General features: G+C 36.8%; 6 protein-coding genes across 7 annotated transcripts in view; 3 read left to right on the top strand and 3 right to left on the bottom strand.

Moving 5' to 3' along the window:
• Positions 1-15,661: 15,661 nt before the first annotated feature.
• On the bottom strand, positions 15,662-17,232 carry LOC144706867 (small ribosomal subunit protein eS21y-like). The gene is made up of 4 exons (XM_078579932.1): positions 17,146-17,232; positions 16,935-17,025; positions 16,684-16,816; positions 15,662-15,933 (listed from the first exon to the last, which is right to left on the bottom strand). Exons 2-4 carry the CDS (start codon positions 16,982-16,984, stop codon positions 15,871-15,873), a joined length of 246 nt encoding a protein of 81 aa, XP_078436058.1. The 5' UTR covers positions 16,985-17,025; positions 17,146-17,232; the 3' UTR covers positions 15,662-15,870.
• A 325-nt stretch (positions 17,233-17,557) lies between these two features.
• Positions 17,558-18,992, top strand: LOC144707070 (stress-related protein-like). The gene is given in 4 exon segments (XM_078580191.1): positions 17,558-17,755; positions 17,910-18,134; positions 18,374-18,777; positions 18,779-18,992. Coding segments are annotated over 4 exon segments (903 nt in total). The 5' UTR covers positions 17,558-17,560; the 3' UTR covers positions 18,858-18,992.
• A 2,280-nt stretch (positions 18,993-21,272) lies between these two features.
• LOC144707069 (ATP-dependent caseinolytic (Clp) protease/crotonase family protein) lies at positions 21,273-24,689 on the top strand. The gene is made up of 10 exons (XM_078580190.1): positions 21,273-21,629; positions 22,101-22,202; positions 22,466-22,588; positions 23,041-23,100; positions 23,236-23,332; positions 23,434-23,507; positions 23,671-23,724; positions 24,081-24,164; positions 24,242-24,365; positions 24,493-24,689. Exons 1-9 carry the CDS (start codon positions 21,306-21,308, stop codon positions 24,335-24,337), a joined length of 1,014 nt encoding a protein of 337 aa, XP_078436316.1. The 5' UTR covers positions 21,273-21,305; the 3' UTR covers positions 24,338-24,365; positions 24,493-24,689.
• A 19,657-nt stretch (positions 24,690-44,346) lies between these two features.
• On the top strand, positions 44,347-47,579 carry LOC144706546 (ARM repeat superfamily protein). Its single transcript, XM_078579546.1, has 5 exons — positions 44,347-44,651; positions 45,038-45,144; positions 45,404-45,557; positions 46,447-46,641; positions 47,204-47,579. Exons 1-5 carry the CDS (start codon positions 44,445-44,447, stop codon positions 47,462-47,464), a joined length of 924 nt encoding a protein of 307 aa, XP_078435672.1. The 5' UTR covers positions 44,347-44,444; the 3' UTR covers positions 47,465-47,579.
• Positions 47,580-50,009: 2,430 nt separating this feature from the next.
• On the bottom strand, positions 50,010-52,260 carry LOC144706781 (uncharacterized protein OsI_027940-like). Of its 2 annotated transcripts, none has more exons than XM_078579813.1 (6): positions 52,159-52,260; positions 50,958-51,144; positions 50,720-50,876; positions 50,585-50,622; positions 50,410-50,494; positions 50,010-50,291 (listed from the first exon to the last, which is right to left on the bottom strand). In XM_078579813.1, exons 1-6 carry the CDS (start codon positions 52,161-52,163, stop codon positions 50,248-50,250), a joined length of 516 nt encoding a protein of 171 aa, XP_078435939.1. In that variant the 5' UTR covers positions 52,164-52,260; the 3' UTR covers positions 50,010-50,247. The 2 variants fall into 2 exon arrangements, with proteins under 2 accessions (XP_078435939.1, XP_078435940.1); XM_078579814.1 differs by having other exon boundaries at positions 50,010-50,288.
• Positions 52,261-69,617: 17,357 nt separating this feature from the next.
• Positions 69,618-72,089, bottom strand: part of ATATG18A (Transducin/WD40 repeat-like superfamily protein) — a 3,798-nt gene continuing 1,326 nt past the window's right edge. Inside the window, exons 2-4 of the mRNA XM_078580175.1 lie at positions 71,494-71,701; positions 70,542-70,668; positions 69,618-69,853 (exon numbers count right to left, since the gene is read on the bottom strand). Of these exons, the coding sequence (XP_078436301.1) occupies positions 69,763-69,853; positions 70,542-70,668; positions 71,494-71,701 (426 nt within the window). The 3' untranslated portion in view covers positions 69,618-69,762. The remainder of the gene's footprint in view (positions 69,854-70,541; positions 70,669-71,493; positions 71,702-72,089) is intronic.

The following is a 72,089-nucleotide window of genomic DNA, read 5'->3' as shown; positions in this document are numbered from 1 at the left end:
ATGGAATCATCTGCCTTTTGTATAATCGGAGATTGGCTCAAGGAAGACGATGCAGAAAATCCCTGGTCAGGGTAGTGAGGATATTGGAGGAGTTCTCCAATGATCCCCATTGCACATCAATACTAATTGAATGACGGATTAGGGATTGACAATAAATCATACCCTAAGTCGTTCGAGAGTCTCGCACAGATGATGGGTTATACATACACGGAAATTGATGACGATAATGGTTCCATGAGAAATTTTAACACTACTCGGCATGTTTTAGAGCACGAGGTGTAGCTTGGCACCCTAAGGGCTGGAAACTTAACCTATCGATTGGGTTAAATCAATCCTTATTTAATTAATATATAGGTTGATATAGTTAATAATAAGGTTTGTCAATAATTGTTGTTGGGCCACTAAAATTATTAACTAGAACGATACATGGGCCTATAGGGTCACATGCTTAATGTCATAAGGGCATCGGTGGATATATTTTACTTTTAGGGTTTTTAAGAAAAATTTTAAGTGAAATATAAAGAGGGAAAGGGCTCTCATTTCAAGAACACATGCAAGCCAGATTTAAGAACCCCTCCTTTTCTCCGCTCCCTTCTCCACTTATCCAAGGAGAGTGTCTTCATGGTGAGAATATCTTCTAGATTTTTAAGAAGAGTTGAAGAAGAAGACATGGAGATCCAAGCGTTGAGTGACTGCATGGATACTTCTAGAGGCCAGACGCGTGAATGACTTCAGAGAGATCTCAGAGCGGCAAAGCCAAGGGTGGAACGGGTTCCCCAAAAGGTACATTCGACGTTTGATTTTAAAGATCAATTATGAATCGATTGACATGCTTCCGCATCCATAGAAACATGTTTTCCATGGACAAACCAAGGCACCGAACCAATAATCTCTACTTAAGAAAAATTCTTTTACCTGGTCAGAGGTTGCTGACCAAGCATTCACTCATATTAAGAAGGCCAGATGGCGAAGCCCTCAAGTTATCTAGGTTTGTTTCTCTAAGTCTAGGTTAAAATTTTCATGTTTATTTTAGGGTTTTCCCTTTGTAACTCATGGGGCCTATATATAGGACCCCTTGGGTAAGAAGAACAGAAGTTGATAAGCCAAAAATAGGGGTAAAAACTATGCAATTTTTAGCCCTTGTCGTTGTGGATTTTGGCTTATGCAATAAAATTTATAAGAACTCCACTTAAGACGTATAGTGATAAGTACGAGTGTCGTCCAAGGGAAGCTAGTAAGGAATTCGATTTGGTGATTATTGGTCGTTTCACTCTGATTAAACTGAATTTGATCTTCAATGAGGATCAAGTCACCCTAATTAGATGAGAATTTAGAAAGGGGGGTAGAAGAGTTGAGAGGAATAGAAGAAATATGGAGCTCTAAATTGGCTTCTTTTATCCTAATAAAAGGATCCAAGAGGTCAATTAGAGAGGTTAAAAGGGAATTTTTAATTTGAGTTTGGTTTGTTTTTGCAACTTTGATAATTCAAAACTGAAATGGGGGTAATTTAATCTCCTAAGAATTAAAACTAATCTTTTTAGAGTTTTTCTTTCGAATGCAGCTGAATGCTTAGTTGAATCCCTCGAATTCTCCTCTCAATCCTAATCAGGGCTTGTACATGCCGCTCAAGCCAAGCGATTTAGAATTTCAGATCAAAACCAAGAAGAAGAAACAAGAAATTGAACTAACCTCATTCAAAATGCACAAATCCAAATACAATCAAGGAAAAAGTACCAGATAACTTGATCCAGGGTGGGACTCCTCTCTGTCTTGCAGCTGTGATAGAGAACCATCAAGAATGAGCTCCCCCTCTCGAAATTTAGCTTTTATACTTAGGTTATATGGTAAAAATCACCATTTTACCCCCGTTTAGTACTTAATATTTATCTATCAATGTAGGCTAGATCTGAATGATCCAACCATACAGATAGAAAGAGGGGATCAAGACGAACAAATCCATAAAAAATCATCTCAATCGGACTTCAGGATCAAAAGTTATTAATAAATCAATTTTAAACCAATTTAATCCATTGGATTTAAAATTGATTTATTTATTAGTTTCGTTTTTAAACACGCAATGACGTGTCGCTCTCTCATTGGCTGGCGCATTTTGAATCCTCCTTTTTGCAGAAAAGTCCTTAAAAATCCTGGAATTGCTTTTGGACGCCGCCCAAAAGTAATTGTGAATATGCCCCTGGCGCACTCTCTCTCCTCCGATTTCTCCTAAAACATTTAAAATATATATTAAAAATTGCAATAAAACCCTGTAAAATTTTAAATTGGATCTTTACGCCTGTAGTGGCGACCGAGAGCTGTTTTCAGGGTCTTTTTGCACCGAAAGTTCGCAAAAAGGCCCTTGAAAGTTTGAAAATAATAAAAATACTTCTTTTTCTATTATAAATATACTTTTTTTCCTTGAAATAAATACATTTCATCTTCAAATAAATCTCAGAAATATCCTAAAAATTTGTAAAAAATTCTAGAAAATTCACTGATTCATTCCCATGCGGATAAATGTCGAAATAAAGTATTAAATATGCCATTCTCATTCAAAAATAATTATTTCGAGCTTCAATAAATCCTTTAAAATTCATAGAATTAACAGAAAATTAGGAAAAAATCAGAAAACACTAGAAAACACTATTTTCATGTAAATATATGTTAACAATCCCATTTTATGCTCTTTAAATGCATAAAATCATGCTAATAACATGAAATAAAGACAGAAATTAGGGTGTTATCAGAAGTTTGGTTGAATTTTCGGAACAGAAAAAAGGTTTAGTGAGAGAGAGTTGAAGAAGCGGCGCCGCCGCCAGCGGCTGCGCCGCCGCCGCCGGTCCCCTCCAGCCCCGCCATCGCGCGCTGATAAGCCAAAAATAGGGGTAGAAATTATGCAGTTCTTAGCCCTTGTCGTTGTGAATTTTGTCTTATACAATAAAATTTAGAAAACTCTACTTAAGATGTATAGTTATAAGTACGAGTGTCGTCCAAGGGAAGCTAGTAAGAAATTCGATTAGACGATCTTCTTGGTAGTTTAACCTTAGTTAGAGTGAATTTGATCTTCAATGAGGATCAAATCACCCTAATTAGAAGAGAAGTTTAGAAAGGGGGGGTAGAAGAGAGGAGATGAATAGAAGAGATTGGGAGCTCTAAATCGGCTTCTTTGATCCAAATAAAAGGATCAAAGAGGTCGATTAGAGAGGTTGAGAGGGAAGTTTAAATTTGAATTTTGGTTGGTTTTGCAAGTTTGATAATTCAGAAATGAAAAGTGGGTAATATAATCTCCTAAAAATTTAATCTAATTTTTTTAGAGTTTTTCTCTAGGAATGCAGTTGAATCCCTAGTTAAATCCCTCAAATTCTCATCTCAATCCTAATCAGGGCTTGTACATGCCGCTCAAGCCAAGAGATTTAGAAGTTCAGATCAGAATCAACAAGAAGAAACAAGAAATTGAACTAATTTCAGTCAAAATGCACAAAAATCCAAATACAATGAAAGGGAAATGTACCAAACATGTTGATTCAGGCTGGGACTCCTCTCTTTCTTGCAGCTGTGATAGAGAACCATCAAGAATGACCCCCTCTTCTCGAAATATGGCTTTTATACCTAGGTAAAATGGAATAAATTACCATTTTACCCCTAATTAGTAATTAAATTATATCTACTGATACAGGTTTTATCTCAATGATCCAACCATACAGATAGAAAGAGGGGATCAATACGAGCAAATCCATAAAAAAATCATCTCAATCGGAGTTCTGGATCAAAAGTTATGAATAAATGAATTTAGACCAATGTTAGCCATTGGATTAATTCATTTATTCATTTATTTATTTCTCCTAACCTCAGGCTGAGGTGTCGCCATTTCATTGGCGGCGCCGTTTCAACTTCCTTAGGCGGATGCTTCCTCGTTGCGCCACGTACCCCCTGGAGAAAAAGAAAAAATAGAAAGAGAAAGGTAAAAAAAATAGTTGGATAAATAGAGCACGCACGTGGCATTGCGTCTCTACCAGCGCAGACGAATCTGCGGGCGCCACGTCACCGCCCGTGCATGTGCATTGTACGCGCCGCGCGGGCGGTGAACTTACCTCCTGCAGCTGACGTATGCGCAAGTAAAGTTGGATTTTTATCCGACGGCCACGCTTTCGCCACGTCATCGGGCAAGAAGCCCTTAGGCGTTTTGTTCGGCGAAGCCCTTTACAAAACACGAAATTGCAAGTGGACGCCGCCCAGAAATAATTGCGCATATACCCTTTGCGCACTCTCTCTCCTCCACATTTTTCCTAAAACATTAAAACAGTAAATAAATTATTTGCAATAAAACCATGTAAGCTTTTAAATTACATCTTTACGCCTGCAGCGGCGACCGAGAGCTGTTTTCAGGGTCTTTTTGCAACGAAACTTTGCAAAGCGGCCCTTCAATGTTCAAAAATAATAAAAATACTTTTTTTCTCTTATAAATATACCATTTTTCCTTGGAATAAATACAGTTCCTCTTCAAATAAATCTCAGAAAAATCCTAAAAATTCGTAAAAAATTCTAGAAAATCCACTGATTCATCCCCATGCTGATAAATGTCGAAATTAAATATTAAAATTTCCATTTTCATTCAAAAATATTTATTTCGAGCTTCAATAAATCCTTTAAAATTCATAGAATTAACAGAAAATTTGGGAAAGATCAGAAATCACTTGAAAACACCATTTTCATGTAAATATATGATAACAACCCCATTTTAAGCTCTTTAAATGCATAAAATTGTGCTAATAAAATGAAATAAAGACAGAAATTAGGGTGGTATCACGCGCCTCAGCCGGGCCATACGCGCCGCTTAGCGCCGCGCGCCGCGCCGCCGCGACTCGCGCTGCCGCGCCGTGCCGCTGCGCGTAGCGCGTCGCCCGCTGGTGCCGTTCCGCGCCGCCCACCTGCCGCCGCGCGCCATCCTCGCCGCGCCCGCGCTGCCTCGTCGTGCCCCATGCGCGCGCCGCACCCAGCCAAGCCGCACCAGTGCCGCGCCCAGCCACCGCGCCCGTGTCGCGCCGCACCCAGCTGCGCCTGCCGCACCACGCCAGCCCGCGCCGCACCGTGCCCGTCTGCGCCGCTCCCAGCCGTGCCCAGCCGCCCGGTCCATTAGGCCGTTTCGCCCATTGGGCTTGCGCCAGCCGGCCAGGCCCACCTATCCAACCAGGCCCAGCCAGCCTGGATCCCGCGCCCCGAGGCGCCGTAAATCCGTGCCCTGAGGCGCCGGTTACTCTAGCCCCCCATGCACGCATCTCGAGGGATGCCACGCCAGCCCTAAGCCCAGTAACGGGCCTAATTTAATGGGCCGCCGCCAATCCCGGTGGTCCAATCTGGCCCAAACTCGAGGCCAGCACCCTGATTGCGGCCCATAACCGTGGCCTAGTCAGGCCGCCGCCATCTCTGGCCGCCGACGCCGCCTCCGGCCGCCGCCGCCGCTTCCAGCCGCCGCCATCTCCGGCCGCTGAAGCCACTTTCGGCCGCCGCCATCTCTGGCCGCCTCTGGCCACCGCCGCCGCCGTCTCCGACCGTCGCCACCATCTCAGGCCATCGCCGTCCCTGGCCACCGTCACTGGCCGCCTCCGGCCACCACCGCCGCCGCCGCAGCTCGCTGCTGCCGCCGCTCGCCGCCGCTGCCGCCTGCCACTGCTCACCGCCACCGCTGCTCGCTGCCGCCGCACGACGCTGCTAGTCGTCGTAGACTGCCACACAGTTCGCCGCCGTATTCGTCATCTGGCCGGCTGAACAGCCCCGCCCATCGATCGTCGGGCCTACCAACGCCCCGACGACTATCGGTGGAGCGCAGACCATGTGGAGATTGCAACACCCCCGGCCCAACGAACTGCGGCCCCCGCGCAGGACCTTTCTGGGACACCCCACCGAAAGCGGGACGTGCAGTCCAAGATGAACGTCCTCGGGACGGACGAACGGATGTGCGCTCCCGCCGCAGGATGTTGACGACGTCCGTCCTGCATCAAGGTCCTTTCCACAACTCCAATATTGAAACTGCCTGATTTTTCAAAACATTTTTTTGTCGAAACCGAAGCCTCTAGGCTTGGAATGGGAGTTGTACTCATCCAAGATTCACATCCAATTGCGTGTTAGTGTAAGACTCTCAACAGAAATTCTAGACTCAAATCTACGTATGAATGAGAATTGATGGTTGTGGTATTTTACGTCCATAAGTGGAAGCACTATCTTTTATTTCAAAAATTCTTCATACATACAGATCAATTCAGCTTAAAGTTCTTGACTGAACATAAGGAAGTGCCACCACATTATCACAAGTTGGTATCCAAACTATCGGGTTTCAATTTTGAAATCTGTTTCAAAGTAGTGCATACAATATTGTGGCAAATTCCTTATCACGATCTATGGCAGATAACAAGCCTCATGGCCACAACATCTCAGTGACACATTGGTTAGATAGACCATTGCTGTACAAAGAGCTTGACCATGATCCAAAACTCTCCAACATCAAACACACACTCCTATCACAGTCACCAACTGCCCCACACTATACTTTACAAAATAATGTCATTTTATATAAGGGGCAACTGGTGTTACCTCCAAATTTGTCATTTACCCCATTGGTCCTAAAAGAGTTTCATGTTGCTAAAATAGGTGAACATGGAGGGGTACTTAAAAATCACAACATAATTGCACAACAACTATATTGGCAGGGTATGAAAAAGAAAATCAAGGAGTATGTTGATGCTTGTCAGGTTTGTCAGCGCCACAAGGCATCCACACTCTCTCTATAAGGATTAATCAACCTCTCCACATAGCTAACCAAATATGGGAAGAAATATCCATGGATTTTATCGAAAGCTTACCAAAATCGAGAGGTTACAATTCTATATTGATAGTGGTTTGCAGATTAAGTAACTATTGACATTATGTAGGTGTTCAAGACTCATTCACCACTCCTGATATTGCTAAAAGCTTTATTAAATAGATTGTCAGGTTACACAACATTCCTCATTCTACTATTTCAGATAGAGACACTACTTTCACCATCCAAATTTGGAAGGAGCTACACACGATACAAGGTACATCACTAAAGTTCAGCTCATTTTACCAGCCCAAAACAGACGGGCAGACATAAGTCATGAATAGAAGTTTGGAATGCTACTTATGTTGTTTTGCTTATGAAAATCCTAAGAAGTGGGCGCAATGGTTATCTTGGGCTGGGTATAGTTACAACACTTCTTTTCACACATCTACAAAGATGACACCATTCAAAGATGTTTATGGTCAAGATTCTCCTCACATCATCCATTATGGTTCTCCACCTTGTCCATTGGACTTGTTGGATTCCTGACTGACATAAAGAGACCATATCCTATCCAAATTACAAAACCACCTAGCCAAGGCTCAAGCCATTATGAAAAGGAAGGCAGATCAACATCGACAAGATATTGAATATGAGGAGGGTTATAAGGTGTTTTTGAAAATACGGTCGCATAGGATGAAGACTTCGGCAAAACGTATGTCTGAAAAACTAGCTCCATAGTACTTTGGCTCTTACATCATTGTTAAAAAAGTTGACCTGTAGCATATAAACTGGATCTCCCTCAAACAGCAATTACTCATCCAGTTTTCCATATATCGAATTTACGCAGAGTTGTGGGTGATGATATTAACATTTTACCTCTCCCCACTAACATTTCTGATGATTGGGAATGGCAGGTCTCGCCTGAAGCTGTGCTTACGAGACATTTCAACAGGAAAGGAATGCAACTCCTTATCAAATGGAAGGATTTACCTAACTTCGAAGCAACCTGGGAAGACGCTGAAGTCATCGCTCGACAATTTCTCGAGTTCCAAATTGGAGACAATTTAGACTGAGAGGGAGGAAGTAATGATACGAGCCTACCTCAGACTTACCAGAGGACCAAGCATCACCAGTAAACCAAGAACTAATTGATCAACAGAATAGACTGATTGACCAAGCATAAATAACCCACAGGGGGAAGTAGGAAGGTCAGCTATGGCCTAGAGAATGGGAGCTGCCCAATCCAAAGGGAGGTATTGTCGCATCCGACTTTCCCTAGTTCAATCTTTCATTCAATTTCCATGTTGCCACTCTTAATTCTACTGTTTATCTTCCTTCTCTTTAATTCTACAACTGGACGCTGATTTTTCTGAAGTTGATTGTTGAAATCCTTGAGCTTTTTGCTATCATACGGCTTGTCAAGGGTTAGAGTCATACCAGCATCCCTAGTTCGATCTTTCATTCCATTTCCATCTTGCCACTCTTAATTCTACTATTTATCTTCCTTCTCTTTAATTCTACAACTGGCCGCTGATTTCTCTGAAGTTGATTGTTGAAATCCTTGAGCTTTTTGCTATCATACGGCTTGTCAAGGGTTAGAGTCATACCAGCATCCCTAGTTCGATCTTTCATTCCATTTCCATCTTGCCACTCTTAATTCTACTATTTATCTTCCTTCTCTTTAATTCTACAACTGGCCGCTGATTTCTCTGAAGTTGATTGTTGAAATCCTTGAGCTTTTTGCTATCATACGACTTGTCAAGGGTTGGAGTCATATCAGCATCCCTAGTTCGATTTTTCATTCCATTTCCATCTTGCCACTCTTAGTTCTACTATTTATCTTCCTTCTCTTTAATTCTACAACTGGACGCTGATTTCTCTGAAGTTGATTGTTGAAATCCTTGAGCATTTTGCTATCATACGACTTGTCAAGGGTTGGAGTCATATCTGTATGCTACTATTTAAATTGAACATATGAATATGTAAAAGATATATTAATTTTTATTAAGAATATGATTAAAATTTCAGCTATACAAACATATTTAATTTTCAATTACTATGGTTATTTATTATTACATTCTGAAAACACATAGCCATGACATAAAATCATTCATCGTAAAGAAAAGCATATTCAAATTTTAAATCAATTATCAAATAAAGTAATTCAATTTTTAGTTTTCTTCACAGTATTTGTTGTCGGTCTTGCTATTATAATTGCAATAGTTATCATTATCATTATCCAATTAACAATATATGTTATCATTATTCATTCTCCATTGAACTAATGATATCTGTTTTTTATATCATCATCTTTCCCAATTTTTTGGATTGGATACCATACATGCATAGCATCAGCAACGCCCTGCATGAAATCATATATCCTTTGGGAAACTAGTCATTAATGTTGGTCATTTCAACTTATGGCTGGGAAAATGGAATGGATGTGGTGGTGCTGTCTGACATTATGACCCCGCTACTCTCCCTTGACTATATGACATTGGTCTGAGGAGGGTTTTTGGATTAATGGCATACCATCATATGGATTTTCCACACTAATGGATGGATTACTGGATGGAAAATTTTTTATCATTAGTCCAAACATCCATCATGGCACATGATGACAGATTACAATAGGGGATTGAAGTGGGAAAAAATCAAAAAATTGGATCAATAGTGTTCTTAAAAATATTTTTATATTGTATTAAATAATTTTAAATATAAAAATTATATACTCTAAGTTAATAGATATTATAATGATGAATACTGTCAGTAAAATGATGACATACTACAATTGAAGCATCATCAAGGACAAGAACATCAACAAAAGTGTCATCAAGAAGGACTCCTAATGTTGTTGACGTGGAAAATAACTGTCATTGACAAGGATGAAACTGTCATTGACGATGAATTTTTATTGATGATGACCTGTGTTAAAATTATAGTAAAGGAAGTGTTAGAAGTATTATCGATGATGAAAATAATTTTCATGGATGAGGATGGCAAGTCTACGACATGGACGAGGACATCAACTTTCAATGATGACAATTACGACTGTCATCATCAATGGTGACAATTATGACTGTCATCATCGATGGTGACTACAACTACCATTGATGAGGATGAGGAGTCTCATTAACACAGATGAAAATTTTCATTGATTATGCTTTTTTGTTGACAACGATGATGATGATTATTTTTACGATGACGGTGAACTGCATTGATGATGAAAATGTCTGTCATTAAGTAGTATGGCAACTGTCATGGAAGATGAATTTCTATCAATAATAACTACTGTCAGTATGACAATAGTATTGATGGAAGTGTCATTGATGAGGATGATGACTGCAGTCAACACATACAATGACTGCCATTGACAAGGAAGAAAGCTGTTCTCAATGAGAATTCCAACTGTCTTAAATGATGATTACAAGTATTGTTATTGACGGGGATGACTGCCATCATTGATAATGTCAACAATGTCAATGACATCAGTATTTTTTCATGTCAATGGTGACATCGACACATGACATTATCACCATCGTGTCTCAATGTGTCATTTGAAAATGGCTGTTTAGTCCCATCACATCCATCTAAATGTCATCCTTCATCCCAAAACAAACCTACATTAACATGGCTGACCTACATAAACATGGTTGTTGAGTACAACAAAGAAGAGATCTTGAAAGAAGGAATTTTTTCCTTATGGATCTCTCTCTGGTAGAGAGAGAGAGAGAGAATTTAAGATAGCCTCTGCCATTCAATCAAATCGAATGTCAACAACTAGCGCATAAAATATTGAATAAAATATTTGTTATGATATTATATAAAATATGTTTCAACTAAGATAATAAATAACTTCCAGAATATAGAGTAAAAAATCATACAACTAAGGAAAATAAGGGAATTAGTGATGACGTATACCTTTTTTCTAGCTTATCATATCTCACTAGTACCAAGATAGCGGCAACATACACCATATTACTGCCAATCCAAGTCTCTTAGTTCATCCTCAAGCATATTACAGCAGAGAAAAATTCTAAATTGGTGATGGATAAGGCTTTTCCATTGAATGTTTGGTAATGTGCGTATTCATATGTCCTTGCAACATCTAAAACATAATAATGTCATTCACATTCCCACATTCACGCAAAACATATGATTTTTTGCCAATCATCTCATGAAAACAGTGAATTAATTGAATTTCACCCAGATCACTGTGTTGTTAAGTATATTTCTACAAGTCAGATACTTCTCAAGAGAAAAGTTACAGCAAGACTTTACCCAATCAACACCAATGGAATCCTGATCGCTTGCGTCACAAAATGAGGATATACGAACTATGTGGTACCATCAACTAGTCCACCCTTCTTTTCATATTTTGCATCAAGATATAAAATGGTTTGGTTTACATGTAACTAAATTGGAAAAACTTTTTGGGTTTTCTTCATGTTGCCTATGTAAAGCTCACACACTACCTTTTGGCTTATCCAGTATTTTATCCACCAAACCTCTCCAGCTTTTCATTCATATTTAATGGCCCTTCTCATGTAAGATCACCTCTTCATTTTGCTTTATACATTGTTTGATTGATGATTATATTCATTACAATTGGCTTTACCCATTAAATATCAAGAGTGATATGTTGTCCATCTTTTTAAAATTTCAGCAACTAGTAAAGCACTATTTCTCCAAAGTTCAATTGGGGAGAGGAACTTCATGCCTTCAAAAAACATCTCTAATCATGTGACATTCATCATCATCTTTCTCTTTGATAATAAAAAAACTTGGGTTTTTAACTTGTCATTGGTATTTTTGAGATTATTCAATAAAAATATAAACATGTACTCAGTAATTTTAGCTCTGTTCAACATCTGTTGTTGTCGTTATGTCGTCTCGATTGTAATGGAAATAGAGAGGAGCCGTGGGGAGAAAAGAGAAGAAGGGGAAGGTCCCTCAACAGTTCTGTCCTGGGTGAATTTCGTTTAGGGTCTTTAGATATTATACTAAGTGGGTATTTTTCATAAAAAACCCCAAACTTAAGTATATCTTCTGACGTCCATAAGACCATTTGCATGTGACCATCTAGGCCCATTTATCAATCTACTTAACGACCCCAGCAGCCCAATAACCTTTATTGGCTTCCAAATTAATTAACTATATCATTATATAGATTAATTAATGTTGGATCGATTTAACCCCATTGATTGGTTGAGTCTCCAACGCGTGGGGTGCCAAGCTATACCTTATTCTCTAGAAGATACAAAGGAGTGTGTATTGACTTACCCATGGAACTTGTTCATCATTGGTTACCATGCACGTATAGTCTCTCATCCACTCCATGCTCCTAGAATGACTTAGGTTACAGTCACCATTTTATTTACCTAAGTCATGTATTGTCAAAATGCATAAATTGATAATTTTATTGATCTAATTTGATGTTATCACCTTTTCATTATTCTCTCCCATCCCTAAATTATACATCACTTAAACCTCTCTTATGAATTTTTACATGGTGATCTTCAAGGAACTTAAATATGATGCAACCCCATGAATCTTCTCACCTACATAGTTTTCTTCTGGGCAAGGCTCTTTATGATTTGAAATAGGCTCTGAAGGTCTGGTTGACCAAGCTTTCCACTTTTCACTAGTTCCTGACTGATTATTCTTTCTTCTTCAAATTACTCCCACTTCTTGCCTTTGTCTTGTTTTCTATGTAAATGGTTTCCTCACCATCAGCTCAGATTGTTGGTGTTGTGATGATCTTCTTCGCTCACTCCCTGTCCCCTTCGCGATCTGGACCCTTGGTACCGATCAACACTTCTTTGGCATTGAACTAATTTCTCCATCATTTTTTTTCACTCAAACTAATATATTTCCATAATTCTATGATGTGCCAATATCCTCAATTATAAACCCACCACTACTTGTGTCTCTTTGATGTGCCTTTGAATTTTTTATACCACTTCATACCATCAAACTGCTGGTTCCTAGAAATGTTTTAACTCTCTTACGCCTATAGTGCACGATTGTCCAGGGTGGGGACGAAAGACGGGCTAGGACGAAGACCGTCCCGTCCTATGTCCCAAATTTGAGAAGTTTGTCCAAATCATCCCGTCACAAATATTTTTGTCCACGTCCCGTCCGGTCTGGTCACATAAGATGCAGTGAATTTGACATGAGGCACATCACATGTCAAATTCATGGCTCAGGCGGATACATGACTCCCATAAGATGCAGAAACTGTCACACCTGCCATCCAAGGCCCCATACGAGACAGTTATTTTGTCCATGGATGAAAAAATCATCCCGTCCGGGGACCGATGGACGATTCTTCATCCCGTCAATTGTCTGAAATCTTGGATGGGACAATTTTTTCATCCACGGATGAAATTAATGTCCCCTCCGCGTCTGTGCACCATACTCACGCCCTCACATTTATTGTGAAATCACTAGAGCATTTCTATACATGTGGAATCCTCAACCAATTCACAGAAAAAGCTGTCAAAATTTTCTTGCATTCCCTAAAGGCTACCATAAACTATGGACCTTCTTTTCATACCAAATCTAGCTCCACCTAAATAGTGTTTATTGATACTGGTTGAGAAGGATGAGGATTGAGAGAGAGAGAGAGATAGAGAGATAGAGAGGGAGAGAGAGAGGATGAGATATGAGAGGGTGAGAGGGAGAGAGAAAGAGAGATTGTAGGACTGCATAGCTTCAGATGGAAGAGAGAGAGAGAGGGGGAGAGAGAGTAAGAGAGAGGGAGAGGGAGAGAGGGAGAGAGAAAGAGAGAGAGGGAGAGGGAGAGAGAGAGATAGAGAGAGAGAGAGAGAGGGAGAGAGAGAGAGATAGAGAGAGAGAGAGATGAGGAAGGGGACAGAGAGAAGAACATGAGATAGAGAAAGATAAGTAGGGAATGATCATGTTGGTCTTGATATCAGTTTTCGGCAAGAACCTATACCTTTACCTAAACTTTGTTATGGTCTCGGTTCGCTCAAAAATCAGTTTCAGTTCAGTAAAACCTAAGCTTAGTCATATGTATTTGAAAAAATGATATTGAAAGTTTAAAATCAAAGTCAGATTTTTTGTTAAAATTAATTAAAAGAGAAAACAAGCAACTGTATTAGGTAAAGGTTCCCTTTTTTCATGGATTAATTAAAGGACAATCTGTATTTCTGCATATTTTTATATACTTGTATTTCAATAAATGTTTTAATATATATACATATTTTAGTATTTAGATATTTATGCATTTACATATTTATGTATTTAGGTATTTGCACATTTGTGTATTTCTATGTTTATGTACTTTTGTATTTTTTTGTATCCGCATACTTATTTGTGTACTTATGTATTTGATATTTATGTGTCTTCATATTTGTTTTCTTCCATGTCGAAATTCATTCCTCATTCTTGTTTTAGATATATTGATGGCACCTAGTTGACATAGACTCCTCATTTTTGAAGGCACCAGGTCCAAACTTTGAAAACCTGCAACACCAACTTTTAATATTCCCCCCCCCTTAATTTCAGTCTGATTTTTGGTTTGGTCTGCTTAATTTCAGTGCCAAACCCAGTACCAAACTTCATTTAAATCCCTAGTTCCCAAACTGCTGTATCAGTTCAAGTGAAAAATGGCGAACCCAAGAGATAAGAGATGAGGAACGGGGAAGATAAAGCGAGATAGGAGAGATGATGAATGGAAGAAATTGAGAGAGATGAGGAATGAGAGAGATGGAGAGAAATATAAGAGGGAATTGAGGAACAGGAGAGATAGAAAGAGAGATGAGAAACGGAAGAAATAGAGAGAGATGAGCGGGAGATGAGGAATAGAAGAGATAGAGACAGATGAGAATGAGATGAGAATTGGGATAGATAGAGAGAGAGAGAGAGATGAGTGGGAGATGAGGAACGGAAGAAATAGAGAGAGACAGGAGACAGATGAGGAATGGGAGAGATAGAGAGAGAGATGAGAGGGAGATGAGGAATGGGAGAGATGGAGAGAGATGAGGAATTGGAGAGGTAGAGAGAGAGATGAGAGGGAGATGAGGAATGGGAGAGATAGAGAGAGAGATAGATGAGAGGGAAATGAGGAATGGGAGAGATAGAGAGAGATGAGAGGGAGATGAGGAATGGGAGAGACAGAGAGAGATGAGAGGGAAGTGAGGAATGGGAGATATAGAGAGAGAGAGAGATGAGAGGAAGATGAGGAATGGGAGAGATAGAGGGAGAGATGGAGGGAGATGAGGAATGGGAGAGATGGAGAGAGAGATGAAGGGAGATGAGGAATGGGAGAGATAGAGTGAGAGATGAGAAGGAGATGAGGAATGGGCGGGAAAGGGAGAGATAGAGAGGTGAGAGGGCAATGAGGAACAGGAGAGATAGAGAGAGAGATGAGAGGGACATGAGGAACAGGAGAGATAGATAGATAGATACATAAATAGTGAGAGTGAGGAGAGAGAGAGGGAGATGAGGAACAGGAGATTGGGAGGGATTGATAACAGATAAGGAACCAGAGACACAGATGGGCAAGTAGAGAAAGAGATTGAAAAAAATCTTCCCTACTTGACTACCATGTACTTCAGTAATTTTGGCTACAATGCCAAGTGATAGAATGAAAATATTAACTGGCCGGTATAATTATCAATATTATAGATCGATAGAATTGTAAGAACATAACTTACAGCAGTTCACGAAAATCCAAAATGGTGGCCCTATTCTAAAGGACAACTGTACTTTGATTAGATTCACTAAGATTAACACGGTCATTAAGTTCAATCGTATCAAAATATTAGACTTCGCAGTTAGTAGAGCATGGAAATAAATAACTTAGAACTTCTTATGATTACGGCAGAACCCTTATAATGCATGCCCGTAATTCAACTTAATAATATAATCAACCAAGAAATTCTTGTCAGACGATCATCGCCATAGAGAGTAGAGTTCACATAAGATTTGAATTAAGAAGAGTATGTGAAAAATTAACTCAAAAAGTGCGTGCGAAAAATAAACTTGGATTCAACTGCGGACATCTAAAGAAAATCTATCCCAAATGGCCAGAAACCCTAGGATGATTACTGACCGGCTTCAACTCTTTTCTTTTGCCACAATCTATCCAGGGCGCTGTCAGCATCACCCTGAAATTTGCGAAAAAATCATTTTTTAAAATATATTACACGCCAAGAATACAAAACTCATCGTGATTTCTATTTTAATCATTGTTACTTAAGCCATACCAATTACAAGTAAATCATGAATTCAACCGACCACATAAATCAAATTGAATAATTTAGGTGCATCCAAAACGAGAAGAAATACGAATTTTGAAGTATTACAACAAACCGCAAGAGATAAATCAATCAGGATTATTCATGTATCGATTATATTTATCATCACAACAACCAAATATCTTGTCTTTTAATGAACTTTAGATAAATGCTCTACACTTGATTAAACTCATCGCACGACCTTGAAGATTGAACACGAGAAGTCGCATGCATCATTATAAATCTCAAGATAAAGAAGTAAAGCAAGGGTAGATAATATAATGCGTCCTTATAATCTTCTCTTGTTCCAAATTCAACTCAAAATTCAGTTTCAAGAAGAACTTCACTCACACTGTCTAAACAACTTGTATATTTCAGGCAACCCGAATAAATAAACATGAATCCCCTTGCATCGAAACTAATGGACAGATACGATCCAAAGTTTCTAAGATACACTATTTTCATGAATAAGTTAAGCGAATAAGAGTAAATTGAGAATTCGGGTGATTCCGTATTGCGCAAACATGCAGTTGTTTAGTATCAAAACAATTCGCATGGGACAAAATGCGAGTGTGTCTAAAACGATCTTCTGAAAGTGCATTAAGAAAAAAGGAAATAAACCTGAGAACGGATGAAGCCACAAAGGGCAATTGTGGTGTACTGCCCGGTGTAGATCCCGTTCTCGTCAACATGTCCAACGTTGATCTGAACCGACGCATGATCCTTGGCGGTGATCAGCCTGTTCGTCGCCGAACTGCGTATAAACAAATGAATAAGTATTAGAACACCAAATTTACTGAGCTTATTCCCATTCGCAATCCACAAGATCATCTCATATCAAAAGGAGGCTACTAAGAACCGTAATAACTAACCACTTCCTAGGAATGTAGAGATCCATCATCTGCCCCTCTTCGTTCTGCATCTTGGCAGGAGCGGATGAATCCCCAAAACTCAAATAATTCCCTGTCGACGAGAAATATACAGTCAGAAGAAGGAAAACTGAAAAAAATTAGTAGAACTATAAGCGAATTCTAGAAAGAGATGAATATTTAGAGTGGATTCGAACAGAGAATTCGATGATACCTGACGATGAATTCGTAACAACAGGCGGCTGGGAGATTCGCTACGGAAACAGAGGTATTTATACCTCCTCATAACCCTAGATAAAGATTATGGGCCTGAACTTAATGGGCCTTTCCAATTCAAAGTATGGGCCGTCAAAATCAGCCCAACTACGAAAGAAAAGACGGTTTCTCCAGAACCTTCTAATGGAAATATCCCTCAGCCTTCTATCTTACCTACAAAGCGAAATGCACGCATAATGACGTGGACCAATCAGAGAAAAATAATCCGCCGCCTCAACCCCAATACGCACCATTCAATATACAGCGATACCTATTAGGCTCTGAAAGGGCCACGTGGCTTCTCGAATCAGGGCTCTCCAGCTGTTCTTCTGACAATGTTGCGGAACCGTCCGATAAAGATCGGACGGCTGTCAATGAGACCGCTGATGCAGGCATGCGGTAGCCGCGTTTCTGACTGCGCATATCTTTCGGTGCCGCTCTCTCGTTTTAGTTGTTTGAAAAGACGCCTTCGACGCCGATCGAATTCTTCGAAAACGAGAGTAGAAGCTCCGATCATGGCGGAACCTGCTTCAGATCAACAGGCTACAGAACAGCAGAACGTGGATTCTGTACGCAAATCTACGATTTCTCGTGATTTTGAGCGAATCGTTTGAACTCTTATTAAGATTGTTTCATATTCTTGCTGTTCATCTGGTTGCTATTTCATGATTTCTCTCTTTTTTTTAGGTTTTCGTCGTTGATTGTTTCAAATTATTGTTGTAGATCTCGGAGGCGGAGCAGCAACTCAAGCACCTGGAGTTTTTCCATGTGGCGGCGATTCAGGCTTTGGTTTTGCTCTCGAGGCTTTACGGATTCGCCAAGGAGAGCTCCGGTCCTCTGAAGCCCGGCGTCCAGGCCGTCGAAGGCACAGTCAGCGCCGTCGTCGGCCCGGTTTACGACAAATTCCACGATCTCCCCTACGAGATCCTCAAATTCGTGGACCGCAAGGTCAGTTTTTCTTTAATTGTTCCATAATCCCGAGATGATCTAGGCATAGAGCTTGTCTAAAAATTTCCTCGAGATCTCCGATCCGAACTCTCAAATGAATCGGAAATCACGAAGCTGAGGAGATTATTTTCTTGGAAAATTTGAATTAGTGTTCCAAGAGATGATTCAGGCCTGTCTAAACTCAAATCAGTCAAAATTTCTCGAAATTTCTGATCCTAAATCGCAAGAATTACATTCAGGTTGACGCGGCGGTGATCGAATTGGATCGTCGCGTTCCTCCGACGGTGAAGAACTTATCATCCGGCGCGCGATCGATCGCCGACGGCGTTCACCGCGACGGCGTAGTCCCCACGGCGACCTCCCTGGCGAAGAACGTGGTGTCCACGTGCGAACCCGCCGTGAAAAAGATCTACGGCACGTGCGAGCCGGTGGCCGAGCAATACGCGGTCGCCACGTGGCAAACTTTGAACCGCCTTCCTCTATTCCCCCAGGTGGCCCAAGTCGCGGTGCCCACGGCGGCCCATTGGGCCGACAAGTACAACTCCGCCGTCGTCTACGCCGCCGAGAACGGCTACTCCGCCGCCGCTTATCTGCCGTCCGTTCCCGTCGATCGCATCTCGAAGATCTTCTCTGCCGGGGGACAGACCGCTGGCGAATCCCACTGAGACAAACGGGTACGCTTCTTCTCTCTTCTTTAGTGGCTTTAGAACAGCTTTGATCTGATGAACTTGAATTATCAGTGTAAGATAAAGTTTAGTTTTTTTTTTCCGTCTTAGAACAATTCCGTGATTACCCGAAAAAATCCGTCTGAACTGAATAGTCCGTGTATGTAAATGTTAAGTTTTTTCTCCTGTTTCATCTTCATCTTTTATTCTCCCGTTTCACCTAACAAATTAATTTACATTAATTACTTCCTAAACGGTTAACGCGTTGATCTTCCTTCCTAAACCGTTAATGAGGGTAATCGGTTGAAACTTTAGTAATTAATGGGCTGGCGGACTCGAGTGTTGAGTGTTATAGATTGTGATTTAATTGATCGGTATGGATTTTAATAACTTCGTCCTGGGTCTCATGAATCTGGTCAATTTCAATTTTTCATGGATGTTGAGTACATTAAATTATAACTGGGGATAGCTTGGTGGTCAAGGAACGAATTCAAATACTGTTTGGTTCGAGGGGCCGCCATGATTATGTGTTCTTGGCGGTTCGTACTTTATAATTAAAGCTACTGTCAAAGTTCTAATTAGGAAGTTTTTTTAAAGAAAGTTCGAGAACACAACGAACAGGACCACGAAACGGATATTTCAGCTCTTCGTTCGTCGAAATCAAAAAAGAAATGTCCCATCCCTGTATCAGAAACGAGATCGAAATAATTGGCAAGAATTATCAATTTTGTCAGAGAATTTACTGGGAAGAAATATTTGTTTTTAATCTTAGGGTTAAGGGTCGGGGGGGACATGTTTGATTAGTTGGGATTTACTGGCGAGAATTTTTAAGCATTTTAAAATCTCTTAGAAAAAACATATCTTTTTTTATACACCTTTTCAGTGTCTGAAGCCATCGTGAAAAAAACGACGATAATTTCGTTATAGCATGAATATGGGTTAATGGGAATCATTCATTAACAAATTTTTTTACAAGAAATATTCGTGTTCTTGTGTAAACTTTGAACGAGAAAGGAGCCGGGCGAAATTTTTTTTCGTTATCATATAAATACGTGATAAGTGTGAGGAATTCGAATGAAAAACAAGAACTTGCAATTATAAGGCTATCAATCCAGATATTATCGAGGAAAAACAGTAATTCTAATAAATAACTCGATAGAAAATTTTCAGTTTTTGTGGGGCAAGAAGCTGTTGGGAAAAAACAGCATTTCCAGGACGATATAAAAACACGAATACGGCTTATCTACAATGAATTTCAATAATAATAATAATTACTAGGAAATATATTCATTTTCTGGTGAAAAAATTTTGCTCTTTTTTATTAATCGTAAAATTCAAATACAATATATCTTGTAATTACAGACTATTTTTTCTGGTCTAAAATTGGAATCTTCATCCAAAAGAAACTCTAATATGTCGAGCGTTCATAAACATAAGGCGAAGTAACAACTTGCTTGAAAAAAAAGCCTATCATGAAAAATCCTATTAATATGGATATATTCCGTTGCCTTCTTTACAAATACACCTAGAGAATTTAGTTATTTCATTTTCTGCTCGAATGGTTAGTGTTAATTAATGTATTGTAGTTTATTATTGCTATTACACTGTAGCAGAATTTGAAAGCATAGACATCTTGATTTCAAACAAACAGGTCGTAAAACATTGAACAGCTGATACAATTTTATGACTCAAGATCAACCGGATTTATGAGCGAAAATAACAAACTCTGAAGAAAATAGAAAATAAAAGAATTTCTGATTAATCAAAATACTCTTCAGAGAACTCTTGAACGAACAAAAAATTCGCACAAAAGAACGACACAGGGCCATGTTCTTTGTTCTGTTCTTTTTTTGTGCGAAAATTAGAACAGTTTTTCACACAATTAGAACAATTTGAACAAAATTCGCACAGAATTCGTACAATTCACATAAATTCTCAGAAAAAATGTTCAGAGTATTTTTTCTTACTAAGTGTGGATGTATTAGTTAAAAAATAGTCTTAGTTATTCAAATGATCTTAATAATAAGATTAAGTTAAGGCAATAAATAATTTATCAATGAATCTCTCAAATAAGAGCATAGTAAGTATAATCACATACAATTAAATAAAAAAGGCAAAAAAATAAAAATTGAAACTGCCAAGGGAGAGCATCCTTCGAAAGTTTGAAACCTAACAAAGTAGCAATTCACATATTTATATTTTTTAATATGTTTTTAAAGAATAAATATATAATAATAATAATAAACATATGTTTATTCTTTTAAAAAGGATTAAAACAAATTGGCACAGATCGAATAATTCGAACTGCACATAGCCAACAAACATGTCTACAGAGAAGGAAGGATCCGAAAGAAGATATCGGGTAATTTGTTCGCCCGATTATCGGCCAGTATCGGGTATGAAGAGTGTCATTAAGTGTATATACACGATATTATATAAATATATAAATATATATATATATATATATATCGGGAGACCGCGAGATAGCGAGAGCGAAGGGGTAGCAATGGCGACGGGGGGGAGCTTGATGAGCTTCTGCGGAGCTCGACCGCAGGCGGCTGCGGCAAGATCTTCGGCATGCTCGCCATCGAGCTGTTCTTCATCTTTGATTTCATCCAGGCGAAGAAGAGTTATCCTTTGCAGCAGTTCTAGAAGAGGATTTCCTCCCATGCCGCCTCTCAACCCTAGGGATCCCTTTCTATCTAAGTTGTCTTCTTTGGCCGTCTCCTCTCCTGAAGCGTTCACTTCTCGGCCGGCTTCTCAGGATGCTGATTTGCCTCCGTATCTTGACCTGTTCGACGAGCCCAAGCTGATGGCCACCCCCGCTCAGGTTGACGGAGAGTTCTTAATTTGATGAAATTTCAATTTTCTGTGATTTTAGACGGATTTAATTGTTGATTAATTATGTTTTTTGGCGAGACTTGTGTTTTTGCTTAATTGGTTAATTGTTGTCTTGCGCCTTGCATATTATTTAGTTGTTTTGTGTTTCTGCATAATTTTTGGCACATGTCAATACAAAGCTTCTAGTGCACAACATGGCGTCTGATTTGGGAATGCATGAAAATATTAGAAGTGGGTAAATCTGATTTTTTTGCATAAATAAAATTTGAGGAAACATTGGATTATGCCTTAAATTATGAATATGGAGCGTAAGGTAATTGTTAAGAACATGGCATCCGGGTTGAGAACGCACGTTTTGTGTGAAAGAATGGTCATAATCGCCCTCTTTTCTTTATCTATAATCTCTTTATTTCTCGATTAGTTTAACAATAATTTTGTAATGTTATTTCTCTATAAACAGGTCGAGCGTTCTGTTTCTTACAATGAGCACAGGCCAAGGAAGCCGCCCCCGGATTTGCCATCGCTGCTCCTCAATGGTAGAATCGTTTACATTGGGATGCCGGTAAGAGTTAAATCAATCTCATCTGTAAAGATCATTTTATTGGAAAGTATTAAATTCCGAATTTTAGCATCTCAACGCAATAAGATACTTCTTCTTGAAGAAAAAAAAAAGAGCAATTAAATACTACGGCCCAATATTATCTGCTGGTCATGGTGTATTCGTTTATATTAGGCCTCTTCATTCTCCTTAATTTCAGGATTTCTTTAAAATTTTCCTCTTTGATTTGAGGAGTCGACTTACCTTATATTCTTTTCTTTTCCCAGCTGGTGCCTGCTGTGACAGAGCTTGTTATTGCTGAGTTGCTTTATCTTCAGTGGATGGATTCAAAGGAGCCCATTTATCTTTACATTAATTCAACTGGAACAACGCGTGACGATGGTGAAACAGTACGTTTTGTTTCTCTCTCTTTATAACACCTCGTCAAACACAAATACATTCATGTTAATGCTTTTCTTGATACAAAAAATTATTATTATGTTACTTAACGGTTCATTTGTCCCTATCAGACCCTAGAATTTCGTTTGACAACAGAATCAGTTTAAGATAGCACATCGTAAAACGTGGAATAGGATTATGCTAATCCCTTCATAAATACCAAATAATGTATATTTCTGTCACTTGACGGATCATTTTTTAATATCAGTTCATAGAATATAACTTAATGGCAGAATTAACACAATAAATGACATCATCTTGCATTAATCGAATTCCTGTTAATGATTTTAGAGGTGTAAAATATTATATTTTGTAAATGAACAACTCGTTTGTCTTAATTAGGCCCGAGAATACTATCTGACAACAGAAATATCATAATGAATTAATTATGTCCTTGTATCAGGTTGGAATGGAGTCAGAAGGTTTTGCCATCTACGATGCTATGATGCAACTAAAGAATGAGGTGGGCTGAATTATGCTCCATGTTTGTGGCTTGGATAATATTTTTTTTTAATTTCAAATTAATATACGAGGGCTCCATGTTTCATTTGTCTTATTAATAATTTTCTCATTAATATTCAACTTTCACCACTCATAGGTTCAAACGGTGGCTGTTGGAGCTGCAATAGGCCAGGCTTGCCTGCTACTTGCTGCAGGAAAGAAAGGCAGAAGATTTATGATGCCACACTCCAAGGGTAAAACTCTCCTATTTTTTATAATTAATTTAAGTACCTTTTAATTATCGTTATACTTATGGTTTATGAATTCTCTCAATTTTCATATTTTCACTTTGTAGCTATGATCCAGCAGCCTCGAGTTCCATCATCCGGCCAGATGCCTGCTAGTGATGTGCTTATCCGTGCTAAGGAGGTAACACGCCAGTTTTTGCAAGATCAACTTGATTTCATTACCTGTATCATCTTAAAAATAGTCAAACTCATTGTTTCTTATTTCAATTTAACCATATCAGTTTTGATTATAATATTTCCACTAAAGAATCTTCCTTCATTTTCCTCTAACCTCTTTATCGCAGGTTATTTCTAACAGAGACACGTTGGTCAAGCTCCTGGCGCGACATACTGGAAATGTGAGTAGAGAAACGGAGGAATCGTTTTTTCATTAATTTATCACGATATTGAGAATATATTACTTTTTTTGTATATAGGAATATTTATACTTGTATATTTATGTGTGTATATTTATTGTTCTATTTTAAGAATAGAGTATTTCTGTTTCTACATTAACCAGAATGCCTTAGTTCTAAACATTCATTCTTTTGTATTTAAGTTTTTTCTGTGAATTAAATAAAACTAATCAAGGAAAGTTATTAATTTTCTCTTTTAATAATATACAAATGCGTGCCAAAATATAAGCATCCTAATTTATTGAGATTGAATATTAAATAGGGAAATCGGACAATTTTCTCAAAGATTTATTTTTCAGTCTGTTGAGCAAGTGGCGAATGTGATGCGGCGTCCGTACTACATGGACTCAATGAAGGCCCTGGAATTTGGCGTTATTGACAAGGTACTCATACATTTATTTATTGTATTGAGTTCATATTCATTATTTCATTTATTCTCTTGTAATTTCCATTTCCTCAGATCCTGTGGCGTGGTCAAGAAAAGATCATGTCGGATGTGGCATCGCCTGAAGAATGGGACAAACGGTCTGGCATCAAGGTCGTGGATGGGATGTGATTTTCATGCAACTGAATCACCCATGCTGGTAATTAGGCTTGACGCCTATCTAATGCCGCATCAATTTTTTAAAAAGATAGAGAGATTCTAATAATTTAAATTTTCCCCGAGTTTTAAAATTGGTTTTTTTTTTGACTTGATATTTGAACCCACAGGAGATGACATTGCTCCGACAAATGGATATGGGCGTGGTGCTGTTATTTATCTCTTAAATATGTTGGGTGGCTCAAACTCCTATTCAGGTGCTAAGATTTTTATTTTTATCCAAATCCCGAGCAGTAATGTAAAAAAATAACGGAGGAAAAGTTAGTGTCACATTCTGCTAGGAAAATTCCATCTTTTTTGCATTCAATCATGAGCGTTTATGTGCAATAAGTATCATTTAGGTTAAAATGATCATTACTTGGCAAGCCCATTGGGAGATCACAATAGATCTTGATCGACATTTTAGCTAGTTCTTGGATAGTTCAATAAGTATCATTTAGGTACAAATTAGGCAGTTCTTGGAATTCCAAAGATATAAGCAAGTCAAAAGAAGTCGAACAAAACCAAATGTTTTGTACATATTAAGTGATGAAGTTCTTTAAAAAAAAAGGATTTAAGTGATGAAATATCTATTCAGGTACATATCCATGAAATCTCCAGTTATGAAATGCTGATTACATATCTTGATTTCCGCAATCAAAGAATGCTTTATTTTGTGAATCGTTTATATCTATTTTATGGGCTGGTGCAACCCTATCCTGACTGGATACCTTAGGCAAGTCATTTATGATGAGTTGATTAGTTTGCAAACCATCCAACTTCTGATAATTGCAGAAGTTGTGTTTGACCTTGGCTTGAGTATTTTCTTATGATCGATTTGACATGAAACAAAGGGAAATAATTCACATAGATGGGTCAGCTACTCATAGTCTAGAATGTCAATTTACAAAAGGGTATACTTTAGTGAGCTAGGTGATGCAGTAGCATGTTAAAATAAAACATGATTCATCTTGCTCCAAAAATAAGGCCATGGATTTTATTATTTTAAAATATTTGTCTTAAACTTTAGGATTCTGCAAAATTGTATCTAGATTATATCGTATTTTTAAATCTTGATTTGGATAGGTTGAAAAAGGAATTATTTCTTGGAATTACAAGGACTCAGTTTTTGAGAGTTACAATGATAAACAACAGAATTGAAGTGTTTATAATTATCTTATGTATTTTACAGATTTTCAGAAAATTTGCAGTGTGTCTCATAAAAAATCACTTGGCATTAAACAATTATTTCCAATTAATAATTAGAAATTTTATATTATTTTATACATTTTAGGCCATGAAAGAAGGATAGCGCATTGAGATTATTAGTAGTATGTTAATGCTTGAGGAAAATGATGGTTACAAAGAATGATACTGGAGGGGATGTTGTAGGAAAACCGAAAAATATGAAAACATGAGGTACATGACACATTTGCTTTTAATTTGACAACATGATTCCTTGGTTAGGAATCCTAAATTGTGTAGAAAAAAGTATTGTTAATCATGATATAACATAACATGATATTTCTTTCACCTAACATACATGACCACAATCCTCTCCTACTTTAATCCTGAATATGATGACACATTTTCAAAACTTTGGTGCTATATTTCTTCCATGGAGGATAAAATCAAGCTTTTAGCTTTGAGATAGTGCTCCTTGGTCAAAGTTCATTATCAACCATGTGTTGGATAAAATGTGGCATGGCATGTAAGACAAACGCACTTTAATGTCTTATTTGTATTCTTTAAAATAAACCATCACTTATTATTTTTGTGTGTTCATAATGAAGTTCATGAATACATAAAATGATTCAGTAAATTATCTTGAGATCATACTATAATGCTTCCTAATATTTAAACATGTGTTATAAATAGGCTAATTCATATGACACTGAAGAAAGATATCTAGATATCCAAAGAGAATAATATATTCATGCACATAAAATTACTATAGTCTATCAAGTAGCTGTTAGTTTGGAAACTAGGGACAAATAATCTGTGCTTTAGGAAAAGAGTACATTGAATTGATCTATAGGAATCTTGATATGGTACTTTACCAATCGTAAATTAGGTTGATTCACGCCACAGTTGTATAAGTGTTATTTATACCTCAGACGCAAAAGCCGTCTTGTGTATGTATAATTGTATTTTGACAATGAAGAATGAATTTCTAGTCATGGGATTCTAAACTGTCTTAGCTCAGATGCATAAACAAGTCTATAAAGGTGGTTGTGTGTGAAGGTGGGATAGTCCCCCCTCAATAGAAGAGGAGATTAACTCAAGGACGTTGTATTAAATCCGTAAGTCACTCATGAGTTTCACATGGAGGAATTATTACACATGCATGGTAACCAATAATTATAGAGATTATGGTAACCAATAATGATAAAGATTTCATGTGAGAGTTCACATACGTATTTGTATCCTCGAGAGCACGGGTTGTAGCATGGAATTGTACAAGCTGTCAACAACCAATCAATTGGGTTAAATCAATCATAGATTTATTTATCTATATGATGATGTAGTTAATTAAATAATAACTAAACAAGTTGGTCAATTAATATTAAGGGTCATTAGAATTATTAAGTAGACTGATATATGGCCTTGGAGGGTCGCATATAGTGTTTTGGACGTTGGTGAATATACTATAATTTTAGGGGCTTTTTTAAAATTATAATTTTAGTGTTTTGGACGTTCACACATTTTCATTTGTCTATGTAAGCCAGACCAAGATAACCTCCCCTCCCTTCTTGCACATTATCAACGAGGATGTCTTCTAAGGAGACCAGATGTAGAGGAGTCTCAAATTTCAAGCAGCTTTGTTCAAGAGATTGACGCTGATATTTTACATAGTGAACATTGCGTAGATACATCTAAAGGTTCAACTTGCGAACAGCTTACACATATCATCTAAAGAACCCAATGATAGCGGAATGTGTTCCTTGCCAAGTAATATGACTATCTGTTGGTTTGTTTTAACATTTTTTGATCTTTTTCATTAATGTTGTGGAGATCACTTTTTTAGATCTTGAGTCTAGCATACAGAAACGGAACATGATAAATTATAATATGTTCCTTCCTCAACCTTAAGTCTGTGCTTCTTCTAACAATAAAGAAGAAGGAATGGTTCAAATCATGTATCTTTGAAGGTATGTTGGGATCTTATCATTGTCCCTACATATCACTGGATAGTGTTGAATTTTTTTGTCTAGGAATAAAGAAGCTCCATTTTCACATTTTTGGCCATCACTTCCATTCTTTCATTCATTTTGGGATATCAGTCCATACTAAATCATTTCTCACTCATTATTTGTTATTATATCATCTACTTTTCTCATTTTATTCATCCTTCACAAAAACCTAAAATGAAAAATTATCTATTCATCTAAATCATTAGGAAATTTAGCAAATTATCTACTTGAAATTCCATACAAGTTATTATGAGTGTATTGGTGTTAAGAAACGTAGAGTTCAACGCATCACTAAGAAGTGGCAAGCGACATCAGCGCAGTCTCAGTTGCAATAAGTGGCATGCTCTCAACCAGAGTCAGTATTTACCAATTGGACGTAATAGGCCTCAACTATATTCAGCCTAAAAAACTAAACTTAAGTAAAATATGATCATGTACCCCAACCTAGAATATGCATCACATTAGTAGCTAGCATTCAATCTAGAATAGGAACAAATCTTATCAGATGTGACCAAATATAGAATATGTGCACAAATCTAGCAGCTAGGGTTAAATCTAGTTTTTTGGATACACATATATAGTTGATAGGATTAAATGTAGTCCAGGAACAACTAACAGCTATATACAGCTATGTATACAGAAAGCCACTGTTACGATTTATTGATGAGTATAAAATCTCAATTCTCAGTTATTTTATCTCTCTTCCCTTCTTATTTATATTTATAATTTAAATATTTCCATGTTTAAGATCCATAGCAAGCCCAGAACTAGATTGGACCTCCAACTGTTGTGGTCATGGCATCATCTTCAGAACAAATTATTCCAATCATCTTGACTAGCATGAGCATGTAAATGAAATTCTCCAGTGACAATAATCTGGAATGTAAGAACACAATTTTGAAGGGATTTGAATTGCAAAATTTTGTCCTAGAACATCCACCATAATTATCTACAATTGACGAGAGCGGGAATATTTAAACCAACTTGAATATAAAGCATGGTGGCATATTGATGAAAAAGTTATTGGATTCATCAGTTATCGCATTGCTTAATGTGTTCTTTCAGTTGTCGGCTGAATAAATGATTCAAAAGAAATATGGGAAGAATTAGAGAGTCTTTTTTCTTCTAGAAGCATATCAGGAATTACGCATCTTCAAAGGTAGGTTTCAAATTATACAGAAAGTAATATACCATCAGATGAGTACATCAAGACTTTCAAGAATATTTCTGAGAAATTGCTTTGGACAATATATGAGTGAAGGAAAACATATTATATATTATTTAGAAATTTCAGAATGCCTTCTAATCTTGAACATCTTACATTTGATCAATTTTCATCCATAATAAATTCACATGAGACTTAGCTAGATCATTATAAGAGTAACACAAATTTTCTAATTTTCTACCATCCATTACAATTGTTCAAATGCTTGCTTTAAATATAAGCTGGAAATTGAAACTTTTAGTATGGAATAAATTATTATAATTGTGGTGACAATAACAAAGGCATGTACGGGAAGATCAAACAACTACTTACTGCAATGTTAGATATGCGGATTATTTAGATATAGAGGTAGTGCTTTCGAATATCGTTTTGGGAACAACTATCTAGAGACTAGAAGTTCAGCATGTAAAAAGTGGCATTCCTAATGCTCAAAAAGTGGTTGAATGGGGCCTTATTGAAAAATAATTAAAATCCGTTTGCCTCACACTTTAGTCGTCTCGGGGTTAATGATTGAACCATGAGTATGGATTCAAATTTGAATATAGCTAACTCATCATTAATTTTCATATACAATATTTAGGAACTAAAATTATGCATGAAATAATTTCAACCAACATGTTCAACATTTTTGACACAATTCGTTCAGATTTTTCATATTATAATCAGTATATTTTTATTCCTATTTGTATTTATTTAACAAATAATAAATCTATTTCGAGAACCAAAAATATTTATTATTCTGAAAAAATAGATGAAATAGTTTTTAGGCATATGACTTTATGAAGCCCCTGGATATACTATCTGACTTAATGAATTATGAAAAAATAGATTAAAGATATTTTGAGATTTTCCTAGAATTGATTTCCAATAAAAATATGATGAGAAATGATATATAATTTTTAAGATACTTTCTTAATTTTATATAATATTGGAATGTGTTAAAATATAAAATTATCTTATTTAGGTCAGAGAGGTCTCAGGGGATGGTTAATAATTGTGTAAGGTAGAACCAAGCATCAAGAATTAGGCACTGGGTGTTGGGGACAAGGTCAAGGGGATCTGTGTGAACTGAAAATCAACATGACTGGGAGTGCACAGGGGTGTTCAGGCCCCTATAGCGGGACACACAATCAGCAGTAGAGGAGTTGTAGAAATTTTTTTTGAAATTTAAATGAAAAAAAGTAATTTTAAGGTGAGGAAATGGAGATAGAATCTAAAGTGTGGAGAGAGAAATATTTAAATTAAAGATAGAGTGTAAGAAAAGTGGCAGATAGCGAGAGACAACGTAATGAAAAATGAAGAAAAAGTAGCTGAAATGGATGGGATGATGGTGAAAAAGGTAGATCTAGTAACCTAAATTTCTGATGCTGGTGTCTTGAGCCCCCAATGACAATTCCTAATCCTAAAAGAAAAGACTGTGCAAAGGATGAAGACTTTACAAAACTTACATCAACCAGGTTGAACAACAAGGATCTTGGAGATCCTCATCATGTTTGCTAGTGACTGCTAGATCACGTCCAGGATTGAGGTAAAGATAGACAAAAGGATAATAATGATATATGTTTGTCATTATTAAGATGCCCTTAAATAATTTCATATTTTCTCTCCTTGCCATTACTTCCTCTTTTCTCGTTGCTTTGAGAGTTCCATCATCTGAGATCATGCTCCTCTTCAAGAGGGAAGTTAAAGGGATTAGTGGACAGATCCATGTCTTGGTCCCCACCCCTCTAACTTTTCTTTTGAAGGCAAAATCTGAAAATGCTCAAGTTTGGCCCAATAGGCCAACAAAAGTAGCTTTAATAATTACATGGTATGCTCAGCCCTTTGATAACGATCCCATTTAATTACTATAAACTTTATTGACACATGGAACTTTAAATTATTCATTAGCAATAAAATTTTTGACTCACAAGTCGAATTGGGTTTGTTAATATGCCCAACATACACATGAACTAATGTTCTGATGAAATTTAGAAATATTAAAATTATATAATTAATGACATAATAAATTTAATATTTGGTTGCTTTAATTATTTTAAAATTCATGGAACTACGGGCAATTTATCATTTTATCAATGTTTACCATCGATTCCAAGAATACTTGCAATGATTGGTGAATTTTGATGAGATCATAATGTGGCGATCACTTATCTTAAAACATGCACTCTAAACATTCATATTCATTGAATAATTGAGAAGGAGATCAAAGTATCTCGATACAAAAACATTTTTTCTCCCTCTCACATGATGATTATGGTTGAGAAAGAGTTAGTGAGTGCTCTTTGGAGAAAGAGTCCACTGAAATAATCCATATAAATTGTCAAGGTTCTATATTTAACTGTCAATTAGGCTTATTCATGTCATGATCATATTAATGTAGAAGAGAAAACGTAAGGAATATGTTGCGATAAAATCATTAGCTAAGATAGTAGAAATATTAAATAAAGGTTTCTTTAATGATTTCTTTGATGAAAATATGCAGCTGTCAAGCCAATCATGCAGTCACATTCTCATTCAATGTTCACTAATTCGATGTATTCATTATAGTGCACATGAGATGCTTGTAATGAGGCCCCTAGATATGCACTCTGACTTAATGAATTATGATGACATCATAAGACATAGATCACTTGCCTTTAAGCATGTATTATAAAAGCTCTTATTTGAAGGATACTAGATAAGGACATCAAATATCATGATATCATAGAAGTAATCTAGTCTCATTCATATGATGAGTATAGCTAATCCCGTTGCCATTAGCATGGAGATACTTAGGATAAATAGTGGGTACTCTTTAGTGGAAATAGTCCACTGAATTATATCAAGTTTTAATCGATTTGATTCATGCCAAAAAATTTTAAGAGATCCTTGGATCTAAAGCAACAAATACATTTGGTAAATAGGCAATTGTGCTTTGACTATGACCTAAGAGTTCCTATTCATGGAATTCCTAACTGTTTTAGCTCGCTTGCAACAAGAAGTTCACGAAGGTGATTTTTTTGTCAAGATGGGATAATGCACACTTAGTATGAGAGGAGATAGAATAAAAGAATAAAATTTAGTAAAATACTAGCTAGGGTAATGTAAATATTAGAAATAGTGTTCTCTGATAATTCTAGCACATATAAGTCCGAACTTGAATAACCAAATAGGATTTGATGATAAATCATACCCTAATTTATTTAGGAGTCTTTCATAGATGAAGGATTATATGTACACATAAAGGTAACCAATGACATGTAAAGCTTTTATGAGAGAGATTACATGGTCCCTTATATCTTCAAGAGTAGGGATGGGAAGCTTGTGTTTTGTCGTCGAACAAACACTGTTTGTTGATGAACGAATAGGCAAAAAAATCAGTTCGTGTTCGTGTTCGGTTCATTCATGTTCGTTTGCGAACGAACACGAACGCTTCTGGCTTTTTAAAAATGGTAAAAAATATATGATGAGAGAGATATAAAGAGAGAGAAATGAGAGCGAGAGCAAGGGGAGGGGAGCACGGGAGAGGGGATGGGGAGCGAGAGAGAGAGAGAGAGAGAGAGAGAGAGAGAGAGAGAGAGAAGAGATGGAGCAAGGGGGAAGGGAGCACGGGAGAGGGGATGGGGAGCGAGAGAGAGAGAGAGAGAGAGAGAGAGAGAGAGAGAGAGAGAGAGAGAGAGATAAGAGATGGAGCAAGGGGGAAGGGAGCACTGGAGAGGGGGTGGGAAGCAAGAGAAAAAGAGATAGAGAAAAATGAGAGAGGGAGCAAGGGGGAGGGGAGCACAGGAGAGGGGGTGGGGAGCGAGAGAGAGAGAGAGAGAGAGAGAGAGAGAGAGAGAGACTGGAGGCAGGAGAGAGAGAGAGAGAAAGAGAGAGAGAGAGAGAGAGAGGTGGAGGTCGGAGGGGGGCGGGGAGAGAGAGAGGGGCAAGAAGAGAGAGAGGGGGGCACAGCCGCACTGTAAAGTGAGGGGGCACGGGAGAGGGAGAGGGGAGAGTGAGTGAGGGGGCACAGGAGGCGGGAGAGGAAGGGGGGAGAGAGAGAGGGAGATCCCCGTTCTCCTTCTCTTTATCTCTCTTTTAGAGTAAAATAATAATAATTTATATTATATTACCTCAGGAATGCCACCTGTTCACAAACGGTTCATCTGTTCGCAAACTGTTCGCAAACATGTTCGTGTCCAATTTTTCATGTCCGTGTTCGTGTTCATGTTCGTGTTCGTTTGCTCGCATTTTTGCAAAATAATTAAAATTTTCTTCCCAACCCTATTCAAGAGCATGAGGTGTCACTTAATTATAACAAACATTATTAATAGATTTATATGATGATATTTTTACATATTTATTTGCATTGAATTAGTTGTATATGACTGTTATTAAGCCCGAATGATTAAATCCATTCTTAGAATGATTTTTTTGAATTTTTTATGAATTTTAAAGTATTTTCAGAGACTTTTCTGACTAGATACTACGAAAGATCATAAATTTTTTACTCAAAACCTCATTTTTCATGAATTATTGGGCATCATATTCAAAGATATATCATTTTTAAAATTAAATTCTATATTTATAACATTTTTATTACATAATATATAAATTTTTGGAGTTATTTAATGGCTCTTTGAGATTTTTTGGCTTTCTGAAAGTGAAGGAGAGAGAAAATAGGAGGCTAAAAATGATCCAAACTCAAATTGTGATACTGACAATTTAGAAGGAGTTTTGGGGTGAAATTTTGAGTGTATCTTTCTTCATCCCGCCTTATTCTATCCATATCGTTGGATCTATGAATGGATCCTCTGATTTTTTAAAAAGTACCTTTAAAATCACTTCCTCCAAGAGAGGCTGATTGAAAGAGAGATATGTTTTTGAAAGTTCATCAAGGTATTCTTGGTGTTTTGGGGGATTGGGGAAGATCAAAAGAAAAGTGGAGAGGCTTATCTGCATCAGGAAAATGCCTTGATCCCAATAGAACATTGGGATCTAAGCTTATTATGTTGCTTTACATTGGTTTCTCTCCTTCGCATCCCTTTAGTTAGGTCTATATCATTATTTCAAGCATCTCCTTCTCATCACCATCTATCATAACCTCACCCTACCACAACCATCTCCAATGTGGATCTTTACCTCATCAAATTCATCTCCTATAAAAACCCTAAATCATCTAGTCCATGATCCTCTTCTCCATCTCACAACCATCTATCCATTCTTCCATCACATATATTAGATAGATCATTATCATTTCTTCTTCCATCCACATGCACTCACATCCATTCACCCATTTCATCATCATATATTTTTATTCATCTTCCACATCCATCATCACTTCACGTCTTCATTTATCTCACTCTCTCATTTCCATTTGATCTATACGCATCTTCCTACCTATTCCTCATATTATTATTCATATCATACTTATTAAATAATTATAGTCACCCTCTCACCACCTCATATTCATCACATCAAAATCCCCTATTTTATATGTATAGGTTCTCATCCCTCTTGAATAATCATTTAAAGAGTATTTAAACACTAATATTCATTCCCTATGGAGATGACCCTTTCTCATCACTAAATAGTCAATTTATTGTATGAGTAAATGTTTATAAATCACTATTGATTAACTGAAATGTTTGATTAACTCAATTAACACCCTAAATTTGAGTTCATCACTTGGCACGCCAAATGAAGATTTGTTTCTCTATTTTTTTTTGGATTCTCCCATATCCATGTCTCAAAAATTCTCATTATCGTATTGAGTCTATCACTATTTGTTGATCTCCAATAAGTAGTATGAATCGCTCATGCCGATATAAACCCTGAGGGTACGTGAAGCTATTTAGTAGGGGGAGCTAGAATGTAGGAGAAGCTAGATCTTAGGAGGAGTCATTGATGGAGATTGCCCGTCTGAGATCGCCGCCATGTCTTCGAAGCATTCGTCATCGTCTTCATTGACTCCAGCTGGCTCGCGTCCCTCCGACCAGCACGCCAGGGCCCAAATGAAGGCACCCGGGTTCCAGAAACCCCGGGTGAAAAAGCTCATCGATATCTTTCTCGTGTTTCAATTTCATCTTTCTTTCTATGTTTTTGTCGTCGTCATCGCCTTATCCTTTTGTCTCCATCGTCACCTTCATCGTTTTTGTCTTTGTCATCACCTTATATGTGTCGTTTGAATAATTCTTTCTTCTATGTGCCGTTCTTTCTTTTAGTCATTCTTGCTTCTTAGTGGGCCCATGGACCACCTTGTAAGGGCCCATCATGGCCCTATATAAGGCCATGATGGGCACCACATGTTCTTAGATCTTGAGTTTTCATTGTTGGCAGTTACACATCGCCTTTCTTCAGATCTCACGGTGAAGAAAGGAAAGAAGAGGAGAGGGGAGAAGAAGATCGGTGAACGACAAGGGATGCTCGGAGAAAGGCAGTGAATATCGCCGATGTCTCTATCCTACAGTCCAGTCATACTCGTGCAACGACGGCCATCGGCATAGACCCCTCTTGCCTGACAGGCTCGCTTCGAGCACGGCCATTTGCAGACCGACCGAGAAAGACCATCCCCCTGTGGTCGCCGTCAACGCTGTTCAATCAGGCGGCAGCCGCCAGTCCTTTGAACCCAGCCAGACGTGTCAACGCAATGACCCGTGAGGCGCCCTTTTCCACCTGGACGCCGCCCAAGTGAGAGGAAGATGTAGGGAAAGGCTGAAAGGAGATTCCTCTGCCATTTGCCCTCCCCCTTCGTTGGGTTCGTGATGGAAATATAGGTGGCCTGATAACCAAAATCACTATTGAACATGTAATTCTATATCATTAATGAATGCAATGGAAGTTTACTTATTCATGATTGAGTTTATTGATGATGGAGCCCTAGGATTGATGTGGAGATCAAATGAGTTGACATGAGATGTCAATGCTGGAATTATTAGATCTTAATCACACAACCTTAAACTTTTTCCTATTCTTGGATTATTGAGAATGGCATCAATCAACCCTGATAGAATAGCATCACTTGATCCAACTCACTAGGTGAGTATGATTGATCCTGTAAGTCGTTGGTGTGGAGACACCTAGGACAAGCGGTGGGTGCTCTTTAAGAAAGAGTTCGCTGAGCTGATCAAAAGGTGAATCGATGAATGTTGGTTAAACTAATATATCAATCAGAATGATTCACATGTCGTAGTTATGATTGTGATCCTTTTACCTGAATTATCAAAGACATCTTATGAGAGGAAGGGTGTACTTTGACCATAGTAAATGACTTCTTACCAAAGGAGTTCAACTACTATGTGTTGGGTGCATCAACAATCTCATGGAGATGATTGAATGAATTTCAGGGAATTTTCCATCCCTATAAAAAGGGGTATTGACTCATGGAAGAGAATGCTTGAACAAACCCTGCCTAGGGTAGTGATTGATTCAAAGCGAAAGAGTTCTCTTATGATGAAACACAACGCCAAGCATTAGTACAATCCTATGAAAGAATTGGGATTTGACGGTTAACCATATCCCAAGGATCATTAAGGAGTCATAAGATGGATAAGGGATTATACGATCATGGGAACTATGACTGGCAGGTTCCATGAAGGGAGATAACATCTCCTTTGTATTTCCGAGGAAAAGAGGTGTAGCTTGGCACCCTCACTTGTTGGAAGCCATCCTAGTCCATAGGACTAGTTGGACCATCAATTATAGTTCATGATGATGATCATGATTGATGATTGGACAAAAAAGTGTTGTTAAGTTCAAATGGCCTTTAACTTGGTTTTACATGGGCCTAGAGGGTCACACACAAATAAGGCATGAGAATCTATGGGATAATTATCTAGGGTAATGATCCATTGGAGAAATGTGATTTCTTAAATGGAAGCCAAAGAGTATATGGGCCCAATATAATTAGGGTAATGAGATTTCCCTGAATGGGCCCCTATATAAGGTTAAGAGAGGGGCAAATTTTAGTTCACCCATGCGAGACCTAACTTGCCCCCTCTTGAGCCTTCCTCTCCTCTCACTAGCTTGAGAGTCTTGAATCTTCCCCAAGAGAGTCTTGGATGGTGAGGAGATAATCTAGTCTCTCTAGTATAGATCAAGAGGATTCCCGAAGCTTATATGCTGGTGTGGATACTTCTGGAGGATGTCAAGGAGCCGTCTCGATCCCACTTCGTCAAGAATATGCCCTGCTTGAAAGGTTCAATGTTGTGAGTGAAGTGTAATTTTAAGAAATTTTATTCTGCTGCATTTCATGCATTTTTGCTTAGAGGAGAACAATTAAATCCAACAGGTCGACCACCACCGGTCATCAAGAGTTTCTACTACGCCTTTCTTGTGCGCGTGGTGCGGATCCGAAGTTGCAAGACCGGTGGAATTCCGACGCAATATCGTGGAACGCTTGCAGCAGGTCAGTTACACCGTGATTTCCGTCACACCAATGTGGTGGTCGGACGCCATCGTTACTGCTATTCGATCAGAGTTCGTGCTACGCCTCTCCAGGGCTCAATCGATGCCTAATCCATTGGATCCGAAGGTGACGCACCCCTCCCATCCCAACAGGCATCTCTGGACGTTCGGTGGCTGGGTAGAAAGTTGCATTCCTGACAATCAGAACCGGACAAACCGGTTCCTTGTCCTGCGCCCAGTCGATGCCTTGCGATGCTCGATCAATAGAGGGGTCGACCATCCGCCTCTCGACTATCAAGTGTCTGCCAGGGTGGTACGTGGGAGTCGGTTGACCCTCGAGCTTGCCTGGTGCACTTGTGACCCTCCAATTTTGCGACGTTTGTGTCGCGCGATTCGCTATGCCATCGATTTGGAGCCTACGCATGCCGCCTCTCTCTCTCTCCCTTGACTCCTCCAACCTCCGCTGACCGCTCCTGTGCCGCATCGCCAGTCGAGTATGCCGACCCATCTTCGGCACCTCTCCAACGCACCTACACCGGTCAATGTAATCCCTGAAGATTCTGCACGATGAGCCGCACACCGACGAGGTAAGTCGTCTCCCGCCTGCTCGTTATATTATATTTTCTAGTATACTGTCGATCATCTCCACCACACTTGGTTTAGATAGGTGAGAGAGGAAAGTGAGAGAAAACTACGAGTAATTGAGTGTCTTTGCCAGTACGGACGAGCTCGTCCGTAACGTGTAGGCCCTTACGGATTGACTCCGTTTGGTGCCGTAGTCGCCTTCGTCTCCTTCGACGAGGCTTTAGAGGACACCGTCGTCGTCTCCCGATGACCCTTTCAGAGCTCGGAGCTCGGCATCTCCATCGAGTCGGGGCCGGCAAGTACGACACATAGGCCACATTCATTTGCACCGTAGTTACATATACCCGTTTAGGGTTTATCTATCTGTCGTACGATGACACCGTCGACGTCCGACATCCCTATCTAGGTACTGAGCCATCGATTCGGTACCGACCCATCAACGTCCTTGACGACGTCTGGCATCAGTCATCCTAATGTTTTTTATCATTTTTAAAAAGGGGGAGAAAATTTTTGGCACGTTTTAAAATTCATCAAAAAGGGGGAGATTGAAGATTAAAATTCATTAAAGAATTTTACCACAATGCTTTAATGTGTGTTTTGATGAATGTTTAAAGTGATGCACGCCTGAATAAGGTTGTGATCAAAGCAAAATAGGTCCTCAGTCAACTAGTTGACTGATTGTAAGTGAAGATAAAATAAGAGTCGTAGCCTTACTAAAAGGCTACTTAGTTTGACCATACATTGAACAAGTCAATCATGTATTTAAGACCTGTCTTTTCTATGACAAGAAGAGAAAAATATTTTCTAACACTGTTCAGGTATTTGTGTGAATTTGTCTTCATTTAATTTGTTGAATAACTTATTCAAAATCCTATTTACTACCTTCGAGTATTTAAGGCTGAATTTACTGATGATTTAATGAAAATTAATCACATGAAGATATTACTATCCAATGGTGATATCTTTATTGAAATGATGTGATAAACATACCTAAAAGATTAAGATTATTTAAAGCTCAAATCCTTGGCATAACGGCTAGTTTTTTCTCTTAACTCTTGAAATGTATTTTGAACTTATGACAAAATTATAAATATAAAAAATTAAAATTACAATTATTATTATTTTATATCGCTTAATTATATTCAATACATATGACTGTTGGACTTATGAAAAATTACCATTACTCTCTTTTTGGATTTCTAAACTGTATAATCCATATATAGAGTTTTGAGCCCTAATTTCAAAATCACTTATCCTTGCCCTTTCAGAATCGCAGTCCAAAAGCTAGAGAGGTCTCTCAATCCCTGGAGCAAGTTTCAAGGAGTTTTTGAGTATTTGTTGGAGAGTCACTTGTTGTTAATATCAATCCAAGTCCATAGAACTTAGAATTGTTGTTTTTAGTGCAGGGTGTTTAAAAATTTGAAGGAAAGAAGGCTGGCCTCCAAACTTCGCAGATCCCCGACCTTGTGATAAGTTTAAAATCTTTAGCATAACTTTCATACAGATTTTCACCGTATGTTCAAGATATGAATTGTTTCTAACATCCATACAAAACCAAAGAACTTAGATCACACCATTTGGTTGAGTTTTGAAAGAGTTACAGGGGTTTAAAGTTGGACACGGAGGAATTAGGCAGTAAACTAAGGACGTGGAAAGATTGATCTCTGGAGATTTATTTGATTTGGTTTTGAACACTTTGTGTGAGACAACAATAGTGAAAAAATGTGTTAAAAAATTGTTCCAGGTGAAATCATCACATTTGGTGCAGGATTTAAAAAGATATTTGATTTTTTAAGCACCAAAGTTCAAATGCAAATTGAGAATTTCATTTAAAGAAAAACGTGGGGGAGAAGAGGACTGAAGAAAGAACGACCACAAAGAAGGAGGTATTACTGAAGGGAAGTCATTTTTATATTTATGAATATTTATCTTTAAATTAATAAATTTTTGACATAAAAGTATTCTTATTGAAATACATGACAAGGTCATTCACGTGTCACAAAATTGCAAATCTGCACACTCACATGGCAAACAATTGTATATGTTGCACTTGTGTGGAGTATCGGCTGAACTATAAAACAAACAGATGTGGCACGTGCTGGAGAGTTATAAATCATAATTAGGGCATGCTATCACATTTTAAAGTCATTTTGGCATCATTTTATATGTATTACCTTGAACTTAATAAGAATTTCCATCGCATGCACTAAAATGGGTAAGTGATAAAACAATGCATATAATGCAATTTTTATATATTTTACATGTCCAAGTATTTTTAAGTAAAAATGTATTTAAAACATTATTAGTATACTTTGATATTAATGATCTTTTTAGTATGTCAATCTATGCTTTTGCGGGAAGGAAATCAAAATTTTTTAGGTTTTACGTGGCCAGCTAGGGTGGAGCTAGAGCCCAGCAGCCCAAGTCAGCCACAGGCGCGCAAATGCAGGGCGCTCGAGCCCACCCACAGCCAACAAGGGGCCAGCACTCAACACAAGCCCAACGGCCACCAAGGAGCCCACCAAAGGCCCAAAAATATGCCAAAAAGAAGCTCAATAGAGAGATTTGGGCATGCACGATAAAGGGGAGTCTTTATTTAGATCTATGATCTCAGTTGAGATTTATATAGCGTTCTGCATTTTAAGATATCCAATATGGAGTTGGAATTAGATATTCTTTTCATCTACGCATTGGGATGTGCCAAGAAGGAACAAAAGAATCGTGGCCCAACGAGCCACAATATTTAGAAAAATTAGAAGAAAGTGCAGCCGTCCGACCCCCATATGAAGAGGATCGTACGGCCAAGGACAGTTCCATCCATTCCTACCCCTGGTGGTTGACTTTGTTGCCAAACTGCAGTTTTTGGCCGGTAGGGGGGATCGCCAAGGCTATTTGATGGCCAGGGAGGACCCCTAGGGCCATCCCCCTCCATCAGCGGCTTTGGGAGGTCTTTCCCAAGCTATTAAAGGGGCTCTAAGGCCCTAATTTCACCATCTTTGATTGAGATAAACCAGGGCGGCGGCACGAGCAGTAGGAGGGTCGTGACAACCTCCTAACTGCTCACAAAGCTCAGGATGGTGCCAAAGAGAGACTAGGAGACTAGGATTCATGCCAAGATGGAGGAAAAGAGCTAAAGGGGCTCCACACCGAGACTAGGCGGTGGTGACCAGCACCGCCACCCTTGTTCATCAACTCAGGGCGAAGCAGGTTGTATATCTACTCAAGATTGTGGAAAATCATTTTAAGTACACTATTGTTTTGATTATTTTTGTTTTGAAAAGAATAGAGAAGATCAATTTTGTTATATTTTTGTGAATTGTTTTCATTAAGGTATTTCTTCGAGTGCCTAGTGTGCGGTCAAAGATATCAGTTCATTGAAATAAGTTCCTATTCATTTAACATTATAAAAAAACTATAAAAAAATCCATCTACAGATCCACTTGCTCTTATTTCGGTCTCTTTTGGGCATTTTGTCGAACTCCTCTTGGGTGTCGACAGAATTACCCTTATTTCCGCTGATTTTCAGCCATAAAATTTATATTAAAATATATAACTAAATAATAAATACTATACCTATATAAGTCATAATTCTACTACTATAGACAACCTAATAATTTTATATATCCCTTGTTAATTACTCTTACTAGCTCCTTATTTATCTCTTAACCTCTCTCCCTATCTAGCTAGCTAATTGATTATATTATAAATTAGTTAATCTATATTCTCTTACCAACCTCTTTTAAGTTTAAACTATTAATATATATAAGTATTTCTCTATCCCCATAAACCGCATCTTAATAAATATATAATTCCTTATTTCCCCTTTTTTTCATAACACTTATTTTATCTCTTTTATTCTTATTCTTACCTTATATTATAATAACTATTCTATTGATTAACCCCTAACACCTTGCTAAGGATAAAGTTATTCTTCACTATTTAATTAAATCCTAATATCTATTATTATTATACATATTTCGCATCAAAGATATAACTCACTATTAATTAAATAAATATCCTCTTATCTTCTATCAATAGTATCTTGCTATCTTAGTATTTTTATTTACTTCTTCCTCTACCTATACTGGTATCATCTTGAACACTAACACCATTAATTGCTCTCAATATCATATTTATTATTATCTTAATATCTATAAGAAATATAATTAATATCTGATATTCTCGCTCTCATATCTAGTTCTCTTATTCTTCTAATATTCCCTCTACTTACTAACTACTTATTCCTTCTTATATTCACAATCTTTAGAATTATTATTATTACTCCTTATATTCCTTCTTATATTCACAATCTTTAGAATTCTATATTTATCAAATTTATTTTTTTTTAGGCAAATAAAAATTACAATGACATTAAAATTACACATGTAATATGTCTTCATCAAATTGGTGCCACATCACACACACTTCATTTATTTGCCACTATTATTTGTTATTGTATTTCTCCAAGATGAACATGTGGTGAAAACGGAGATGTTGATGGGGACAGACGAATAAAAATTGGAGCCAATCCTTGCACTCAATGCCAGAACATTTAAGCACAAAAAACTTAGGTGCAACAGCGGCAGTTTTTAGGATGAGGAGAGATAAATAATTAGATCAAATAAACAGTAAAGAACCATCCTACTATAGGGCTTGATATCTGATGATCCAAAAGGCTAATCAAGCTGAAATTTTAAGGGAAATTTTTTTCTCTCTCTGCTATTTATCCATATGGTTCGATGTATATAGTAAGCATCGGATATTTGTAAAAAATATCATTGAACTCACTTCTCTTTGAGAGGCTGATAAAAATAGCAAAATTTCTGAAGATCTAGAAAGGCTTCTTGTTGTCTTGAGTGTTTGAAGGATGACAAAAAAGAATCAGGGAGGTTGATCTGCCTCAAGAAATCACCTTGATATCAGCGTAACATAGGGATCTAAGGTAAGTCTTTTGGCCTACATTGATCATTCTTCAACACATTCTTTAGTTAGATTCATATCGTCACACCCTTTCATATCATTCTAAAATAATCCACAATAATCTCATATCATCTCCATCACATCACTTTCTTTCCTTCTCCATTACAATATAAAATGCTAAAAGTCCATTCCATCATCTTCTCCTCCATATCACTTACTATTATCAACCATCTCTTCCTACTATCACCTTCTCTCACATCATCCTTCATATCTTTTCTCCATTGCTCTCATTTGATCTATCTATGTGTCTCCTCTTATTCTACTTATTAAATGTCACATCCTCATTAAATAATTAATATCATCCCTCTCATCTCATTGTGTTGATTGTGTCACTATCTCCCCCCATATGGACTTCCAATCCTACACAAATCACTATGTAGAGATAGTCAAACCCCTAATGTCCATTCCTTTTGAAGATAACCCATACTCATCCCTATCTATAATAATAAAGTGAGTGAGTATTTATTAATAAATTTCATTGATTAAACTCAAAATCTACAATGACATATTAAGTACTAATTTCTACACAAGGAGTGGATACATCTAGAAGCCAGACATATGGGTTGCTAAAAGAGATTTGTTCAAGGAATTAATCATTTTTGTCTCTGACTCCATGTAAGGTGATTCAAACCATGCATGAAACACACATGGTATGCCATCATATGATAAGATTTTTTTATTATATAATAAAAAATAATATGTTTTAATTTATGAAATTCAAGTGGGCTCATTTGAGTTCACATTTAGCATGTATCAATAAATTCATGAAAATAAAGATGTCTAGTTATATTTCTGATTAATACTTATTGTAAAACTTAGAGACCTACAACGGAAATTTCACTTGACTTGTTCTAACCGATCTTAATCTTAGTAGAATTAATCCACAAATATAACCATTATGCATACAGGTATGTAAGCTCTAAAGTTAAAGTATAAATGCTTACAAGTATTAATGTAATCGATCAATAGATGGACTCTCAAACTTTGGTCTATTTTCATGGAGATAAAATAAAATTTGACATAACAATTAATATAATGATGAAGTAATTGTTTATCTCATCAAGTTAGGTTTCCTTGCCAAATATGAACTTGATTAGGCATATGACCATCAATTATATGTGCATCAATCAGTTTGACATTCTCACTGTACATCAATCAAATACTGCTGCTCACTTTTGCAGTATAGGAACTCTTACAACTACAAATTTAAAGGCATATGGAAATTAATGATCTATTTAGTGGAACCAATAATGAGCATCAATATTGCCACAAATTGCAGCCTTTGAAGCTCCTAAAATCCTAACACAGAAGGCAAATGCAAAAGTTTTAAAAAAAATTATTACAATCCCCCTCATTAGTCTAATTTTTATCTAAATTTTATATCTCTCTTAAAAACATTTTTTTTCATCTATATTTTCTTTTGTTGGAGTAATGACTTTATTAATTTCCGTCTTTGATCGGCATTTTAGTAGGCGGTTTTAGAGATGCTATTACGGCAACGGTCAAGTGCCGGTGGGTCCCAGGTCATCCGGTAACTCTCCGGTCAACCCCATCGCAGCTAAGGAAGGCTTGACCGGCTATAGCCGGTTGCCCAGATGAAATCTACTAGCCGTTGCAAATAGCATTTAAAATTCGAAATCCGCAACCGTTCAGATCTTAGAGTTGCTCTATCGTCGCGAGAAGAAGAGGAAGAAGAAGAAGTTGAAGAAGAAGAGGAAGAGGAAGGAGAAGAAGAATGGCGCTCAGATCTTTGGAAAACGCCATGCCTGCAGTCCAAGAACGGCCAAGGAAGATAGCGAAGACCGCTGCTGCCAAGCCTGACGTTCCCCCCGCTGGCATTGATGAGAACTTGGCGCCGGCGGCCATCTCCGCGGAAGCATCGGTGGAGTACGTCGCTTCCGCTGATCTACAGCCGTTGGACGATCCTGAGAAGAAGCTCCAGGTAGGATCCGAGTGAATTTTTCCATGATTTTAGTGAAATGAAGATTATTCTTCATATCATCGTAACTCTAGTTTCGTTTATCCCCCCTTGGATCGTGATAGGTTTTTTCGTGAATTTGATTTGAAAACTCCAATCAGGCCATCATAAAGGTTGCGATGCGGTTCTAAATCTCCCGTGCCTTGATATATTCCCTGATCGGGATCTGATAAAGCCCTCATTATTTGATTAAGATGAAGATTATTCTTCTTCCCAGCATTCAATTAATTTTCTTTAATCCAATATTGGGTCGTGTTTTTATATTGAAGAATCATATTTACTTGAACGTAATTACTTGCTATCCGGCGATTATAGATGTCGCTGATACATAATCTTTTTGAATTCCGCAGACATTGTTGGAGGACTTGAGATCTAATGATTGGCTGAAGCTGTGCGATGCCCTAAATAACGTGCGCCGGCTCGTTTTGCATCACTCCTCTTTGATGACTCCGATTCTGTAAGTAAAACCACTCCTCTCGTTAACATTATTTCATGATTATCGTTTAAATGTTTCTGAAATGAGAGTTGGATGTAGATGAAAGAATCATAAAACTGTCTAACTTCTCTTTGATGAATATTCTATAAGACTGTAAGAGAAACTGATTCGTAGCTCGTGGTTACAAAATACTTTTTCATTGTTTTTGAAATAAGGGATGGATTTGATGAAAGAATCATCAATCTGGGTGACTGATATTCTTAATTTTTTTTTCTGTCAGGGAGAAGGTAATGATTGCTACTGCCAAGTCAATGAAAAATCCAAGAAGCGCCGTTTGCAAGACCACACTCATGGCCTCAACGGACATATTTTCCTCCCTGGGTCATACCCTGCATCTGGACTTTGCACAAAAGGACGGATCGTTTGACCAACTGGTCAGTCTCATTTTCTCTTCTCCACATTTTCTCAAAATTTCTCAAAGTTTCTCAACATTTCTCGAACTTTCTCAAGTTTTCTCTTAGTTTCTCAACATTCCTCAATTTTATCAACATTCCTCAAATTTTGTCAACATTTCTCCAAGTTTCTCGACATTTCTCAAATTTTATTAACATTTCTCTAAGTTTCTCGACATTTCTCAAATTTTATCAACATTATTCAAAGTTTCTCAACGTTTCTCAAATTTATCAACATTTCTCAAATTTGTCGACATTTCTTAAATTTTATCAACGTTTCTCAACATTTCTCAAATTTTCTCGAACTTTCTCAAATTTTCTAAGTTTCTCAACATTCCTCAAATTTTATCGACATTTCTCCAAGTTTATCGACATTTCTCAAATTTTATCAATATTTCTCTAAGTTTCTCGACATTTCTCAATTTTTATCAACATTATTCAAAGTTTCTCAAATTTGTCAACATTTCTCAAAATTTGTGGACATTTCTCAAGTTTTATCAACATTATTCAAAGTTTCTCAACGTTTCTCAAGTTTATCAACATTTCTCAAAATTTGTCGACATTTCTCAAATCTTATCAACATTATTCAAAGTTTCTCAACGTTTCTCAAGTTTATCAACATTTCTCAAAATTTGTCGACATTTCTCAAATCTTATCAACATTATTCAAAGTTTCTCAACGTTTCTCAAATTTATCAACATTTCTCAAAATTTGTCGATATTTCTTAAATTTTATCAACGTTTCTCAACAATTCTCAAATTTATCAACAACATTTCTCAAAGTTTGTCGACATTTTCCGAAATGTCTCAAATTTTCCCAAACTTTATCAAAATTTCTCAAAATTTATTTTTACATTTCTTGAGGGACGCAGCTTCTTCAGCTTCTCCTCAAAGCGTCCCAAGACAAAAAATTTGTATGCGAAGAAGCAGAGAAGGCTCTGCGTGAGATGGCAAGTTGTCTTCCTCCAGTTCCTTTGATGAAGAAGCTTCAATCTTACATCAAACACTCGAATCTCAGAGTCAGGGCCAAAGCTGCCATCGCCATGGCCTGCTGCGTTGCCAAGATGGTATAAACCCAGACGATATTTTTATTTAATTATTCTATATTATCATCTATGGAATATTCTCCCTCTGTTCTGATAAATCTTTCATTTCATTATTTTCTGTTTCCCCATCTACAGACCAATCTCTGTCGCAGATTATGCTTTAGTTTTCATGATTCCAAGCAACCCCTAAATCTACAGAAAAATCTCCCTCCAAGACTATGCATTATTATCATGATTTCATGTACCCCTGCACCTAGAAGAATCTAACTCGTAGTTCATACCGAAGAACCTTCCATCCAGAGTATGCTTTAATTTATTCTTTTTTATTCAGCTTTAATTTCATATTATCATGTATCCCTCCTGCCCCTAGAAGAAGCCCCCAGGCAGATTATGCATTATTTTATTTATTATGCTTCAATTACATAATATCATGTATCCCCCTGCCTCTAGAAGGATCTCCCTGCAGATTATGCTTCAATTTCAAAATTTTATGTTACTTCAGAATACTCTAGTCTAACATCTTGTAAAGAATTTGCACCACTAATTATGATTAAGTTTCTTGTTTTTTTTCCAATTTTTTAAGGAAATGGAAGTGATGGTAGAGCATGGGCTGGAGGGCATTCTCGTCATGGCCACTGAGCTGCTCAATGATCGGCTGCCGGAGGCTCGAGAATCGGCCCGGGCCATGGTCAGGGAAGTGCACCGAGCATTCCTGGAAAGCAAAGACGGGAAAGATGGGGACGAAGAGCAGCCCAGCGAGTCGTCGCAAGCCTGGCAGGACTTCTGCTTCTCCAATCTGAGGCCTGCTTTGGCCCCGTCTGTGGCAAAGATCCCTTTGCAGTAAGTTCTAGTTCTATGTTGCGGTTCTACCATTGGAAAGTGATGCAATTTTCTCTGGTTGCATCTTTTTTTTCACATGATGTACCACAGATTTCAATTAAATGGTTATTTTTTATGAACCTCATGTCTTAGTCAATCCAGTTTGAGCCAGGTCAAACCTGTGGGGCCCACTGAGTGAAGGTCATCCCTGTTGACCATTTGATTCTTCCCTGCTGGATAGTGTTTGCCTGTCTGATTGATATCTGTCTAATATCTGATACCGGACAACCAATATACCCGTTGAGATGGAGACGATTTCAGATACCGGATATTGAATAGAAGACAGATATGAATAGCCTAGCTAGACAGATGTTGAATATCATTGAAACGGGGTTAGGAAGGGCCAGCGACTTATTCATGCGGAGTTGCGAAGAGTAGAGGACATCTAATCTATGTTTATATCTTTCGATGAGTTAAAGCCTCATTCAGCCTCTTTTTCACATATTTTCAGTAGTTTGTAACAGATATATGTGGCATTGAAATATTAAATATGAAACACATAAGTATCCAACATAGAAAGTTCAACCCTGTTGAAACATCTACTCGTGGCAGGACCTTACTTGATTTGATTTCATAGGATATTACCCCACTTCATCTTATCAACATTTTAACTTGGCTGGTTCAAGCAGGTTGGCCCCATTGTGACTAAGTTATTGATATGACTTATTAACTCATTTGCATGTATAAGTGGGATGTCTTGATTTGAGAAAAGTGGACTGTTGTCAATCAGTTACGTGGCAACCACATCGGTACAATTCATTATGTTAGTCCTCATTTTACACGATGTAAGTTTGGTAAAATTTATTCATAACACTTCATTGTCATGAAACAATATCATGTCACGTCATTGTTATGTCATTTTGTGGGATGATGTCGATGACCATCGCATTAGTTTTTGGACTCTCCCTATCTCTTTTTCACTCTCTTCCTCACTCTATATCTCTCTATCTATCTATCTATCAATCTATCTATTGCGCTCTCTCGCTTAATGGGCACCAGTTCTCTATAAAAATATAATAGCAAAGAAATGAAGATAATATTGAACCCAATAGATCTATAGAAAACCTCAATTTAGCTAATGAGAAGTCACCAACTGAGAGGTGATGCTAACAAGTCTCTCAGGATCAAACTCATATGGAGAACATAACACATAAAAAACCCATGTTATCATGCTCTACAATGGCAAAGACCAACCTTATTCCTCTTGCTTTAGGGTAGGTGAAAATACCCTCCTAAAAAATGTATTCTTCTACTTTTAAAGTCTAGGAAAAACACCACTTCCCCTTCCAAAAACCTTGAAAAAGGGGAGGAAAACAATGCAGTACAGTTCTGCCTTTCTCTATACTGGTAAATATATAAAAAGAGTTAGAGTCCTCTGCTGTTGCTGTTTCTCCTAGTTTAGCGTTACATTTTGATTCAAGGCCGAGCCAAGTGGATGAATGAAAAAATTCCGGTCTTAAATGGTTGATATTCGCCAGTTTAGAAGAGTGATATCCGTAGATCCAGCCATCTGATAAGGCCCAAATTTTGAAGGGAAGCTTCATCCTTTTTTGTCTACCTCTGTAGTTGGATTTATTAGGAGAGACTGAATACTTGTGAAGATCAGCCAACCTAATTGGCCCGGAAGATCACATCCTGCTTCAAGAGTCTAAATTTCCTTGCATCTTAAAGTGAAATCTCAAATTTCTTCTTAATCATTTTGATTTCTTTCTTGAACATCTCCAAAATGCCAAGGGATGGGCATCATTCAAGAATATGATTAAAATAAAAAATAGTAATCTATGTACCGTTTTCATCAACATCCAAATCTTAAATTTTAGATCCCTTTTAACCTCCATTAGAATAATTTCCCCCCTTGTTTCTCTATCTTTTCCCTCTAGATCAGTTACTTTATTTTCACTCCAGATACAGAAATTTACTGCTCCAACATTCAATTCCCTATTTATACCATGTCCCTGAATTTTGATTCTTTTTTCCTTCCAATTCACATTCTATTTTTCTTCATTCAAAATGTGTTCTAATTGTGTTGAATCTGGTTCTGTTCTGCAGTCAATCCAGTTCTCTATCTGTCTGCAAACCGGCTGCTCTGCTTTCAGGGATATATTTTAGCATTAAATCACAGACATAAATGAAAATCAGCAAAAACAGTTAAACTGCATTTATGATCCTCTTTGGAAAAATAAAATTCTATAAAAACCTATTAATTGTAAAAATCACAAACAGTCCCTAAAATTATTTTTATAAAAAGAAGGATGACAGATGGAAATTGTCAATAATTATTGCATGTCTAAATACTAACGACAGATTTCATTCCCACGCACACATTTCTTAGGCCAATTACCTACCCCATATTTTTCGAATTCTGAGTTCTACCAGATTTGATTTACAGCTAAATTTCACAAAAATAGCCAGTGTCAACACCTTCGACCCATTTCATCATTAGAGTTAATAGGCTCGAAGTTGGCAAGTATAATCATACCAGGGGTAGACTAATTCTAATGAAAAATAAAAACCAGAAGACGAACTAACTTTATAGATTGGACAAGCATAATTGGAGACAAAGCCACAGGAACCTAACTTATCCAAAGGCAAAGAAAATTAAAGAGAATTTTTAGTCGATAATCAGGAGATATCCGAGACCCACAAAACTGTCCTCTATGAAGGACTTCAATTCAAACCCATCCAACCCTTCTAGAAAGTTTTTGGTGATTGAAGCAGCTGCCACAGTAGAATATATCAGTTTGCACACTACGCTTTGCTAGTTGCTTCTCCAGCCTTCTTCTCCTCCGCTGCTAAATCCAGGAAAAAAACATCAACTTTTTCTTTTTTTTGCAAAAAAGACATTTTGCAAAAGGATGTAAAAATTGTTTTTTGAGGAAAAATGATATAAAAGATTATTGGGACTCTTACCTTCGTCGTCACTGTCCCCCAGATCATCATCTTCATCATCACCCATGGGGGGACTTTGTCCAAAGCCACCCATGTCACCGAATTTCTGCCAGGAAAAAACAGGGATAAAATGATGAAGTAGGCTTTTTTTACTGTTCAAGAAAGTTAAAAAAAAAGGCCTTCAAGATTTTATTACAGAGAAATCCATTCCTCCAAAGTCCATTTCGCCCCCACCTGTCATAAGCATGAAAAACCAGTTTACTCAAATCATATTTAATCTGAACCGAAATAATACAAATAATTTGTTATTGAAATCCAACAGTAAAAATACCGGGAGTGTCTTCATCCTCATCCACCCATTTATCCCAGTCAACTTTGATGTAGTGAGGTGGTTTCGCATCTCCTCTCAAAAGCTTGCTCCACCATGCTTTTTCCACTTTCTCAACCACGCAGAAAATATTTCTCACGCCCACATTAATTTTACTTTCCTGAAAATTTTAAGAAATAGGTTTAAGAAAGTGAATTCGAAGATTGAAGATAGTGGGATGTGGATCTGACATTTCCATTACCTCTACGTTAACCTTGTCATGTAGATCTAATTTCAGTTCATATTCGTGATTTTCAGCACCAGCTGTTGCAGAAAAGATCAAAGCTCCCGCGGGTTCTAAATGAACTTTTACAGACTTGGCATCTGGCAGTTGAATGGTAATGAAGACTTTGTCCACTCTCTCGGCCCACTTCACTTCAGGATGACGACTACAAAATCATGAAATTATATGATTTCAAAATATCAGGAGTGTACAATTTCGTCGAAAAGGATTTAAATTAATGAGAAAACTATTTGCAAATTTAAAAAAACGTTCTGTTTGTGACAACAGAAGATATTTGAGCACCATATTAACAGAGAAATTCATGATATAGAGTCAACGTAGGATTGACTAAACATTTTTTACGACATTAATTGTTCTATAATTTACGTAATACAGCTTCAAGCTCACAGTTCCACGATAAACCCACCAATCTTCGTAATTCCTGCTAAAATTAGACAACGGGAATCCAATAATCTGTGCACAGTAGCCCTTAGATTGCCAGTTAAAAAACTAAACCTCCAAAAATACGCCGAAAACTTTGAGATTTGAGAAATCACAAAAAATTGTATACAACGGAAGTTTCAACCTGGATACATTGAACCCTAATTTGTAAGCAATTTATGAAGACGCTTCCTATTTTCTACAAGCTTATGCACATACTCTCTAGCGCGACACTATGATTAATGCATCCAAAACAAGCAAACGAAGTCGTGCTAGAAAATATGTACATAAAACATCAAAGTCCAAGAAATGAAAATCGCAAAATAGAACATCAAACAGCAGAAGTCACGAGATATCAATAACTTAGGTATAAGAGGCAATAATACATTTCCAAAAACGACAAGAAACTTCAATAAAGACGAATACGTTTCACTTTCCAGCGCTCTATAACAGCCCGAATCTGATGAGCCACATGAGAAAAAGTCCCAAATATACAAATCCCAAACTTGGATCATGGGTTCAAAGCGCAACCAAATGCCGCGCATTTCCCAGATAACAAGAGGTCGGAGCCAGGAAAATAAAACATTTTTTATCGAAGATTGGAGAAGAACAAGTTGATAAATCCAATGAGAGGATCATAGAACACTAAAGACATGACATTTACCGAACAAAAAACCAGAGGAGCTTCAATATTCAAAGCAAGATCCGACAAAAAATCAAGAACGGGGCGATGTTTCACCTCATTCTGGGGCAAAGTGCAAACCCTAGAGCGCTCGAACAGAAGGGGGCCGAGGTCGTAGCGATCTCGCGAGGCGTCTTCAAAGGCTTCTGAAGGCTTTTCAAGTCTACTGTTTGCACTATTCCATTATATTAATATCACCAGATATTGATGGGCTGATTTCAAATGAACCCATTATGTATTTGGGCTTTTATCCAAAGTTGTAGGTTTTAATGCATGAGCTTTTTTTCCCCCATCATTTGACATTGATGAATTCTTGAGTGATGATTATTCTCTTTACTATATTTTGTGAGTTATGTTGAACTTTACTTTATTAGAAAAAGAGGTATATTTTGTGATGAAAGTGAATAACTTAGTACTTATTTGTTTACTTATTCATTTCATTGTGATGTTTAGCACTTGAGTCTCAACTCACTTGAATGGCAGTTTTCATTTAATGAATGAAAATGATCCAAAACAAGGATAAGAGAAAAAATTAGACTGGTGGGTCAATTAGGTATGAATAAAATCTTTGGTACTATGTGAATACGTACTTATTATGTAAATCATATCATGTTAGGGAAAAGGTAAAATAAATGGAATGACAAGGTATCATGTTTAGGTTTAGGTTTAACTGTAATTATGTCTTAGGTAATTTCTTTTCCCATATTATCACCATCCTAGCACTATTGATAATCAAGGCCACCAGGGCCTTGGCTTATAAATTGGTGTATGAATATAAACCACACAAAGAAATATCACATTTTTTCATAACTAGAAAGTCACCTCATAGCGTCTGCCACCTAGGATAACACAGTTGAGAGAAGCTCCTTGATTTCCATTTTTAACCAACTGGGCTTGCCTTGGATTCTCCTCCTACAAGAAGCTTCATAAAATTCGGCTTTTTCAGCCTTCTCTCAAAGACATCATAATATAAAATAGTTGGACGATGCAAACTTAATGCACGTATCATATGTATCTCAAAACATATCAGTACAATATTCTTGGTATCAGACAACTCAGGTTCATTTAATATATTGTAGAATATATTGAGCCAAATATCTCTGTATATAATGCATAAAAGCTATTCCTCTTGTACAATGTCTCCCTCTTCATCTATCTCCAGTCAACCTCAATCTAATGACATCTCTGTCTATCCTATGCTACTTTCCTCAGTTGAATATTGGTCTGATGATATATTTTATTACTACCGATATCTCAAATGAATATTCACAGACCAACAACTAAGCTTTCATTCTCAGATAAGTGAATTTTTATGCAATTCTCTCTTATTATTTGAACATTTGGCTTTCTGTTTCACTCGCTTCTCTATTTTAACTACTATCTAGAAAAGCATAATTCACTATCTTTCAAATGAATATTTGTCAATATTCATAAGTATTAATACGTTGTATAACTCCGTTAAAATGAATCTTAACCCGATTCTTCTGATTTTTGTTTCAGAATTTTAATAATTTGAATGACTATTATTAGGGTTGGATATTTTGGGTCAAAGTCCTATCAGACTGGACAGAAATAGGATCACCGGTATGTTATTGCAGGGTTGACTAGCCAGCTGGTCCACATTCGGTCTCGAAATTGGCAATACCTAAGATATTACATAAATTATTTAAAGTATTTAAAATATTCTGTATGGTATTACTTATTTTCTTATGTGTTTGTTTAGTCTAAGTTCAATAATAAATTATGCCCAAATACAGAAAAAATTGAAGAATAATGAAGTAAGCTCTTTAATAAACATGTTCCTTGCCATTTTCTTACCTCAATATTTTTTATTATCTTTCTTTCAGGAGTTGGCATTCATTGAAAGGTAAACTGATTAATAGCTAACTGGTAGAAAGCAAAAAAATCCTAAATATAGAAATATCCTTAATTTAAATTATTTGACATAGTTTAGTTTATGGAAGTTAACATTTGACATTTTCCCTTTATTTAAATTATTTGGTAGGTTTGATCAAATATAGAAATATCCAAAATTAATACTATATTAAATGGTCTTTTTTAACTTGGCCAAACTTTGAATTTTGCATAATTGTCTAATATGTTGATATGTATTCGGTTTGGTCATGATCGATGTGAAAATGATACTCACAATGTAAGAAAGATAAATAAGTTTTGATGCTTGAAAAATCAACATTAGTAAATCTATGATCATATTATCTTTCACAACATCAAATCCACTACATCTTTGATCCTTTGAACTAGGAATCTCAAGTGATAAATTTAATAGCATCTCTAGTAAAATCTAAAATCCCCAGATTTATAAATCAAAGTTTCTCTAGATTTTTCACTTCATCCAATATTTCACATTTTATATTGAACACATACTTTGATATAGAGCAAATGTCAATGAGAATAAATGTTTTTAGAATACTAACACGCCCATCATGATTACAATTAGAGAAATATGCATTCCAATATTTTAACAATATACATTTATTTAGCTGATTTCAATAATTTTAAATTTAATATATATATATATTGATAAATATCAATACATCAAATCATAATTAAAAAAATAAATGATATTTAATTCAAAATTATTTCATTGAACTAATTCATGGTATGTTGATCATGATTATGGGGATTTCAATGATATATAGATAATTTAAATTCTAAATTATATATGTCTTCATTCAATGTATAAAAACCAAAATCTCAATAAGGCTTGTCACAAACCACCTTGGCCCAAGCTTGTCATGTCAAGCTTCTGTGTCATGGTGTGCTCAAAGCATATTATATCACCATGTGAGTGAAATGGGGGATACACTATTTCTTCTAAGGAAAATGGGCATGTCGTTTGATATTTACCAGACAGCCAGGTTAGAACTCGTATTTGGATCATTGAAAAACTAAGATTCATACCATTCTTTTGGTGGAACCTTCAACTGAATTTGTGCTCTGAGCAGGGATAAATCAATATTGAACCAAGAGCTCTTCCTTGGAGATATTTTGTTGGAAAGCTGAGGTCCAGCATTGATCTACAAGTTTTTCATCAACAAACATATTAGGTTTCAATTTTAATCTCACTTACCATAAAAATTCTATCATAATTAACAGAAAACCACATCATATTATCAGATTATTCTAATCTTTTCTATTTATATGCCATTAAGATTTATCTGATTTTATGGCAATTAGTGTCATTTACTTTTCAAATTTTATCCAATATAGATTTTATTATGCCCTCCAGTTGTCCACAATTTTTAACACTTAAAAATGCATTCAACATGGTTACAATTTGATCAAATCTCTCTTCTGATGACAACAGTTCATTTTTATAAAAATAATTAACTTCCTAAGTAAAAAACAATTATACATTGAAATGAGACAATATATTAAAACACTATAAATCTTTTTTTAATCCATTTCTGGACCCAATGCTTGGCAGACATTATCGACAAATATCCATGTTTTTTTTGTTATTCCTCTAAAGAGTGATGTTCATATTGAATTGTATCCTTGTAGAGACGGTATCTTTCTAGAGACGTGTTTGACCTGTGCCTATAGGAAAAGCTCAACAAAGTTCAATATCTCTTTCGAAAATTAAATTTAAAATTCAAAATGAGCATTACATACATATTAATCGCTAAAAAATGTCCTCGTAATATATTGTTTAAATAAAAATATACAAAGCAGGATTATTCCTTTTGGTTTATTTCTGTTTTTGATTTTCATGTCTATCTTTGATTTGATATTACAATGTATAATCGAGTTTGGATTGAGTCAATTGAGACCATAATTGCTAGCACTTATGGCAGGGAGTACTGTGGTTGGGTGAGCCACCAACTATTGCATATTAGGATAAACCTGAGATACATACATCGAACCTCAAAACTAGAAACCTCCACCTAGCATGGATTGGGTAAGAGCTGATCTGTCATTGGTATAGGTCAGGCCTCAGGACTATGGTATAGGGCAATATGCACTACATGATTACACGGATTCATGTGGGCAGAAGACATCACGTGGCTCATGTTATGGTCACATAAAGTGACACCTGGTAGATGCTGTTGGGTTCTAGAGGCCTTGAGATGGATGAACAGAACAAAACAATGCGCAGCAGAAGACTCTTTGCGAATCGAACGGCATCAACAAAAACATTGAAACGACGTACCTTGCACGAATCTCATTCATGATTTCTTCGATCCCGGAGCGAGACGAGTCGAGCTACTCAAGTGTGCAGCCTCTAGACGTATCCACGCGGTCCTCGACGCGTCGGATCTCCTCATTCTCGTTGACGAGCCCCATTCTTTCTCCGTCGGTGTCGTTACGTCGTCCTGATCACATCAGGGATGGAGAGGGGGTGTGGGAGAGTGGAGAAGAAGGGGAAAGGCCCCTGAACAATTCTGGCCTGGGTGAATTTCGTTCAGGGCCTTCCCCTATTAATACTAACTAGGTATTTTCATAAAAACCCCCAAAACTTAAGTATATCTTCCAACGTCCAAAAGACCATTTGCGTGTGACCCTCTAGGTCCATGTATCAGTCTAGTTGACGACTCCAGCGGCCCAATAACCTTTATTGGCCTTCCAAATTAATTAACTATATCATCATATAGATTAATTAACGTCGGATCAATTTAACCCAATCGATAGGTCGAGACTCCGACACGTGGGGTGCCAAGCTACACCTCGTGTCCTAGAAGATACAAAGGAGTGTGTATTGACTCACTCATGGAACCTGTTCGTCATCAGTATAATCCCTCATCCACTTGACGCTCCTTGGACGACTTAGGGTATGGTCAACTGTCAAACCCTAATCGGTCATCCGAGTTAGTACTGATGCATTTGGAAATCATCGGAGAACTCTTCTCCGATATTTCACTGCTTTGGCCAAGGACTTAGTTGCATCGTCTTCCTTGAGCTGTCACCTCTTATACCGAGGGTGGACGATCCCATCTTGACCACTCAATCGCCTTCGTGTACTTCTTGATGCACCCGAACTAAGACCGTTTAGAATCCCATGATTAGAGACTCGTTGGCCATCGCCAAAGTACGACCTTCCGTCCACAAGACGTCTTTGGTGTCTCAGGTCTAAGGACCACTTACACAACCGTGACGCGAATAAACCTGATTGAAAATTTGGTATAATACCATTCAGGGATTCGTACGGATCAATTCAGTGAACTCTTTCCACTAAAGAGCACCCACCATCTATCCTTAGTGTTGCCACACTAATGGCTACAGGACAGACCATACTCATCATATGAGTGACGCTAGATAGTGCTATTCTATCCGGATACTTTGATGTCCTTCTCTCTTATCCTTTGAATAGGAATGTTTAGAACACATGCTTAAAGACTAGTGATCTCCGTATTTCGATCTCATCATAATTCACTAAGTCCGATCATGTATTCATGGACTTCATTATGAGCATCACACATGCACTATAACGAATATGTTCTATTAATGAATATGGAACGAGATGCGGTATGTGTGATTGGCTTGCCGGACACATATATTTCCATCAGATGCTAGATAAGTGTGTTGCAACATGAGGAAGTCATGATGTGAGTGTGCAGTGTAGTTTGCTAACACATGGATGGTGCCACACGGCAGCCAGGGAATGTGTGGGCAATGGGGGAAAAGGATTTTTTGCATTCTACGGACCAATGATGTACGGGTTGTAGGGTGAAGCTTCCATCACCTAGTATAGGACTACATGAAATATATAACTACATTGTTTAAAGTAAAATAGTTTCATAAAATCAAAAAAAAGAAAATTGTAGAATATGGAGATGTAGAGGAAGGAATAAGAAGAAGGGAGATGGAGAGGAAGAAAGGAGAGAGATCGATAGAGCAAAATTAGGGTTGTCTCATGGGTTGTTAATGTGATGGTTCCATACAACCCTTATATAGGGTACGTGATTGAGAGCTAGTCTCTCATAGAGGCCCTTATTGGGCTAGAGGATGTAGGCCATATAGGCCTACATGGGTAGGCCCTTATCGGGCCTACATAGTACACTTTAAAGTAAAATAGTTTCATAAAATAAAAAAATAGAAAATCATATAACTTTATTTCATGTCAAATATTTTTAAATGTTAAATATTTAATTTCAATGAATTCCTAAATATAAATAGAAGATATATTTCTAATTATTTAAGTCAAATAATATAGTTTCAAATAAATCGCTGAAAAATAAAAAAATGGCCTATAAAATTTTATTGACTTAAATAAATTAAATATCAAATTATTTGATGCAGATAAAAATCATAAAATCATAAAATATGTATTTTGAAATTATTGAATGATAAATTTAAGAAATCCGTAAAAAATATTATTATAATTTAAAAAATTTAGATAGGAGATCTTCACTGAGGGGCCTGTGAAGATCTCAATAACCATTATAACTTAGTTAGTGTTTTTTGATAACAAGATAAATATTACATAAACCTCAGGTTTATTTACATGAAATTTTCATGAATATTACACAGTGTCATCAGAAAATTGGTGATTAAAATCATCATAATTGCTTTATAAATTCTTATAATTGATGGATATGTGGCTGCCTTTGAAGTGCTGTGAAGGGAGACCACAATGGCGTAGTATTCCAAGGTCTGTTTTGGGGAAAAAATGGGTCCCCACAACAGACATTGATTGCTGAATAAGCACATGTCAAGTAAAACAAGTGGGTACCTAATTGCAAGGAAAATCAAGCTAAATCATTGAAGGGAATTTTTGATATTACAAAGGATTCCAATGAGGACAGAGAAAAATGAAATAAAACCAATGGCCTAAATTTCACCAACTCTAAGTGTTGATATCTAAGGATCTATAAGATAGATTTAACTAAAATTTTGAGGCCATCTTCATCTTTCTTCCTTCTAACCATCCCATATCTATTAATGGACATCCTCAATCATGTGTTTAAATTATCTTTGAAATGTGCAACTACATTGGTAGACCTAGTAAAAGAAGATGATTTTAAGATCCATCAAGGTGTTCTCAATGTTATTGGATGATTGAAGGGAAGAAACAAAGAAGTGGAGTACCCAAGGTTTTTTTTTCTTTCCCTTACATTATTTATTCTTCATCAACACATTTCTAGTTTAGATCCATATCGAAATACATTATTTATTATATTAAATCAAAATCCAAAGTAATATCCAAATTCAAATGTTGCATTCTAAGGTTGTGATTAACATTAAAATTAGGTGGTTCTTACAGCCCAACACTAATAAAAAATAGAATTGTAACAGATATTTATATCTTAAGACCTGGTGATCAAATCACGTTGGCATGGGCCAGAGTTGTGATTTGGTAGTTCCTCAAGTGAGTCCTATTAAGCTTCTTATGATTTTAGTCTCTAAACATATCCATGTAGTCCTTGGCACGTCAAGTTTTATCCTTCATCTGAATGTTCCTCTTTATCAATCCATCATTGTTGTTACCCTGCTTGGAACATCGGGAGATGAAGGGAGCCAAGCAAAGAAGGAAAAATAAAGATGGGCATTTGAATAATTCCAGCGTAGGGTGAACTGTGTTCAAGTCCTTCCCTTATTTATACTTATGACATTTTTCACACAAAAATCTCTAAACTATGACGTTCAAAAGACCATTTGGCTGTGACCTGCTAGGCACAAGTATTAGTTTGGATAATGACATTAATTTTCCCATTAACCTTTAGTAGGTAATCTAATTAATATATATCAACAAAAATGTTGAATAATGAATGATAAATTTAACCCAATTGATGGATTGAGTTTCCAGCACTTGTAGTGCTAATGTAGTCAGGCTTTAGAAGATAAAAAGCAGTATTTCAAGACTCTCATGGAACTTTTACTTGACATTGGTTAACATGTACACGTATTCAATCATCTACTTCAATCTCATAAGATAACTAAGGTTACGATTGACTATGAAACCCTAATCGATCATCATAATTTTATTGATGCATTGGGAAATCATTTGAGAACTTCTCTCTTATATAAGGCTACTTTAGCCAAGGATTTTGACACATCATATTACTTAAGTTTTCTCCTCTTATTTTTAGTGCATACAATCCCACCTTGACCACTCTATCATATTCATGAACTTGTTGACATGCCCGATGTAAGACTATTTGGAATTCCATGATTAGGAACTCATAGCTCATAGTCAAAGGACAACCCTCCATCCATAATACGTCTTTGGTGTCTAATGACAGCTTACAAAACCCTGTTGTGAATCAGCCTAATTAAAATTTCGGTTTAATAACATTCATCGAGTCATATGGGTCAATCAGTGAACTTTTCTTTCTTAAAGAGAGCTCGTTATCTGTTTTTAATAGCTCCTTACTAATGGTTACAACATCAGCCTTAGTCATTACATGCATGGGAGTAGTGATGTAGGAAAATTGCATAGTTATTTTTAAATGTCATTGTAAATTTAATTTGCCTAGAACCAAATAAATTTGATAAAAATATAAACTTACTCAAATATATAGTGTGAGTAAGGTCTTCTCCACAGGGACTGGCCTTTAGGGATGTATTAATTATTGAGTTGTTAGAGAATAATCTATAATAATAATACTAAAGAAGAAATAAGTGGTAGTAAGTAGATATAATAACAGGTGAATAAGAGAAGAGAAAATATCTGATATTATATGTTTATATATATTATAGATACTAAGAATAATAAAGAATCAAGATATTAGATATAATATTTAAGAATGATAGTAATGTAGTTAGTGAAAAGATAAGTATTTAATAATAGTATTATTTTAATAAGAGTAAAGAACAAGAAGAAGAAGAACAAGCTAGATAGATAGGGAAATATTATTTAATTAAGTATAGATAGGTAAGCTAGAGAAGTATTTATATATATAAGAAGAAGATAGATAACGAGAGAATTATCTAATTATCTAACTAAATAAGCGGTTCGATAAGTATAAAGAGATATTAAGGAGTAAAGGGGTAATAATAGTAGTTAAGAAGTATTTATTTAACAATAAGATAAACTATAATGATAGAATACTACTTATATAGGTAAGATATTTATTAGGATTAATATAGGTAGTTTTAGATGTTTTAGATGTTTTATATGATTTATATTTTTATTGGTTTTTATATAATCAATTTAATGAAATAAGTAGTGATTTAGTCGAACGCCCGAGAGGTGTTCGACCAAATACCCAAAAGGAGATCGAAGTGTAAGGGAGATGTGGATTGTTTAATTAATAATAAGCTTTTATGTATTTTATATAGGTTTTATGGAATAAAATAGGGGATAATAAGGGTTTTTTGTCGAACACCCCTTGGGTGTTCGACATAATGCCGGATTGAAGTCGATTAGGTGTTTGATATTAGGAAATCAAATTAAGAAAGGTATTTCTATCAAACACCCATGAGGTGTTTGACAGAGTGCCCATGATAAGTCGGGGTGTGTATGTTTTTACTTTTTATAAGGTTGGTAGAAAGTAACTTATATAACTCAAGAGATATTCATCAAATACATGAGGTGTTCAATGCAATGCCCAACATATAACCGTGATAGAAATTTATACAAAATGGATGAAATCAATCATTGAACTAACTTGATTTAAACCTAAACTGTTCATCAATACAATTGAAACAAGAAATAACTGAGAACGGACCAGATGCATCCTGATTTGAAGAATGAGTGTGGCGGCACCGATCACTGCCGGTGAGCTTCGGTTTAGGAATTTGCTCGTTCTTCTCCTCTGTCCGGGTGCGAATACAAGCGCTCCTAGCTCTTCCCTAAAGCCTTCCTCGCTGTCAGCAGCTGCCGGTGCTGTCACGATGCCGCAATCTGCTTCCAAATGCGAAACAGAGATCTGCCGTCGCCGCAGAGGGCTTAAGGTAACGGAGATCTGTTTCGCATTTGGAATTCAGGGGCCTTCAGGCCCCCTTTAACGGCTTGGGTGGAACCTCCACGGTCATCCAATGGAGGGGGAGTGACCTGGGGATCCTCCCAGGCTGTTGGATGGCCTAACATTGACCAACAACCACCGTTCAGCTGGAGTCATCAACGAGGATGACGGCGAGGGGACAAAGAGGACAATATTGCCCCCCCCCACTATTTGATCTGGTCCTAAAATGAATCAATGGCTACAATTAGATCGCAATCGTGGACCCAACATAAGTTGGTGTACCCCTGCCGACATCAGCACGCCTCATCAGCAGCCTCGTCACGAGGCTTTCTTATGATTCGCTCACAAGACATGCCCGCATCTGCGTCATCCTCACCAACCAATAAGAAAGGCTAAAAACAAATAAAAATCAATTAAATACGACGGTATAGATCTCAATACACAATCTTCTTTAAGAAGATCGGACGGCTGAGATCATATCTCACTACTTAAAGTAAGCCCAAAATGACACGAGCTTTGGGCCAGGTTGGCTCAAAGCTTGGTTTGAATTTACTTGTGTTTTGTTTAGATCAAGGCCCATTGATCCGCGATCATTTGGTTATGCATTAGCCCGGCCCGCTGCAATTCTAAAATAGATAATGGGATTTAAGTCCCATATTGGCAAATACAAAAAGCTGTGTCACTACATATGTTGGGTTCTAGGGGCCTAGATCTGGATGAACATATCAAAATGATTCACAGCGGAAGACTAGAACGAATCGAACATCATCAACAAAACCATTGAAACGAGTACCTTTACACGTATCGCATTTGTGATTTCTTGGATCCCAGAGTGAGCTGAGTCAAGCTGTTCAGTGTGCAGCCTATAGATGTGTCCACGCGGTCCTTGGCACGTCGGATCTCCTCCTTCTCGTTGACGAGCTCCGTTCTTTCTCCGTCGACGTCGTTACGTCGTGCCGATCACATCGGGGATGGAGAGGGGGTGTTGGAAGATGGGAGAAGAAGGGGAAAGGCCCTTGAACAATTCTGGCCTGGGTGAATTTCGTTCAGGGCCTTCCCCTATTTATAATAAGTGGGTATTTTTCATAAAAAACCTCCAAAACTTAAGTATATCTTTTGACGTCAAAAAGACCATTTGCGTGTGTCCCTCTAGGCCCATGTATCAGTCTAGTTAATGACTCTAGCGGCTCAATAACCTTTACTGTCCGTCCAAATTAATTAACTATATCATCATATAGATTAATTAACGTCGGATCAATTTAACCCAATCGATAGGTCGAGACTCCAACATGTGGGGTGCCAAGCTACACCTCGTGCTCTAGAAGATTCAAAGGAGTGTGTCGACTCACTCACGAAACTTGTTCGCCATCAGTTACCGTGCACGTAGAGTCCCTCATCCACTTGATGTTCCTAGGACGACTTAGGGTATGGTAAATTTTTAAACCCTAATTGGTCATCCAAGTTAGTGGTGATGCATTTGAAAATCATCGGAGAACTCTTCCCCGATATTTCAATACCTTGACCAAGGACTTCACCGCATGGCCTTCCTTAAGATGTCACCTATTATACCGAGGGTGGATAATCCCATCTTGACTACTTAATCATCTTCGTGAACTTCTTGATGCACCCGAGCTAAGACTATTTAGAATCATATGATTAGGAACACGTTGATCATAGTCAAAGTATAACTGTCCATCCACAAGATGTCTTTGGTGTCTCAGGTCTAAGGACCACTTACACAACTATGAAATGCATCAACCTGATTGACAGTTTTGTATAATACCATCCAGTGATTCATACAGATCAATCTAGTGAACTCTTTCCACTAAAGCGCAACCACTATCTATCCATAGTGTCTCTACACAATGGCTATGGGAAAGTCCATACTCATCATATGAGTGAGGCTAGATAGTGCTATTCTATTCGGATACTATGATGCCCTTCTCGAGTATCCTTTAAATATGAATATTTAGAACACATGCTTAAAGACTGGTGATCTCCATATTACAATCTCATCATAATTCATTGAGTTCATGGACTTCATTATAATCATCACACATGCACTATAATGAGTATGTTCTATTAAAGAACATGGAACAAGATATGCAATGTGTGGTTCACTTGCTGGCCACATATATTTCCATTACAAGAACAAGTGAATGCATTTCCCTTCTCCCTCCTCCATTAGAATGTATGAGGTTCATCAACGTCAAAATCAGTGACAAGCATTAGATGGTTTTAATCATTGCAGATGATTGTATGATATTGACAGGGGTCTAGTGATAACATGAAAAATCATGATAATTCATGTTTATTTCATGCAATTTAGAGCATAATTTAGCTAATTATATGCATGTTATCATGCATTTATGTAATTTTCACAAAAAATATGTATGTCCACTAAATAATTATTCTTGCATTAAAATAAATATATTTTGATGTTTATAATGATTCATATGGATAGTATATTTAAAAATAAATAATTTGATGAAAATTTCATCCAAAAAGGAGTTTTAGGTAAAGAGATATTTAATTATGAATTTTAGTGACTTTTCTAGAATATATTTGATATTTTTCAAGTATTTTTTAAGGATAAAAAATGGCAAAATCAAGCCCCACTTAGGAGGGATGATGTGGATCAAATGGTGGCTCTCTTTTCTTGTGGAATAAGTCAATTTTGTGACCTACAAAGAGGGATGATGTGGAACAACTGGTGACTCTCTATTCTTGTGGAACAAGTCAAATTTCTCCTCTACACGGATGGATGATGTGGCAGGCTCTGGTGGCTCCCTATTTTGGTGGAACTACTCAAACAAATGAATGGCTAGAAATGCTCAAAATTCAAATATCCATGAGTGCTGATCCCATGGGTAGTTCTGGATCAAATGACCACCTCTTATTTCTCTTTTCATGACCTATGGTTGAGCCTATAAATAGATCCCAAGATTAATCCATTCTTGTAATTCCTTTTGCCTTTCTCCGTGTGGGAGACCTTGTGATACAAAGGTGTATGAGTGCCAATATAGGGTTTTTCCTCATATAAAATTGAGTTTCTTCCCTCTCTTGATCTATCTTCGTGTTTATTGCAACACGCCAAGGCACCGGGTGAAATATAGGGGTCCATGAAGGGAGATTAATGCTTGGGAGCATCACCAAAGGAAGAGGTAATTCTGAAACATTTAATTAGAATTTTTATTCCATTTCCCCTATCTTATCCATTCCCCATTCTCATATCACTTCACTCCATGTTATAAGTTAGTAAACCCCATGAGTAGGGATTAATGGCTTATACCACCCATGTCTAATTAGGGTTTTCAAAGGAAACCTCTAACTAGGGTTTCTTCATGACATCCATTCGTTCCTCTCCTCCTATCCTCACTCCACAATTTTAATACTATCCTAATCTCTGTTATAAGTTGATAATTCTTATGAGTAATAATTACAAACTTATAAATATAAATTAATTTAATTAAAATTACAATATGCATATATAGTATATCTTCTTTCCACATTTTCTCATCTTAACCATTTTCTTAATCATTATTTTTCTAAATATTAATCTTAATCACTCAGCCTTCTCTGTGGTTCGACCACTTACTCACCAATTTACATTAGTAATAAGTGAATATGGGTTAATTATAAATTTTATTGCACAAGTCTCAAAATTACACATCGACTAGGTTAACCACCTAAAATTTGTCTTATCATCCACCTACTCTAAGTAAATTCAGATATGGCACAAGTGATTAAAATTTTATTTTCAATGGTGCAGACTCCCTTGGGAACAAATATTGAACATTTATAGAATGTATAACACAGCTAATATTCCCATGATTAGATACTCTTGGGTCATAATCAAAGTATATACTTAGTATCTTAGGTCTAAGGACCAATTAGATGAGTTTGATGTGAATCAACCAGGTTACATAGCTTCCATATTGTACATGGATTCATTCATTTACCTCTTTATCCAAAGAGCACAATTAAATCTATAAACATCACAACAATAAGCATCACAACAATAAACAATAATCCATAATAAATTCAACAAGAAACACATAATACCAGTGGTTTTTAGGCCTCATTATTAATAGTCAATGGTGCAGACTCCCTTTGGAACAAATGTTGAACATTTATCGAATGTATAACACAGCTAATATTCCCATGATTAGATACCCTTGGGTCATAAAAAAAAGTATATCCTTAGTATCTTAGGTTTAAGGTACTTAAAAAATTGGTTGATAAATTGAGTTTTTTTATCACCAATACTTAATAAGTGCACTACATCTGCAGAAGATATAATTTGGACTAGCTTTTGACATCTATTAAAGGGGAAAATTTTTAAATAGCTCCTGGTTTATAAACTAACCATATTCATGGGTTTAATAATTTTTATTTTTTATAAGATAAGTATTTTTGTGCCATCTGAAAACTAAATACATATTGAGTTTAAAAGAGTTTATCTATAGTTATTTAATTAATTTATGATCTTTCAGGATATGGGTTTATTCTAACCTTTATAATTATGATGAAAATAAAATTCATTCTCATTATCATCAGTCCAAATTCCATCCATTTTTAACATGTAGTTATTGTTTCATCATTGAATATTTACGACCATCTTTGAGGATTGACACAGCCAGAAAGAAAATTTAAAATTTTATTACAAATAAAATGTTTCAAATCCATTGGGGTATATTGGTGCATGCGTAACACTGAAGTGATACATTTTATTAGAATAATTTAATTGAAAATTAGAGAAAATTTATTGTTGAGGATTCAAAAGAAATAATTTTTTTTATCATATCATATTCCTAAAATTTAATGAAAACGTTTTTTAATTATGAACAATGCATTTTCATAATCTGGACTTGAATACAGCATCAAGAGCTGGTTGACACAAAGAACTGAATGAAATTGAAATCTGGACTTTAAATGCCACCAGATAGAAGATTTATAACTTTCATGAAATTAGCAATGATGGCTTTTGAGACATTTCAAAGTCTTATGATACATTTTTAAAATATAAAGGTTTTGAGTAAATCAATAAATTATTTTAATTATAGGACTAAAAGGGAAACCAATGAGATCTAGGAATATTTCTGACAGGAAATCAAGTATTATTATTTTATAAAAAATAAGAGTGGAAAGGGATATTGTTTGTGATTTTTGGAAAGGATATGGGGCTCTTATGTAAAAAACCCATTTTAGAAAAAGAAGTTAATATGGGAAATGACAGTTAAAATTTAGCAACTTTAGTGAGTGTCTACTTTGAATATTTAATGTGAAATCAATGCTTCTGCTTGAGAGCCAAATTATATTTTTATAATATTTGATAAATTCAGTATGGATTCCCTATTTTTACGAAAAAATGTGTTTACATTCATTAAGTTCAGGTTCAAATTTTGCGGGGAAAGATTTACAATAGTCTGATATTCATATGCCCCAAAAACCAAATTTTAGAGAAGATTCAACTTTTAGAAAAAGGGAATATTTATGAAGGTAAACATATTCAAATCTTATTGGTTGAAAAATAAATTTACAAAATCTGAGAAATTTGAGTTCAAATTGTATTTTCTCAATAGGATAAACTCCTATTTTTAGAATAAAGCAAACACCAAGCTGTTAGAAACTTAAAAGGGAAAAAAGATAAGTTAGATTCTATAAAAAAAATTAAGATAAAAATTTCCAAACGATATGATTTTACATAAATGAAGAAAATTCAACTCTTCAACTGTGTTATTCCCATCACATCTGTCTCTTCGACTGGCTTCGTATTTCATCATATCATATGAATAGACAATTGCTTCCTCTTGAGAATGAATACAAAATAACCCAAATTTGATTTTTTTACAGTCTATACTTTCTAATCTCTAATTCCTTCACTACGTTATGTATAAGTACTTATCCCAATGTTTTATGTCAGTATTGATTTTTAATTATTATATAGGATAATTTATGATTAAAATATCCCATCTAAGGTTATACTGAGGGTTTCATATAGAATTTGATTTATATTTAAATATGTTACTTCGAGACTACCTGCTTTGGTTCATAGATGTTACATACTCTGACCATGTTCTTTCCCCATCTCAGGGTTACTTTGAGCACTAATTATACTATCTCAAGACACTGAGGCCTTTTGGATTGTGATTTTGTAAAATAACTAGTGTGTAAACCTACTGGGTTTGCACAGTACTATAGTAGCTTCTTGATTGGGAATATGATGATAAGGTACTATACATATCTTACAAGAGAAGACCCAGGAAGGAATGGATAGATGAGATCCTAAGTTCCTAACTAAGGAAGAAGCAAGCAATAAGGGTCACAGTGAGGGTCAACCAATGGCTGGCCCCGAGTCAACTGCATAAAAGTTTTAAAAGGGGTGTCATGTGGATGGCACATGATGATCTTGCAATAAAAAGGGCTAAATCAGGACCATTAAGTAGAAGAAGTAAATCAGGCCCACTAGTGAATAAAGGCGGGAATAATAAGTATATAAGGATAAAAGGGGGGGGGGGATTGGGGACTACCCCTCGAGGAGGAGGAAATCAAGAGGCAGTTACGAAGTCTGGCTCCCTTGGCTCCAGGTTGCATTCGACCAGGGGGGAGAAGAGTGGCGGAGCGCCAAGTCTTGAAGCTTTATTGGAGGTGGTTATGCCAGGTCGCTACATTGCCATTCCAGACCAGCATTGATTCTAGGGTAAGCCGTAGAGGTTTGTTTTGTTGTTGATTGATATATTTTCGAGCAAATATTGTATCATATGACTTGCCTGTTTTTCTTCCTTATAAATGTGTTTATTTTTCTTACTCTTCAACCCCTGTAAGTTCCCTTATTGGTTACTAACTATGCCCTTAAGAGAAGAGATGCGTATTGGGTCCTAAGTGAACATAAACATAAATATTCGGATTCTAAGTGGAACGACACAAGCCATTATTTTGGAATATATCTCTTGAAGCTATGGTTTAGAGAGGTGGAACAAGAGGCATCTGAAGAAAAACAAATAATTCTATTCTACAAGACATTCTTAGTAAGAAATGTCTTATACAGTACAACTAGCAATAGAAACTAGAATCCCCTCTTTTTGGACTTGCACCCTTAGTAAAGAAATTGAAATGGAATTGCTTATCATCTGGTGAATTATAGATAATTGCCATTTGAGGTCATGATTCCACTTTAGGTACTGTCTCTTGATAAACCATTCTAGTCATACATTTTAGTTTAATGAATTACAACAGCTTCTGTGCCAGATCAGAGACTAAAATTTTAAAAGAAAGGCTCTCAAAAGGAGAATATCATCCCTTTCAAACAGTTTAATCTCAGAATTCTCCGATACTCCCACGCCTTTCTATGCAAATCATCCCTCTTATCCATCTCATACCAATTCATTTTTGCAATCTGTAATCTTCTTGCATAACAATTATGTTCCTTGGTTTTCAATCATCACATTACTATTTGTTTCCTTCAACAAAATAAATTACCCCAAAATCTTAATTACGTTCACATAACAATATTTCTATAATGGTCATTGAAATTTTCTTTAGAGAGCAAGATTAAGGTATCACAGCATTATCTGAAGGGGCTAACACATCAAATCCAAAGTTTAATATTTTCTCTGCAGCAAGAAAGAAACATACCAGGAGCTGTTGCACATAAAACAACACCGGTAAACTTATTGGATGCTGGGAAAATAATGTACAGAGTCTGACAGAAACACGTATATTGACAGACAGAGGAAATATATTTACAGTTTTTAGAAATAGATTAGGAAGAGATACACCAATTAAACATCTAAAATGTGTCACCCGTCTTGAGGAAGTTGTGGCATTCCAGTTGCATCATTTCTCCGCCAGAAGCAGGATCAAATGCACATCGGTAGAAGCTGCAACAGTCGGTCATAAATCCATCAAGAAAAAACTCCCCTTCATTCCATTCGTCTGATCAGGATTCAAAACCTCTCGGTAAGGTTGATTTTAATGATGGTTGATGAATGGTGGTTGTTAAAGAAATTTCAAGTCAACACTGTCGTCAACTAAACCAGTTGACGAGTGTAATTGGGATATTTATGCTCGCTCCTCGCCTAAAAACGCTGATAAACAATCCACTTTATATATAAAACCCCCCTGGGTGTCATCCAGGGCACGGCTAGATCGGTCTACGGGCATAACCGCAGGGTTGGACGTACCCAGCACCTTGTTTTTGCCAATAATAAAAAAAAAACTAAACCGGTTGACGGACAATGTTAACTTTGTTGACGCAGTCGACGATTTTTATAACTATAATTTTACTAAGTTGACAGCTCATGTCGACACGCGGCATCATCACCACTGATCTTCATTTTCAACCACCCTAAAACACTTCTGTTAACATCGTTGTCAACGTCAACAAGGGTCATGACGTTGATCAGTGCCAAACCTCGATCGCGACTATTCCAGTATAGTACTGATTTAAGCAACGAGGCTGAAGATTATTTGACATTAGAAGTGAGGGAGATGAACTTGCTTCCTAAGATTAGAAAGATTAGAAAAATTAGAAAAAATGTTGATACGATCAACGACGGGAGGACTAACCTGCCATCCATGCCAAGGATTACGACAGTGTTCTTCTGGTGACCAAATGCAACGATGTACTGAGATCCCTCGTGTAGACGGAACTGAGCAACTGACCACTCTGAATGGAAATATTTCGGCAGTACTCCTGCAAGATGGATGGGAAGTTATAACGTGCGGCGAGCAAGGAAAATTATAACCGGGAAGGTAATATAGCAATGCAGCATTGTAATTTCAATCAGAAATCACAAATTTTCATTTTATTTTGGCTTCAAAATAACCCCAATTGCAGTAGACAAGTCTTTAACCAAGAGACACCTATCCACATGCATAGTTAGTTAAAATAAAGAATAATCGCTACAAGAGAGCTCGAATGTGTTTTTGTTAAAAGCCACAATATAATGAAAAATTCTGATTTCTGGATGAAATTATAATGCTGAACTGTTATATATTTTTCGTGACAATTTTTTTCCTTGCAGTTAACAAGTCTCTAATAAAGAATATTACTTTCGTTTGGAAAACGGAAAATTTCAAATTATTTTGGCTTCAAAGAAAAATCAATTTTAAAAAATACCCTGAACTGCATTAAAAAATCTCTAAATGATAGAACCCCAAAAACATACAAAGCTTATTAAAACCAAAGCAATTGCAACCAAAAAGATCAAATTTATCGATGCAGAATTTTCTTAATATTTCATATTGCAAGAACCCAAAACAACCCCAACAAGACTTTAAATGGGAGAAGCCCATGCACATTAAAAAATAATTTAAACCTAAAATTTAGCAAAAAAAAAGAACATATTGGACCTTGGAGTTTTGCCTTCGCCAGCGTCTAATAGAAACCAGAATAAGTTACGGCATGAATAAAGAGAGACAGTTAACTTAGCGGCGAACAACTCTCTATCCCTAATTATTTTCAAATACATATTATAACAAAGTTAAACGAGGTATTTAACAAGGTTTAGAGGGATACCCTTTATGAAGGACATGGAGGATGAGGCTGCCGGAGTGGCAGAGTTGGGGTCAAGAGGAACGGAAAGCTTGTCTGTCGCTGTCGATGCCTGATCAATCTTGAGGCTGAATACGTGGATGGTGCCTTTATCACTTGAAACTGCCAGCCATTGATTATTTGCTGAGAAAGCAAGGCTGTGTATCTCAGCCCTGTCAGCACCTCTTCTTACCTTAGAGAGAGAGAAAAAACCCGTTTAACAATACTCATTCATACGAAGAAAAATACAAATATTCGTAATAGCCAAATGCATGGATATAAATAAACGTAGCCTATGCATCTGCATGGATTTACTGATGACCCACCACAATTCAATCAAAATAAAGTGAGAGCTACTTTAGTGGCACCATTGGAACCGTACCGTACCGATTTCAAAACTGGAAAATAGTAAACAGAAATGGAAGTTTGATTCTCATAGAAACATTGGGAAAAGAAGGGGAGTTCATTCAGGTTTTTCAAGAGTTGCATGAACTACAATAAATTAGGATTACTAAAATAAATTGATATTTCAACGAGTGTCGAAATGCCATTACACCAGACTGGAACACGGCTGAATAAGA

The sequence above is a fragment of the Wolffia australiana genome, chromosome 8 (assembly GCF_029677425.1).
Source record: "Wolffia australiana isolate 7733 chromosome 8, ASM2967742v1".
NCBI classification, from domain to species: Eukaryota; Viridiplantae; Streptophyta; class Magnoliopsida; order Alismatales; family Araceae; genus Wolffia; species Wolffia australiana.
Note: the sequence above shows the minus strand (reverse complement) of the source record. Positions and strands in the feature narration are given on the sequence as shown.

Excerpts from the sequence above, each read along its gene's own strand:
- LOC144706867 (XM_078579932.1), bottom strand. The coding sequence starts at position 16,984 with ATGCAGAACGAAGAGGGGCAGATGATGGATCTCTACATTCCTAGGAAG. Across the intron at positions 16,817-16,934 it reads CTCTACATTCCTAGGAAGTG|TTCGGCGACGAACAGGCTGA; the intron begins GTTAGTTATTAC and ends GTTTATACGCAG. Across the intron at positions 15,934-16,683 it reads GTGGCTTCATCCGTTCTCAG|GGTGATGCTGACAGCGCCCT; the intron begins GTTTATTTCCTT and ends CGCAAATTTCAG.
- LOC144707069 (XM_078580190.1), top strand. The coding sequence starts at position 21,306 with ATGGCGACGGGGGGGAGCTTGATGAGCTTCTGCGGAGCTCGACCGCAG. Across the intron at positions 22,589-23,040 it reads CGCGTGACGATGGTGAAACA|GTTGGAATGGAGTCAGAAGG; the intron begins GTACGTTTTGTT and ends TCCTTGTATCAG. Across the intron at positions 23,725-24,080 it reads TGGCGCGACATACTGGAAAT|TCTGTTGAGCAAGTGGCGAA; the intron begins GTGAGTAGAGAA and ends TTTATTTTTCAG.
- LOC144706546 (XM_078579546.1), top strand. The coding sequence starts at position 44,445 with ATGGCGCTCAGATCTTTGGAAAACGCCATGCCTGCAGTCCAAGAACGG. Across the intron at positions 44,652-45,037 it reads ATCCTGAGAAGAAGCTCCAG|ACATTGTTGGAGGACTTGAG; the intron begins GTAGGATCCGAG and ends TGAATTCCGCAG. Across the intron at positions 46,642-47,203 it reads CCTGCTGCGTTGCCAAGATG|GAAATGGAAGTGATGGTAGA; the intron begins GTATAAACCCAG and ends CAATTTTTTAAG.
- LOC144706781 (XM_078579813.1), bottom strand. Across the intron at positions 50,877-50,957 it reads ATGACAAGGTTAACGTAGAG|GAAAGTAAAATTAATGTGGG; the intron begins GTAATGGAAATG and ends TAAAATTTTCAG. Across the intron at positions 50,292-50,409 it reads GGGGGACAGTGACGACGAAG|CAGCGGAGGAGAAGAAGGCT; the intron begins GTAAGAGTCCCA and ends TCCTGGATTTAG.